Here is a 70,204-nt window from a genome sequence, read left to right as displayed (position 1 = left end):
AATGCAATATCATTTTTATAGAAGAAAACTGCTAGCTAGCTAGACATATATACCCACATTTCGTTTTTCTAATGTTTGCTAGTTATTAAAACTAAACTTAAATATAAATAAATAGATAATATCACATTAGAGCACCTCCAAAAGTGCGGTAAATATTATAGTCAAAATGTTATATATGTCACGTGGGATTTTTACTCATTCAACAGGTGCAGTAAGAATAACGTGTAATTTTAACTAAACCTTTAACATTGGTATATTTGTTATCTAGCTTCAAAGGTAAATTTTATTTGAGGCTCACTTCATTATTTAATTAGTTATGTTAATCACATAGCTCTTATTTTCTCTACATATATATGAACTTTGAAGATAAGAAAAAGTAATAAAATAATATTAGTTTTAGTCATTTGCCTCATCTATTTGGAGCAAGGAATTTTTTAAGCAAAGTCATGGCAAAATTAATGCCACATATGTTAGTAAATGCTCTTAATCTAGATGTACGGTTTACTCTAAAATTGTAAAGAATAAAGAAGATGGCGAAGACTTTATAATTAGAGGTCTCAAAATCTTTAGACAAGCTCAAGTGGCAAAACGTGGCCATTTGCACATAAAAATAACAAGGGCCGTACACAAAGTTAAGATAATCATGGATGTACATGCATATATATATCTTTAGACTTTAGGAAGCAACTTTGGAACTATATTAATCAACTTGATGAACACCCAAGAGAGATTCTCTGTCTTTCTGCGTGGGCAGGCGTGTCACTTTGTGTCTCCATATTTGCTTGCATAAGCTTAGAGACCCAAACCATATTCTTTATATCGTTTCAATCCCTTCATATCTTTTATAAAGGTTTATGTGCCATGCACAGTAATATATCCCTTTGATATATGCTTTTTTGTTATTATATAAATAGAAATTGGGTTGGAGACTGGAGAATAACCTTCCTTGCACTTTCAATCTCCTATTCAATCTACATGGTGAACTCAAGGACTAACTGTAGAGATCATACAATATATTTTCACAATTGTAAGTTATTTTTGACTAATTAAACAAGTGAACGTACATTAAGGCCGTCATGAGTTCTATAACTCAAGTGATAGTGATAAGAGTAGAGAAGTGGTAGATTTAGATTCGAGTCTGGTCTTATGTTAAAAAAAAAAAAAAAAAAAAATTGAATTGTTAAACCCCAATTCCAATATAGTTTTGGTTGATTTTTTATCCTGCCAACATATATACTACTATACATAACTAACGAAAAAAGTACTTTGATATGGAAACAAAGTAGCACTTGAATTGTTGAAAATTTTGGGCGAGTCAAACAAAATTTGTCGTAAATGAATTGCATTGTTCATATCTAGCCACGTTGATCGATGCCCAATTGCCCACCAATGGGTTGTAAATAATGGAGCATTCATGTCATATATAATCATGCATGTATGAACAGTACTTGATATTATACATATATATTTATAGATGTCCAATCATCGGCTCAGACATAGGGCATAATAGTACCATGGTACAATTGATAAGTTGAGTTCCTTTATTATTGTGGTTTCAAAATCATGGTAAACTTTGTGAAGGTTCTGAAACTGTTGTGCCAACTTTGATTTGTCACATTTTCATTTTAATTAACATTTAGATTGGCTTCATGGCCAAAAAAAAAACATTTAGATTGGCTACCTAATCGTAGACTCTCTTTAATTAATTATTGGATCAAGTAGTATACTCTGTTGAAAATTGTCTTTTTCTTGCTTTCTTATGATCCACAATTCTCGACAACTATTTGTGTGTATTTTGGTATGCAATTGCACTAAATAGAATATTCACTAGAGCATGCATAAATATTTGACTTCTTTACGTTTCTATTTTTGTCTAATGGAACATCATCTAAATTGAATTAGTTGGATCTTAACTTTTTTAAAAACAAAAATGAGTTGGATCTTAACTTGATACATATGACTTAATATTGAGAAGATACTTACTCAGATTGATTACGACAGTTAGTTTTGATGGATGTAAATCTGTAGCAAAAGTTTTAAATTGTTCTTAAAATTTATCGATTAATTTATTATTTTACCAGAATGCATATGAAATTTTCTGTATATTCATAAATTATAGCGTTGAAGTGAAGTCTATGCCATGCACAAAACCGAGGAATTTTCAATCTGAAATTTATACTGGTGAGTAGACAATATCACTTCATAGGCTAAGTTTATAAAAAAAATAAAAATTTGGCCATGAGCTAATTTCATAAATGAGTGACAAACATCTCACCTGTAACACCGAATATATGAGTGAACCTCTGTGAATGACTGTATATTCATAAATAGCCATCAAAGTTGTATTTCTTAAGAAAACGAATAAGGTGATAATTTGGGTTGCATGTGTAAATTAAATCTTAAAACTCTTGAAGTAGGCTGAAAATTTGAAAAAGTTGCACACGTATGTGATAGTGTTCGTACTATAAAGAGAAGGAATGCCAAATTCTTGACCCGAATTCTACTCTGGAAGCCACGAAGGAAAAGTTGTATGCCTTTAATCCATCTTCATGTATATACAAAATTGTCCACATCACCATAGTTAGTCCATTAATATGTTGAATGTATGTAGTGAATAGGTGCGAATTAATTAAGCTGTGGGCAAGTCAATGACCCTAAAGTAAATAATTTAGGCCTAATTAATTTTTAGTGTGGGGATCAATACAAGAATGAAGCCACCACATGTTCCTGTTGGGTAGGACATCAGGAAATAAAAGTGTACTGTGTTTGTGGCTGAGTTTACTGAAGTCGCTGTTGGTTAGGACATGAAATTAAGCCATTAATTAATTAACCTTACCCGTAAGCTCAAAAAATGAAAATGACTAATATTGTTTTGTGGAGAATGTTATCCATATTTTCAAATCAACATTTTCATTATTATTTTAATTCTGCAATGTAAATTCATGATCAGAATGTTCATTTTTTATATCTACTTATGAAGATCATCTCTACAATAAATTAATCAAATCAGAAATCGTTTGGTTGTGTAATTAGGATTAAATAAACAAACGATTTTTGTAATAATTTGATTTACCATTTGTTTATTTGATAACAGTTGTTAATTTGGCTCGCATTTGAAGATTTCCTAGTTCATGAAGGATTTCCATGGTATTCTAAGATGAAGTTAGGAGTTCAAATAGGTGTTGAAAGGTTATTGATTCTTAGTGCGTTTTGGGCAAAGTTTGAGGTTTTCTTTGTGTATAAAAGAAACTTATTTCCTACTCAAAGTTAACTTTCTTCCTACTTTATTTAGGATTGTAATATAAGGCCTATAGTTATAAATAGGACCTTAGGGGCTTAGAAAAACCGAAGAGAATCAGATTAGAGTGAGCAAATCATTGGGATTCTTGGGAGACACACAATCTAGAATAGGTGAGATCAAGATTAGGTAATTAATCTTGGGTGAGAGATCTAAGGTTCTTGGGAAACACTTTGTGAAAGGGTGTACAAGGAATTTGGGGATCGGGTTATGTGATTTAGTCCAATTGTAATCTTATACTTATTATTCTCCTAGTGAAGAACGAAGATCTCTCTCGGGGACGTAAGCATAAATTTTGCCGAACCTTGTAACAAATTTCGGTGTGATTGTGTGTGCTTATTGGTTTATTATTTTCTAATTTTTTGGCCATGTTTATTATTTATCTTTCATCGCATTATTGCTTGTACGTCGTGACAGTGAAAATTATGATTTAATTCTCAAACTACATCAACAATAACGATTAAATGACCAAATAATTTTTGATTTAGTTGATTTTGTACAAAAATAATCTTTAAATAATTATTTAAAAAATAAACGGTTACATCATGAAAATATACTGTAAAGTTATAATGATAAAGAATAAGGTATATCTTGTTTTGTTTCCTGATGTATATATCATTATATTGTGAATATTACGTTGTGTTTGTGTGGAAGAAATTAAACACCCAAAATAAGGTTTCTATCCAAGCTTTCCCATCTTACAAGCCTAGTGTCTAGTATGCCTAGATTGTATTTAATTATCGTAGGCCATAAAGGAAATTAGGCAGAAAATTAAACTCCAAATTTAGTGGTCCGTGGGTATATTTCGGCTTATATAATTGATTAATGGTGTGAAAACATTTTTAGTTAGGCAAACAAGTGAACAACATAGTCATTAGTTTATTTTTGCTGGTTTGATCGTGGGCTGATTAACATTTAATGAAAAGCTCATGGCCAAAAAAAAGCATTTAATGAAAAGCAAGTCTTCAATAAGTGTCGAATACCAACTTAATTAACATCTTAACTTCTAACCGTTAATTAGTAGATTCATTAGACAATAATGTTAGGTAGAGTTAGAAAAGCAATGGGTATGGGTGAGAAAAATTATTGAGTGTATTTGATATATCGTCATGTGGTGTAACTAATCTAACATATAAGGGTATTATTAGACAGTATATTTATATTAGTAGGGTATAATATTAATAATATCTACTAATATTTTGACACATTGATTTGTTACACCACATGGCGGTGTATCGAATATACAAAATAATTTTTGGTACGGATGGGGATGGGTATGCCACCTCCATATATTTGTTTTTGCCTCCTATATCTTACCCAAATCCCAAATTTTTCAATTTGGAGATTTCTTATATCTATATTCGCGGTGAATGAAGTACTTATATTCATATTTGATTCTTGAATTCAACCCATTAGTTAAAATTTTTTATAATTTTTAAAAAATTATTAACAAATAAATTTTACTTTAAAGCCACATAATATAGTTAAAAATAAAAAATTCATATTTGACAAAAAGAAAAGATATTCCAAAACTAGTTCAAAAAAAATCTACCAATTATTTATGGAGAGGGATTACCTATTTAGCTTGCAGATTGAATTGCACTGGGGCTGGGAATACAGAAGGACTGTGCACCGTGTGTGATTATAAAGAAGAGAAAGAGAGACCATGGATGAAGGTGGAGGCAGCGAAAGAGTAATGTCAGGTATAGTAACTCTGACAGTAATTAGCTATTAATAAAAAAACTATTATTATGATTATATTTTTTTTATTATAAAAATAAAAAATATATTTAATTCAAGAGAGGTTCGAGGATGGGGATTTCAATACCATCCCCGCTCTCCGATTTGATATTTTAAAAAAATCTCAAATCCATTTTCATATCCATCTCATTCGATTCGAGTATCGTAGTTATTCAAATCCACAATTTTTTTGCTATCCCTAGATAGAGTCACTGAATTTACTCACTAAATCTGTTCACCAACTAATATGCATATACACATGTCAATATCTTAATTATCGATAAAATGAACTTATATTAACAAAATTTGGTGAGTATTAACAATTATAATTGCACCATTATTTGATCAAACACTAATAGTACACTCGTTAGACTTTGTTCACTAACTAATGTGACAGTGTTTCATTGATTCAAATAAAAACCTATTATGAAACTCAATTATTTTTAACAACTAAGATATTAAAATGTATAATGAAACATTATTGGATAATTAATTTAGTGAGTCTAATAAAGTTGCTGATATAAATTGGTGCAATTTTTGAAGGGAAATCAGTGAACTGGATCGGCAGTCATATGCACAAATACGACCATAAGTCAAAAATATTAAAATCATTAAACTTATGTACCAATTCTTTATACTAAATGATGCCTCTTTTAGCTCATTAGAAAGATGAAATTCATAAGGGAGATACATTTTAAATAGAAGAGTACCACATCATTTACTAGTATGAAATATTTAATATATATACAGAGACAGGGTATAAGTGTGGAATGGGAACAAGTCCGCAGACAATGCAGAAAAGGAATGACTGAGAATGTCGTTATGATTTATGAAGGCCAATAGGCAAATGTAGCTCAAACCAAGGTTAAAACTAAGAGAAAAAATTTTAAACAAGACAACTATTTTGGAGTCAATTTTAGTTTAAGACATTAGTTTGAGTTTGTGTTAATTTAGGATATATATTTAGAATTTATATTAAAGTGGGACGATCAATTAATTATATTAAAATTTCAGTTAAAATGAAGGATAATTTGGTTATTTTATATTTAAAAAACAAAAAATAATAAAAAAAAACTATAAAAATTTTCAAATCTCAAACTCAATCTTCAATAACCTGCAAACAGTGTGCAATGTGGAATCCATAACTAGAGTTTGCGTAGGGTGAGGGCTAAAAGAAAGAATTGCACGAGGCTACAAGGTGATCAAATTATGCATAAACATTTTTTTCTTGTTTTGTTTATAGAAAAAGTAGTTATGTGAATTGAATTGGTCAACTTAGTAATGGGACTAAATGTCTAATCCACTAAAATCCAGTCCCACTTGAACAGTCGTTTCAACATTATGTGCAAAGAGGAGAAAGGTGGGCCCAAATTCAGTTCATGATCATGATCAATAACATCATCCACTACAGTTCAATATTGACGGAGAGGAAGGACAAACGACAAACAAATCGATCCAAGGAATGTATTTGGGTTGCTTTTACTTGCTTACTTGCTGCCTAATTTATTGCTTGGATTACGAGAGAGAGAGAGAGAGAGAGAGAGTGAGAGAGAGAGAGAGAGTCTTCACAAGACTCACAGGAGGAGTGAAGACTAGTGAGGAGGCAACCAAATCTTTTAGGCATATTTTTGACTTCCCCCCTATCACATGCCTGTTCCCATCAACCCCATATTTATTGCCTGACACGAATTTCCCCCTCGCCCCTCGGTTTGCCTTTGCTTTTTCATAAAAACAAATTAAAACAAAAATAAAATTACAATAACATGTTATATACTTATATATATATATATATAATTTCCACTACTGCCGCATACATTCTATACACACAGTCACACACACATATATATATTTATATTTATATTTATGTATTACATCTCTCTCAAATACACATACACACTCTCTCACTCTCACTCTAACTCTCACTCTCAAAGAAGTAATAAGTTACTTTATGTATTTAAGAAGCACTTGATGATGAATTATATATGTTACCTTTAAGCTTGTGTAAGGCTAAGCTAGCTAGCTTTAAGGCAGAGGTGGGTGGGGTTTACCAAAAATGGGAGTTGAAAAACAACATAATCTACTAGTGTATGCCAGGCCACCCCTTAGTTCTTGCTCGGTAATAATTATTAAGGAGATTTAGAGTTCAGTCAATTATATAGAGTCTTTCTTAAACTAATATCGATAGTAATTTAGGGTTTTTAATTAAGTCATTTTGTCCAAAATTTCAGAGTTAAATCATAACATGCAGCCTTTATAAAGCTCACTCTACACCCTAAGAGCGGAAATATTCTTCAAATAGAGGGAAATACATTTCAAATCGAGGAATGACTTTATTATGAATTAAAAGAATTTTTTTATAAATTTTAAAACACCTCTGGTCTTTATCTAAAAACTATTTTTCTAAATGACCTAAGTCTAATTATCTCTAATTATTATAGTAAATTAGTAAACTTCGGTCAAACTCATGTTTTTTTTCATTGAAAAAATTGAAATTATAGGGTGTAAGTTATGAAACACCTAAAACTTAAGGGGTGTAAATTATAATTTGCAACTTACACTCCTCCGGTTTGAAAGGTTTCATAACTTGCATCCTATGATTTCAATTTTTTTAATTTAGTACCTAACATTTTGATTTACTTACAATTCATTATTATTGTAATATGTTTGACTGTCTAATCAGACGTTAATTGATGACGTGACAGTTTCATGCCGAACGATCTCCCAAACTGCCCCATAAGAAGTGCTTCAACAGTTTGTTATGAATTTTTTATTTTTGAACGATCTCCCAAAATTCATATCAAACTTGATGTACTGAAAATGCACATGCAAATAGGTCATTTGGCCTTACAGGTTAGCAAAAATATGGATATGCGACTGTCAAGTCATCAATTAATATATAATTAGATAGTAAAAAATATAACAATAGTGAATTGTAAGTAAATCAAAACGTTAAGTACTAAATTGAAAAAATTAAAACAATAAAGTACAAGTTGTGAAACACCCCAAACTTGGGTGGTGTAAATTATTATTTGCTCTTTTATTTTTATGTGTTAACCCCTTTGACTAAGTGTCAACTCACCTACTTTCCATATATAAATTTCCTAGTCAGTATTTTTTAAAATCTAGATTTAATTTGTAAATCCTTCTTATGCCCAAGGTGTTAAATTTCGAAGTTTTCGGCGAAATTTCGCCGAAAATTTCGATTTTTGGAGGTGTCGAAATCGAAACCCATATTTGCTAAAATTTCGGGATGATTTCGTCGAAATTGTCGAAATTTCGACTGTGCCCATAACCCATTCCCATAAGTCGGTTGCCCACTTGCCCCTACACTGAATTTGAGATCTGGTTTTGGAGCTGAGTTTTTGTAGAAAAATGGAGAGGTGGCAGGGGGAGATCGAGGGAGAAAGAGGGGTGGCGGCAGGCGGCGGCAGGCGGAGATCGAGGGAGAGAGAGGCGACGGCAGAGGAAGATCGAGGGAGAGAGGCGACGGGGCAGCGGCAGGGGGCGACGGCATAGGGGTGACGGGGCGAGGGCAGGGGGCGACGGCGGGGGGAGATGCAGAGAGAGAGAGAGAGAGAGAGAGAGAGAGAGAGAGAGAGAGAGAGAGAGAGAGAGAGAGAGAGAGAAAGAAGAAATGAAGAAAACAGAGGGGGGTTGCTGGAGCAGTGGAGCCTCGGGGGAAAAGAAAGGAAAGGGAAATGAAGGAAAGAAAAAGAAAAAAAAAAAGAAAAGAAAAAAAAGAAAAAGAAGAAAAAAAAAGAAAAAAAAAAAGAAAACAAAATTAAAAGGTTTAGGGTTGTTTGGGGTGTGGGGTCTTTGGGTTAATTGTGAAGAAAAAAAATAGTTTGGAGTTTCGTTTAGTTATTTTTAAACCCTAAACTAGTAAACTATAATATATTTTTATATAAAAAATAATTTAAAGTACCCTAAAGGGCTTAAACCCTAGTATCATATACCATATCCTAAACAATATAAAATATAGATTATAAAATATATAGGGTTTAGTGTATATATTATAGAGTATAGATAATATACTAATTTCATTTTATACTAATTTTATTTAACAGTATTTGTCTCCAGCGTGCATTATATTTATCTTATATCACATGAAACCTACTATATAATTTGGTTTCTTCAATATTTTTTATCAATTTAGTAGATAATATGATAAACAAACATATGGTAAAGTTTCATTCAAAATTTCCGTATTTTGATATCAATTTCCATCATTTCCGTCAAATTTTTGTCGAAATTTAAAAATTTTCAAAATTTTCGTCGAAATTTCTATCGAACCCCGAAATTTTATTCCTTGCTTATGCCCTTGAACTCATTTCTCACGTTTTTTTCTTTGTTTTAATTAACTGTTGTTTTTCCTCCTTACATAATACTTTTAATGTTGATTTATCATTGATTGGACCTTTTCTGCATAAAAGGTCTAAGTAAATTGTTTATTTCTCGATACTTACCAAAAAGAATTGTGTATTTCTACTTAGTTATATAATCGAGAGTACTTAAGTCCTTAATAATTTTGTGTGGCCTTGTATGAGCAATGTAGTTAAATTGATACATACAAATTTAATTGCAATTCAAAATAGGTAAATTGATCATTTGGAAAAAAAAGTAGGTAAATTGATGATTCTAAAAGAAATGTAGGTGATTTGATGATTCTTTATAAAAAAAAAGTAGGTATATTGATCATCCTAAAAAAAAAAGGTAAATTGATCATTTTTAAAAAAGGTGATTTTTTTTTCATGTGAAATACCTACTTATGATTTTATTTTTTTCAGTGTTTTGTTAGTTTGTTAAATAATTTTGAAACCTTCATGTACCTACAAATTTTAGAGAAATATTTTGGATCAATTGGGATTGGACTATCTACCAGATTTAGATGTTTGTTTTTAAACAGTTAGGATTAGATTTATTGCCTAATATCATTGGAAATTTGGGATCAATCAAAATCCCTAAAATTTGAATCAGATTTATTGCCTTGTAATATTAATAAGAATGGCAGAATTTGTAACTAGTGAGGGCATTTAAAGTGTATTTTAATCTTAGGTGGCTAAAAATTTTGAATTTGGATCTCATCCATTAACTAAAAGGTGAATGGGTTACAACTTACAAGCTTTAAAAACAGAGTTGGAGGGGCTGAAAATTCTGAAATCCAATTAACCCTAATTATTATTTATTAATCAATTAAATAGTATATATAGTTTATATAGTTTGCAATCTAGCTAGCCAGCTTCCTTGTCATGACTCATGACTCATGAGTTGTGACTTGTGAGTCTTGTGACCCAAGAGCCAAGAAGGGATCGAAGGGGGCCTGGGTTAGTTAACTTTGGGATTTGTAGTATTTTTGGGGCTTGCCTTAATAGTTAATACCCTATACGGCTATACCCTCCCTTCCATTTAAAATCTACGGCTCTCAAATATTATTATATACTAATAATAATAATAATAATGAAGGCACCGGATCGATCCGTTCATTTTACGTGAACAGTTGGAATGAGAGAAGGAAAATATGTGTGGTCAGATTTTGATCTAGCAATAAACCAAAGAGAGATGGAGGCAGATGAAATAAACGCATTTTGTTGCCTGCTTGCATTGCTTGCTTCTTCTTTATGATCTTTCCCTCTCTCTCTGTCTCTCTGTGTTTCTCTGTAGATTTGTAGAAAAAGTTTCTCTCTCTCTCTCTCTTTCTCTCGCTCGTATGAAGCATAAAGTTAAGTTGGTAGATGGTAGTCAACCATGGGAACAAACACAGGGCTCGAGAATGACAGACACAGAGGTACAACAATTATTGGGACTCGCACCCATCATTCACTTCCTATCTCTTAATTCCCACCACACACACAACCTCCCCCCCCCCTAAAAAAAAAAATTACAATTTTACCAAAATAATATTAATAATTATTATTAGAACAAATAACCAAACCCTTTTGCAGTTTTGCCTATACACATCACCATCTTCTACTCTTCCATGATTCCATCAGTCAAAAATAAAAATTTATTAAAGGTCAATTTTAGTTATAGACTTATAGTAACCGAATTTTGATAGCTTGTCCAATGCTGGATATGAATTTTACCTTGCATTTTATCTTAACGTTTATTTTGTGTTAAATTGACTTTTTTTTTTTGTCTTTTTGGGTAAATATTTTATTCAAAAGTGAGCACATGTTATAATCTTAAATCGTTTAGATAAAAAACTTGACAAAACTAACGAAAAGTAAAGTTTAACAAAAAATAGAAATTAGTAGAAGAATAATATAATCTAAATTTTATAAAATGTTAAAAGAATTTTATTCTGCGGATGTTTGATTGAGTCTGAACTGTTAAACTTCAAGTATTATACCTAAAATTTTGTTCAAATCTGTGTATTCCTCTGCGTGTCCTCCGGCCTACTTACAACCTATTACAAATTAGAATATCCTACGTTATATGAAATAATGAAATTACATACTTCACTTTCATAAACTCTTTTCTTGATTGGGTTGCGGATTATATTTACTTATAAGATACTTACCCATTTTATAGAGATGAGACGCAATGTAAATTCCACTTATATGATATATATGATTGGTAAAAATATGCATTGCTATGATGCTATCAAATAGTTGTATTTTATGCAGTTGTTGGAGTAGCCCAATTGAAATGGTCATACGATTATTCCCTACGTACCAAAGTTCGATCCCTCTCCTTCATAATTAAAAAAAATAGCTTTATCGTGAAGGCAAAATATGATTGATCCTGACATTAACTTGTAGATGGCAAAACTAATATATAATAATTTTAGAGATACATCCTCTTAACATACAGGGGTTTCTTAATTATATCTGTAATCACAAAGATTTATGCCTTAGTTGATATATAAGATCGAGTTAAATATATTAAATAGTTAAATTTATGTGTATTCAATAAAGAAGCTTCTAATTTGAAATAATAAGATAGATTAGTTATGAGGAGAAAATTTATTACTTTCAACCACACAAAAATGAGGAGATTAGTAGAGATAAATTTTTCCTTATACTAATCAATCTTTATTATTTTATATTATAAGATATTCTCTATATTTTTTATAGAATACACAAAATTTGTTATATACAATTAAATTCTTATGCATCAAACGAAATATTAGTGTATATATATGTCATGAAACATAATAGAGTTGCATGCGGTAGTAGCTAGCAAGCAGCAGCAATATATATATATATATATATGAACAGTTAATTGTTTCCATCTATTGGAAAACCATGTAATCTATATGCGTGGCGTATGTATATATATATATATATATAATTATATATCCATGTAGTTTTCTTGATTAATTCGATCTCTCTCTAACAAAGGAAAAAGTTTGGCTGCAGTAGTTAGCCAGCTGTAGTTACAAAAGTTGACAACGACCCCTTATTCCCTTCACCTTGTAAATATTTCCTTCAATCTCTTTTTTTTTTTAATAAAAGATTTCCTTCAATCTTAAATACGAAAGAATTATATTGTACCATGTTTTATATGAGTGAGTGATTGCATGAAATTAATTGGTCCAGCTCCCAGAAATTTGAGTAGGAAAATACCACAACAAAAATTTAAAAAAACCTTAATTGGTTTGAAGATTCAAGTGCATGGACCTTTATTAGGTTGATGCATACTTGCACATAGAACTATAGAAATGATGGTCTCCCACATAAATGTCTGACTTTGGGTACTGAATTTTCTGATGCAGGACTCAACTGGGGGTGGTCCATATTTCTATCAGCAGCAAAAAATTGCAAGCGGCCAAGCATTCAGCTTCAACTTGTGATAGCAAAATTCTAGTTAGATGGATGGTGAGTGAGTGAGTGAGCAGTGAGTTTGTACTAAACATACTGAACAGCAGCCATGAGAGGTCTATGTCCAATTTGACACCCTAAAATCAAATGATAAATAATTAAATAAATATTCGAAATTAAACACAAACACATATTTCCTGTTTCCGCAAACTGACGAAGATGCCACTCTCGTTCATATGACGTGGCTTGATGTGACTGGGTGCAGTTGCCAACCAGACCAAATGCCATCATTTATTTACCAAAAATTATTGTTATCCATAAAATTGTAGAGAAAACTTGAAAAGAATAAAAACACTTAGTATAAAGTTTTGCTAATGTTCTCTGTCGGAAATTTGGAATACACAATTATATTAGGTGTTAATGGTAGAATTATGTATATCAGTATATGTACTTTTTTTGTTTATGTTTATTACGGAGATGGATGAATTTTTTGTACACGATTTTATTTTGTATAACAAAATGTTGTCGCATTGATGGATTACAAATTATTATATTAGAGAGAAACGCGCATGACATGCCGTTTAATGTTGAGACGATTATTTGTACACTTTAGTATATGTTGTACGTGCTTTGAAATAGCATTTCATAAGAAGATGCTTGCGTTAATATAGTATCTTATGGGTATTTTTGGGATATAGGTTGCATGAATATATAGGTATTCATTATTTATAAGCCAATTTTTTAATTTTAAATTATATTAACTAATAATTATTAGTCTAGTACCAATATAAAAAAAAAAAAAGTTAAGTTCGAATCTTTTATTTCTTGTCAAATTTTTGGTAAGTGATTATAATAGAGTAAAATTTTAATGTAATGAGTGTATATACGTACTTATTGTCTTTATACCACATGAAGCCTATAAACCCGTGGTAAGAAATTTCTTTTTAATATTCTTTTTAGGGCAAGTGTTAATAAATTGCATCTTTTTTGTTTACTACCAAGTTCAAAAGGGTTCGAATAAAAAAGTGTTTAATTATGCTTTTGCATTAGATATTTAAATGTGAGAGTAAGTGTTGTTTGTACAAAACGACTAATGAAATGTTCTATTAAAGATTGTACGGCTTTTACTCCGCTAGTAGGTCTAGCTTAGTTTGCCAAATCGCCAACGTTGTGTGATGAATAGCCCCGTATGCATATGTACCCCAATATCTGATATCAACATTTGATTATTAGAATAAAATGTAAAATTTTCATAAATAAAATTATTTCTACTACATTTTTCATATCAAATTATAGCAGTACTGGAGTAATTGAAAGCCTTACTGAAGTTGCTCCCAATTTAAATAGTCAACTGCATATAAGATGGTCCCCAATGTCACTTACTGTTCTAATTCATAAAGTTTGAAAATGCTGAAATTAATCTAATTAAATTGGAAGCAAAAACTAAGACAAAAATTTAAGAGAAACGTACGGGAGGTGGCGCTGTGTTCCCCTCTATTAACGCAACGGATGCAAACAACATGATTATTTTCTAGAAATACGACAAAATACGCCTCTTTTTCACTGCCCAAATCTCTCTACCTCAATAAACAAATACCAACAATAATATAAGGAAATAAGACATGCAAGGTACGAAATTGCCCTTGTTGCAGACACATGGCCGTAGAACAGTGGACAAGAATTTGCTTTACAGCTAAACCTTGGTATAAATTTATAATATACACCCGAATTTTCACGAAGAAAAAAGATAAACAATTTGGTCATGTGAACTGTGAAGTGAAAAGGAAAGGCGCAAAGAATAAAAGGGGATGAGGTGGATTAAAAACGTTAATTATTTACGTGCCGAATAAAATGGTGAATATAAACGAGTTTTGGAAATTAAAAAACTATATTTGAGCAGGAAAAAGGAAAATTAAAAATAAGGACATTAAAGAAAAGTGGCGGGTTTTCCGGTGCAAAGGACGAAGGGAGCAAAAAGCTGGCGCCAGGCCACGTGGCGGGGGCATTGACCGTTTGATGAGCATGCGAATTTAACAGTGATGGTGGATCATTGTTCCATTTGAGATGAGATTATGACATCCATAGCCAACGAAAAGAGAAAGCGAGTGAGAGAGAGAGAGGGGGAGGTGTTTTGTTGTTGTTTGTTGTACAGTGACAGACACAAGAGGCACTGCTCAGAGCTAAAAAGCTCATCACCTGCAAACAAATCAGAGAGGGAGAGAGATGAATAGACTTAAATTTGGGTGAGCAGCGCAGGAGCAGTATTGCAGATCAGAGAGAGAGAGAGAGAGAGAGAGAGAGAAGGCATGGCGGCGTAGCAGAGAGATGTAATTCTGCGTCTTAAATGCTTGAATTGAAACACACACACACACAAAAGCGCATAAACACAAACGCGCACAGCTAGCAGCGAAGGAGGGGAAGGGAATTAAAAGCGCGATTAACGCTGCCCCCAACAGTGTTCGACGTGTGTCCCGAACCACCCAGAAGCAAGCTAGCTGCAATTACCACTCTCTCCTCCCAACTCCCAAGACCCAAGTCCCAACCACAACACTAAGTAGACGCCCGAAGCTAATTGCTTGCTAGCTACTCGCTCTTTCCAAAGTGAGTGAGTGATTGAGAGCGAGAGACACACACTCGTACACAGTAGTCATACAGTTACACACACAAAAACGAGGCAAAGAAATAAAAATTAGGATTTTTGTTGAGAGTTTTGGGTTCTAATTGAGAGACAGAGAGACGGCGGTTCACTTCTGATATGGATTTTCGGTCACAATTGGGGTCTGGGTCAGGTAAAGAGGAGGAGCAATGGCTGGGTTTTTCTCATTAGGCGGCGGAGGAGGAGGAGGAGGAGGAGGAGGCGGCAGCTCCAACCAAGACGATCATCACAACAACAACCCAGCAACCGAAATTCCTCCTCATCATCATCCGGAGACTTTGTTTTGGTACAACAAGAATGATCAGAACGTGGCGTACAACAAGGGCTTCGAGCTATGGCAGCAGCAAGAGCAGCTCCTCCACCTCCAAACCACGCACCCGCGCCTCCATCTCCATCACCACCATCCGCAAGATCTCTACGCCTCCGCGGCGGCGTTAGGCGTGGGGCCCAGCGGCAGGAGCTCCCTGAACGTCTCGGATGAGTCCTCTTCCCGCTCGGGCTTCATGTTGAGGCCTAGCGGCGGAGGTGGAGGGCCTGGAGTCGGCAGCACTAGTTGTCAGGACTGCGGCAACCAAGCCAAGAAGGACTGCATTCACATGCGGTGTCGGACTTGTTGCAAGAGCAGAGGCTTCGACTGCTCGACCCATGTCAAAAGCACTTGGGTCCCCGCTTCCAAACGAAGAGAGAGACAACAACAGCTCGCTGCTTTGCAGCAACAGGAACACCAACAACAACTTCAAGGCCTCGGAGGAGGAGAGAATCCCAAAAGGCTCAGAGAGAATCCCTCCTCGTCCTCTCTCGCCTGCACTACTCGTATTCTCACAAACACGTCAGGTACATACATATAATACACTCGATCAGGTTGTTTTTTCATATATACTTTTTGATATATATCAGGGAAACACCCACTCACTCACAGTTTCTGAAATGATTGACTGTGCGTCTCAGAGAGAGAAGGAATATAAGATAAGAGAGTTGCATATACAGCCACAAAGGAAATTACTCTGAAAAAAAGTGAAACAAAGAAAAGGGTTTTGGAAGGTAGCGTGCAAAACCCCAACAACCTCTACTAGAGATCGAGCATAATATCAATTGCGTGTAGTAGAGAGGAAATCGACCTCCATAGTAACTTCAGCTTTTCTCTCTCTTTTCCCCTTTCCTTTTCAAAACACTGTTATTCTGTAATCCTGACGAACTAGTAAGTAGATAGGTTGACAGGGAAGCCAAGAAAAAACTATTTTTCTTTCCATCTCCTCCTCTTTCTCTGTGGGCGTTCTCTCTCTCTCTCTCTCTCTCTCTCTCTCTCTCTCTCTCTCTCTCTGTGCCTCGTTGATATCTGTGTTCATGTGTGTGCGTATGCTTGCTTTTGTGTGCCTTTTCATTTTTTTAAACAAATTAAAAATAAAGAATTTAACTCTTTGTCTCTCTCAGTCTTTCTTAATTTATATGAAGAAATTAAAAAATAATATCCTAGTTTAATTATAAATTATGATATATATATATCTAATGGCTTTTGGATTACATGTAGGGTTGGAGGTGGGGAATTTTCCGGCGGAAGTGAGCTCTCCTGCGGTATTTCGTTGCGTTAGAGTGAGCGCCATCGACGACGCGGATGACCAGTACGCATATCAGACGGCTGTGAACATCGGAGGCCACGTGTTCAAGGGAATTCTTTACGACCAAGGCCCTGAAACTACGTCGTCTAACTACAATGTGGCTGGTGAGAGCTCTTCAGGTGGTGGTGGTGGTGGTGGAGCCATCCAGCAACTCGACCTTATCACCGCTGCTGTGACCACCAACGCCACCACAGGTGGCGGCGGCGGTGCAGCGGGGGCTTCAACGACAGTGCTGGATTCTTCTCTATACCCGGCCCCACTTAACACATACATGGCTGGTACGCAATACTTCCTACCACCAAGATCTTGATGATCAAAACAAACCACATTCTTCATCGTCTTCTTCTTCTTCTTGACTAAACGACCAACTTTCGCGTAGTGCGATCTCAAATTCATATTTGATAGTCTTGTAGTAAAATTGACACCCATTTGATCAAACTAGGAGTAGAAAGAAAACGACAACTTCTCGAGAGTTAGCTACCTTGAGGAAAATGGTGCGGAACGTGTTGTTTGTTTTGTTGACAATTTCCATTGCTATTAGTTTAAACATCATCATCATTATTATTCTTCCTCTTAATTAATTTCTTGTTTAAATTCAAAGATGAGTTTTTTTATGGGTTTAGCTGGCATTGCGTGATTTTAATGCCTACTTGTTTTAATATTTATTTTTATTTAAATGATTAATAAATATGTTGAGTGTGGTGTTGTGTTTTTTCCTCTCTCCTGGGTTGAACCCCATAAGACTTTTTGGTTGGGTTTTGAACTTGGAAGCTGCTTTTTTCCTCTTTACCCGTATGCATGTTTGCCGCTTTGAAATGGAACGAAACTTGGTTTCGTCTTTTGTTAGACAAACTACAAAGACAACTTCTTTTTCATTTCGGTTTGGGAGGGCCAGCCATGCATATTTGAGCAGCATAGCATTTAAGTTCAAAAGGTCAAGCAAATTTCTCTCTCTCTAATATATATACACCAGTTTAATATTTTCGGCATTAGTTTCTAATCTTGAAAGTCATAGATGTGACATTGATGTCAAAACTGGAAACATTTCTTCTCATCTGCTGTGGTTTAATGCATCTGCAGGAAGGGGTAATTATAGAAATGCTTCATTATTTTTAGGATACTTAAACACCCTTCAGGAATATATACAAATAATATAATATTGCTACTTACTGTATGAAAATTTAGGAATTGTAAACCTTGCAGAAAATTTAAAGGCTTTCCTTAGTTTACAAACTATCTGACCCATAACATGTTCTCTCATTTTTCATACAATTAATGGTCTTTGCAATTATAGATTTCTCACTTCCCAATAGAAGTCTTGCCTTATCAAGATGGTTTCTTTATTTTTCTCTTAAACATTTTAATTTCAACCATGCTTAGATTAGATAGTATTCTCTCATTAGTTAATGAACAATGCTGGTGGTACATATGGAACTGGTTTCATATGCTCCACTCTTTAATTATTCATATAGGCAATACATATAGCTTATATAGTTATCACTAGTTTCTAAAATACAAATCATGAAGCACAAGTACTTTTAGCTCCAAATAAATAAATTTAGGATCTTGCTTATAATATATGACAGGCCTAAATTGAATAGGAGTTGGCTAAAAATGTCAATCAAATCTCCATAGTATATTAAAACTAGATGAACAGACAAACACACCCCTAAACTGTATACTATATATGTAATTGGTTTCGAAACATTGGTTTGATCCTATAGGTTACGGGTTTTATATAAAATGACGTGTTTTTTTTTTTTCCTTCTTTTGATTGTGATCTTGTATTGATTATAAATGCTTAAAAAATTCTGTTAAAATAAACATCCAGGCCTTTTATCTTAATTAACAAATTATGACCTAGCTAACACAAAAGTTGAGATGGTCTAAATAGGTCTGGTTACTGAAATGTTTCAATTTCTTCTGCAATGTTTTTTAACTCGCTAATTAAAATCATTGTATGTTACTGAAGTCATATCTGGTAAACTGAGGAAGACTTTCATCTGTGAGCATGAAGTCAATATGCGCACCAACCATAGGAATAAAAGCACTTAAAAACTTAAGTACAAGTACGAATGATACAATACTTAAAAAAAATTCTAACAAGTACAAGCTAATTCTCCCAATATAGTTGTAGTTAGAGAATTTCTATGACTTGTAATTTAATGTTGGTAGCTGGAGTATGAACATCTCTGTGGGTGTGAGTTTTGTGATTATACAGTATAGAAAACAATTGCATTTGAAATCATCGAAAAGGCCAGAGAGGGTAAATACAAAAAACATAAGAGTCTTCAAACAAGCTTTCTTTTTAGCTTTGACAGATTTTTATTGTAAGTGGTATTATCTGTATGACATGTCCTTGCCAAATAATTGAATGCATAAATTTGTCACATGAGAATCACTATACAACATGACAACAAGAAAGGAAGGATATATAGGTTATACACTTTGTATAGGTAAAATTGTGTCCATGATTATAATGGTGCCAGCTTCTCTATCTCTCATTCCCTTCAAGTCTTCCCTTGGTTATTCAATCATTTGATTTGTTTCCTTGTAAGTGTTTACTATGCTTAAAAAACTCTTGCTGTGAACCTGTGGGTGTTGATTGATATATAAGCCATGGCAAAAGGAAAGAGAATTAGTAGTTGATGATAAGTCACAAAGAAGACACAATTAGTGAGAGTAACAAATTAATAAATTAGTCGTGTGGAGGTATATGGATGAGAATATAATCATCTGATTTATACTTCAAAATGGTCATTGTAATTACTTGGATTTACGTGTTCATCCTAAATTGATAGGGTAATTCTTGTTAGAACAATCTCAAGTATGAAATTATCCATGTTAACATACTCAAATTCAGTGTCCATGTGATGAAATAAGACTTTCGATTCAGCAGAGTTGTGAAAATAGTAAATATATATCATCATATATATATCTTATCATATATATATATATATAGGATAAGATATATATATATATAGGACGGACTCAAGAGCTGGTTTGCATATGCCAAGTTTCAGTATATCTTGCTAGCAAATTTTCAGTAGCTCAAGGAATGAAGAGGAAGCAACGTTCTAGGCTTCTAGCTATTCTGGGATTTATTGTATACCATAAATTTGTTTGCATTGTCATTGACTGAGTATGCATAAAACGCTAACTCATTCATAGATTTCTGCAGTCTTGAAATGTAGAAACTTGGGCTAACATGATTTGATGCATAACTCAGCAGCGCGAGTGTAATTTTTGCATGTGATTCAACATTCCATTTTGTCTATAGAGCCTCATGAAATTATTTTCATTCTGTTTAATACGTTTAAATTCACTTCACCATGCTTTGTATCCAAGTGCAATAAGCGTTCTAGAACACTTACCAACTATTGTTCCATTTACCAAAGGCGGTGAAATTGCATTTTAGGTCTATTTGGTGCATGATATTACCGGAAATTAACTAGCAATATTACATATTTAGGTGTAATATTTGGGTTTTCTGGTAAATTTAGAGGACGGCTTTGGTCGTGAAAGCAATATTTAATTAGGTGCGTGAGGTTGTTTCCACAACATATTTACCATATATTTTACAGGTGGGATAGAAGTCAATGTGTTGCTACAGTGGTGTCATGTGATGCAGCTGTTTTATTATGGCTTCTTTCCCTTGGAAAAATAAAAAAGAACTCTTAAAATTAAACAAAAACTATCGTTGGGAAACCCCAACCATTTTTTTCTTTTGGACACACCAAATTATTTGGATGTGAGGATTTATAACAAGACTATAAGAGACAATCCTGGACCCAAAAAAAAAGAGAAAAACATCCATTTCCCAATGCGAAAATTATTGATACCTACTTTTCCAGAAATGATGATGATGATGAGGATGACCCCCATGTTTTTTGGCTAAAAAAACTTCCACTCAGAACCATGTCTCCTTGAGCAGCACAAGAGAATAATATATATTCCTTGGGCTTACACAACCACTGAGGAAGTACTATCCAGTATCCATCCATTTTCCTTTACCTTTGGGAATCATCAACTGTTGTCCATTGACATTCTGTCGGTGCTTAAATATATTGCCAAAGTGTTACGAGTTAGCATATTTGCCATGACATTAAAGCTAATTATTCAAAATATATTTTAAATTTTCTCTTATGAGCCCTAGTGCGATTCAAGCATATCTTCAAACTATCATATGGATTGTACTTTGAATTGTTAAGTTGTTCATTAGGACTATGATCAGGTAAAATTTTGTATAAATATATGTGTAATCAAGATTGAGAGTGATATTATAAGTTCAAAACATATATGTTGAGATCGAGTATTTCACATGCATTAGGGAATCTGTTGAGAATATCGATCATACGCACATTACTTTATAAGTTAATCTAATCTCAACTAATTAAGACTACGTGCTGCTTGAGTTGCAGTCTAGCTAGACTAACAGAGAAGTACAACACGTACATCGATCAAACGTTGCTCTCTCCCAATCAACCAAAAAATATATATACACACTTGGGAGCTTTCAAATTTAAAGTAACTAACAGCTCCATTACTCATCACAGTCTAGACTCTTATGCACAGTGAGAAATCCTAGCTCGATCAGAATTGTGCTTACCAGACCTCAGCTAGTTTAATAGCTATATATATATATATATGTTTGTATATATACTTGCTTTTTGTTTTGCTACGTACTTTTGTCAATAGAAAGTTTGGGCAATTAAGAATAAACTCGGCCACACCCGTATTAATTAATAACGGGGTTCAATTGTAATTAATATGGTTTTGCACTTCGCAGTGTCCACAATTTGGAAATTTTCTTCGAGTGTGAATATAATAATTAATAATAGTGACATTGAAAAGAGTACTAGAGTAGGGTTTGTTAGGGTATTAGGGCAATAGGCAGGTAAGGTTGGCATTCGCATGAGCTATAGGGAGGTAGAGTGAGCCCAACACATGCATGTAGGAGTCTCATGCACCATGATGTGGTTTTGTGTGTGTGAGTTATGGGCATTATTGTTGTGGTCCCGACCTCTGCAAAAGTTAATTTGCTTTGCTCAACTATATAACTAGCTGTTTCCAAGTCCTATATATTTATTTCTGATTAGAAAGTAGTAGCTAGACGGTCTATATATGTGAGCAAACTGTCTGCTCAAATGGTGCAACTTAAGTTTTCGCGTTCCATAACTTATTCAAAGCTTCTGTCAGCAAAACAAGCTGGCAGCTGCATGCCGGCAGCAAGTAAAAAAAGGGGTACCGTTAGAGCCCTGACTTTTGAGGCACATTTTGCAAGACCAATTAAGATATATACATATATATAGCTTGCTAATTTATACACATGTATATGTTATATTTTATACATACATAAAATATCAATCGTCCCTTACTTTACTTTTAGTCATATATAATATATATATAAATATATATAATCTTTCTCTTTGCAAGACGTATGTTCTTGAATTAAACAACAAACCATATATTTTTACGGCTCTTTTTTCACACTTTGATTTTTTTTTTTTTGACAAAGTTTAATATTTTATGGTATAACTGTCAATTGAGTTCTATTATTTGATTTTACCTTTAATGTTTTGAACCGTTGAACTCTTATTGCTCGGCTATATATATATATATCCCACCGAGGAATTTCAAATCAGGCTGACCATATATCCATTTTGCAAAACTAGGCATAGGATAAATTATGAGGCTCCTTAAATTGGAAACCAAACTAGAACCTTGACGTTCTGGCCTCTGGGTCAATTACTCCAAGAACAAGGGGATGGGATTGTTGGGGATTTGGGTTTAGGGGTGGAAGGCATGCATGCATCTTGGTTATTTCTACTGATGATTTTAGTCATAACGTGTTTGGATGAGTTAATTACACTTACACTCCTTGAGGTTTATCGTCTTTTCACATATACCCCTGAGGTTTCAAAAATTATACATACACCCCATAAGGTTTCAAAACTATTGCATATAACCCCCTACAAGAGAAAAAAAATAAACAAAAAAAAAATATTTGTATTGAGGTTTAACCTTACACCTTGAGTAATCTTATTAAACCATTTCACCCTTTAGCATGTCTTTTTACATAATTTCTCATCATTTGTCTTCTCACTATAGGGGGTTATATGCAACAGTTTTGAAACTTCATGGGGTGTATGTGTAATTATTGAAACCCCAGAGATGTATGTGGAAAAATAATAAACCTCAGGGAGCGTAAGTGTTATTAACTCGTGCTTGGATGCTAGCTATCGAGCTAGACCTCCCAATAGCTTTTAGCCACATTGGACTAATTAATATTCTTGTAGCAAATTGGAAATCTTACTTTCTCCAAGAAATCTCTTTGAAAATGAATTGATATATATATATATATATATATATATATATTTAGGAGTTTAGGACCCTTATGAAAAAGCATGAAAGTGAAAGCCATGCCATTTGAGATTTGTTAGAGAGTGTTGTGAGGCATCTCGATCTAGATATATATAACATTCCTAGTACACATACATACATGGCATGATAGATACAATATTCCTAGTACTACATGCATACATACATAAATAGTAGGGTTCGTCTGTATGCATCCATCAGGGCCAGCCATGAGTTTTTGGGGGCCCTGGGCGAATATTTAAACGAGGTCCTTGTATAAATACATATAATTTTACAAGAAAAAATGATTAAAAAATCATAATATTTTAAAAAATTAATTAAAAGGTATCCCTCAAGCTAAAAAATGTCAAATATATATATATTTTTTACTTTCAATTTATAAACAAATTCCTCATGTTATGAGAAAAATAATATATTCATATATATTAACAAAAGTTCATGTTAATTAGAATATAAAGGAAATTATAGAAGTTACAAAAAAATTAATTAATATTCATTTTTACAACTCATATTCATGTTATCAGATTATAAAAAACTGAAATATATTTATGGTTAAGTTAATCAAGATATAAAAAAAAAACAAGAACAAAAACTAATGTATAGTTGGCTGTCAAATGACTAAATTTATATCTAGTGAGGCCTAGACTTCTAATAGTGAGGCTCATACTTTTAAAGAGGCCTAAGTTTTATTTGGGCCTGACCCACCACAGATTCAAAAGTACAAAAAAATAAGTTAAAAAGTCAGAAACCTTTTGAAGATTTGAAAAGGGGCCTCCTTTATGAAAGGTTAAAGCCTAAGTGCCTAACCACACAAACTAAACTCAATTTGCTTATATATTTCTATTTCGTATTTATATGTATATAAGCTGTGGCTAAAATTGTTGTGAGCCTCTTTGAATTTGGGGCCCTGGGCATCCATGCATGGTATGAAAAACAAAAGTCTTGGCAGAAAAAAATTGCTACTGGAATAAGGTGAGGACGTTATGGTCCTTATGGATAAAGATATATATTAACTTCAGTCGTGATTCTACTTTGACATCCAAAAGCTTACAGGATTATATGAACCGCTAGAAGAAGATCGACCACATTGAACACCGAATCCTACATATCCATGAGATACAATTCCTTGATTTGATTTTGTTCCTCGACTTAAAGCATACAACCCTCCATTTCGATCGATGCGGGAGGGCCTACTAAAGTAAAGGCTATTATGGCCAATCTCAGTGGGCGAGATAGGAATATTGCTTATTTAGATACAAATTTATATTTAGTTATCATAATTAAATTAAAAAAGTATGTTTACAGTCATCTAAAGTGGGTTAAAAATTAGGCATAAATTCAATTTAGACATATAACTATATATGTTATTTCAACGGGGTCTACGAACTTTCAAATATTTCAAATATACACCTGATTTATAATGTAAATTGAAAAATGAAATTCCGTCCATTAATTTATTGAGAGATCAGTTAAATGTCAGCTTGGCTTTTGCTAACGGGGATTAATTGGCGACGTGACACTAACTCAGCATACATTTCCCGCCAAATGAGCAACACATGTCCACTTGACACGGGCCCACATACCCATCACCTAGTCTCCAAAAAATATCACGTTTCCCCCAAATTCGAATATAAATCTCTCACTTGTGTTCAACGAGCGAGAAAGAGATGATGACTTTGTGGACCCGTGTCAGGGGTTAGGTGGACCTGTGTCGCTCATTTGGCGGGAAATGAGCGACACAGGTCTACCTAACCCCTGACACGGGCCTACAAACTCTCACTCTCTCTATTATTATTAAATTGTGGGCCCGTATCGCTCATTTGGCGGGAAATGTTTGCTGAGATAGCGTCACGTCGTCAAGTAATCCAAATCAGCAAAAGCCAAGCTGTCATTTAACTAATCTTTCAACGAAATAATGGACATAAATTCATTTTTCAATTTAGATAATAGATCGGGTGTATATTTGAAATATTTTAAAGTTCATGGACCCCGTTGAAATAGCTTATATAGTTATGTGTTTAAATTGAATTTATGTATAAAAATTATTGCATAGGAGTTAAGCACATATAATTTTAAGTTTTGTTAGACTTTTATAAACTACATGTGATTTATTTTTAAATAATTTATCATTTTATTTAACTGTTAGATAATGTATTTTAAATAGTTTTATTAAACAAATGATATTTTTACTTTTTCAAAAACTTCACTAAACCTACTAACAACCTATTACTTCCTATTAAATGCCTAAAGATAAATAGAAAGGCCATCAGGGCCAATTGACTCTTTTTAACCTAACTGGTATTCAAGGAATAAAATTTCGGGTTTCGAGAAAATTTTGATAGAAATTTCGATGGAAATTTCGACGAAAATTTCGAAGATTTTTAAATTTCGACAAAAATTTGACGGAAATGATGGAAATTGATATCAAAATACGGAAATTTTGAATGAAACTTTATCATATTATCTACTAAATTGATAAAAAATATTGAAGAAATTAAATTATACAGTAGGTTTCATGTGATATAAGATAAATATAATGCACGCTGGAGACAAATACTGTTAAATAAAATTAGTATAAAATGAAATTAGTATATTATCTATACTCTATAATATATACACTAAACCATATATATTTTATAATCTATATTCTATATTGTTTAGGATATGGTATATGATACTAGGGTTTAAACCCTTTAGGGTACTTTAAATTATTTTTTATATAAAAATATATTATAGTTAACTAGTTTAGGGTTTAAAAACAACTAAACGAAACTCCAAAACGGGCAAACGAAACTCCAAACTATTTTTTTTTTTCACAATTAACCCAAAGGCCCCAAACCCCAATCAACCCTAAACCTTTTAATTTTGTTCTCTTTTTTATTTTTTTTTTCATTTTTTATTTTTTTCTCTTTTTTTTTCTTTTTTTTTCTTCTTTTTTTTCCTTCCTTTCCCTTCCCCCGAGGCTCCAGCAAGCAGCAACTCCCCCTCTGTTTTCTTCATTTCTTCTTCATCCTCTCTCTCTCTCTCTCTGCATCTCCCCCCGCCGTCTCCCCGTCGCCCCTCTGCCCTCGCCCCTGCCCTCGCCCCGTCGCCCTCTGCCCTCGCCTCTCTCCCTCGATCTCCCCCTGCCGCCGCCTTGCCGCCACCCCTCTTTCTCCCTCGATCTCCCCCTGCCACCTCTCCATTTTTCTGCAAAAACCCAGCTCCAAAACCAGATCTCAAATTCTTACTGCCAAAAATTTCGGCAAAATTTCGACGATTTCGGCGAAATTTCGACGAAATCATCCCAAAAATTTAGCAAATATAGGTTTCGATTTCGACATCCCCAAAAATCAAAATTTTTGACAAAATTTCACCGAAAACTTCAAAATTTAACACCCTGCTAGTATCAACCCAGTTGGAATTGTACATTTCATGGTAAGTATTTCAAACCGATGTGAAATATGTCACTTTTACAAATCTATATACATTTTAGAAATGGATAAAGACATCATTGCCAAGAAAATAAAGGGGTAAAGAGATGAAAACCCAAAATGATCAAAGATTAAAACAAATTTAGCCAAAATTTGTTCTATATTTATCAATTTTTTTTGGTAAGAGAGGGGGCCGAAGCCCAACAACAACAAAACTAACTACAGATTAATCTAGGCCTCAAAAGCCCGACCTATCCTCATCCAGATATCTACCAACACGTTCTTGCCCGCACCGTCTCTTCGTCACTGCCTCCATCAGCTTATGCCTATTATCTTTATCGAAAGAAGAATCAATGAACTATGCTTTCTTCATCAGGGCTGTGGCAATCTTCAGTTGAATATGATGGGATGAAAGCACTGCTGCCTTCACCGAGCAGACGAAGGACGAGGTTTGCCCTTTATGGAGTTGAGGTGTTGGGTGACAAATATGACTCCCATTACAAGTATGAGACAACCAACCAGTGTGCTGAAGAAGAGGGCACCTGGTTGCCTGGTCTGGACGAAACCATACACTCCAGTAGAGGTCACAAGAATAAGGTCAGTGAGCCCGTCGTTTGAGAAGTCCTCGGAAATCAGGGCATGTGTAGGTGGTGCCGGAAGGTCAATTGATGTTAAAATACTTCCTCCAGGAGATATCACAACAGCCTCTTGTTCTCCGGCTGCAAGGATCATTTCTTGATTATCATGGACTCGCAAAGAGAATGCCTTCAGTGTAGGGACCACCATACCAGCTTCCATCATCCCCGATGGAGATGGAAGATTTGACCATATAGCACCCGTAGACAGCTGCCACTGCCAAACAGCACCATGGCCATGCAAGCCAGGGGAGTAGGATGTTACCTGAGAGAAACAACACTCTTAAGATGCCAATTCAAAACAGTATCCTGTACCTTCCAGGCTAACAATTGAATTTTGAAAGCCATTTGAATCACTCAATACAATCATCCCAATCCATCATGCAGGGAATTTGTAATAAGCACAAATTGACAGATTGGATAATCAACAAAATTTCATTTTGAAAAAAGCCCCAATTTTGCGAACACTTTGAAAGTGCTAGCAACTTTTGGAGTATGCCAATTATAAAGGCCAAATAACTTTTTGGTACAATCTTAGATTCGTGTCTTCAAAAGAGAATCAAAATAATTTTGATTTGGTAACCCAAGCAGAGATCCAAATCTCAAGATAACCACAGGAAGCATGCATACCTCACCACGATTTGTCAAGAAGACAACATCACCATGGCTTCCCTTACGATGCCTATGGCCATCTTTTCTGGGGATGAGAATGGGTGTTGCTACCTCTAACGAAGCTAAATCATGAGTTCGACTAAAGCTTCTAGAATATTCTCCATGTGGGAATAAGTTAAACAGCGAATGATGGCATATAGAAGCATTAAATAGTTGTTCTCGTACGGGTACACCAGAGGTCGCAACAGCCCAACAGGGTCGGAGCACTTCCATGGATCCACTGACAACAGTTTGCTCAGCGCCATTTCCTCCTACAGCCTGAAGAGAAAGAACAGACTCTATCACATTTATCACCCATAATTCAGCCAAAAACAATATGTACAATTAAATAATTCATCCATCCATGTGTGTTCTGCTGCAAACCCTCTCTCTAAAAATATCAAGAGTTCACTCATGGACCATGCCTGTATAAATGCAAAGGCAATATAATATGCAAACTAGCATTTTTCATAGTTGTTGCAATCACAAATCATAAGGTGCCTATTATTGTGCTTTAGATCCAATTTTATCCATATACTTGCAGGACATGATTAACAAGATTAATGGAAGTAAAATTACTTAGCATGCTCTCTGTACAACATCACTGAACCTCTGGAGTAAGGGTCATGGAAGAGCTAATGTAATCAAAATTCAACAGACATTAATTTCCAATATCCACCGAGGAATTTTCATTCATTTATTGTGCTGTTCAAAACCAAATGGAGTTAAGATAAGAGACCAAAGGTACAAAGGAAAGAAATGTGCACCTGGACATGATCTAGGACTCCATCTCCATTTATATCAGCATGAAGGCCACCTTCTCGAAGATGAAGCTGGTGAGATCAATGAATTTTGCATTACATCTTCGACTGATTAATGTTGATTTATAACATATATTTTCCACAACCCAAAACATAGTTTAACAGAATGATATAATCAAGAGACATATAAGAAAAAGGTGTTGACCTAAAACCATTAAAGGATTTCCAATCAAACAATAAAAGAAAAGTAAGAACAAATCATTGAGGGATGAGCTGAAACAGGGTGAACTTATCTCAAAATAAAATTACAAAATTAAAGAAAGAAGGTTGGCCATTTCTTGCCCGAACGAAAGCATGTACAGCTATTATATCAAGCGTAACTTTACATTTGGTCATGGCACAACAAAGTAAATTTTTGTGAGCTTTTTGTTTACCTTACAAAAAGTGCGACCAGATGCTATGTGAACAGCTTCAATTCCTTCTTTTTGATGAGCCACAACAACATTAGGGACCCACCAAAGTTGAGTGTGATTTGTTATGGTAGGAATATATGGAAATGGCTGTATCAGCAAAGTAAACAAGTTAAAAAAGGCTTTCATATATACAATCAACAATTCCACATGGTCACAAATGATACCTGCTTATCTTATAAGAAGAAAAATTTATACCTTCCTAGATTTTGCTGAACCAGCGTACTGTGCAGCTTTTCCAATTAAGTTTGAAATTTTTTTTGTCGAGTCCTTTCCAGGAGGATGATTTTCTTCAGGCTTGTGGAACGGATAGTTAATAGTCTTTCCGGCTGTTTTCTTTAGTGTTTTCCTTTTGTGCCGCCTGAACTGTGCAAGTTCCAACAAAGTATCTTCTCTTCTATCCTGATAATGAGATGCAAATTCACAGATCACTCTTGTCATCTACAAAAATACAATGAATTGAACAAAAGAGCAATCAACAGGGTAAAAAGACTATTTTTACATACCCAATGATGTGGCATAACTCCAATGATAGATTCTCTGAATTCCTTACATTCAAACTACAATTTAAAATGTATTAGGCAGCTTATCTCGCAGAAAGATATTAGAAAATCTGGAAAAAAGTACATTTGGACCAAACAAGAAAGTATCTTAAGAAATTTAAGCACCAAGATAATAAATAATAATTCAAGGTAAACAAAATGTGTACATGTGCAGTTGTGTGTGTGTGTGTGTGTGTGTGTGGAAGAGAGAGAGAGAGAGAGAGATTTCCATAAGAGCTTATTCAGGCCTATTTTAAGTCAGAAATCAAACAAACAATGAATTTTGGCCAAAACATACTCAAAGGGAATAAAGAGTTTCACAAAATTATTGCAAAAAGCAATGACCATAGTCATTTTAACATATCAAACGTTGAGCAAAAGTAATAGATAAATCATTCAGTTTTCAAAATGGCATCATAACATACTTCTCCTGGTTGACGACTGTTCAAAGCCTGAACATCAAGCTTGTAGTTGTGCTGCGGAATCAACTGTGATGCATCTGAAGAATGTGCTTCAATATTCTACACAACCAAAAGATAGAATCAGCTATTTGAGAACAGAGATGCTTCAATATTCTAAACAAACAAAAGATGGAATCAGGCTCAATCGGCTATTTCAGAAGGGTTGAATGTTGGACACTACTACCTAGTAGTGTAGTAGCAAGAATCATCAATTAGATACTAAGATAAAAAATTCAAGCTTGGACACTATAAATTACACTAGAAAGTTAATGTCTTTTGAGTATTTCTAATATTTATGATATATACTAGACTGCGAACACAAAATTTCTAGTATGTTTCTAGACTGATATGTAATTCAAGAGAAGGTACTGAAGTCTCAGCATACTAAAGCTTAAAGAAGATCAACATTATAATGGTGATTAGTTACAAAGAAAAAAACCATATATTAAATAATTCTAATTTTGGGCCATTCAATAATTTTCCATGAACCTGTAACTTACTAGAACTAAGTTGTACAGAAGATGGAAAAAAGAAAGGGGGGGAAAATCAGTGATCCTTCAAAACAGCAATACCTCAAGAAAGAGAAATTGGGATTCTTTGCGTCATGAAAATCCTTAAAGTATATCATGAAGCTGAAAAGTGCCAGAATAGGAAGCGTATAAATAAAAAAAAATTAAAAAAAAGATAAATCACCTCATTCTTTCTGCTCCATCTAATTTTTCCTGAGCCACCAGCAAATGCATAAAATGCAAAATGGCGTAAATCCACAGTTCCCGAATTTTCAGAAGCCTACATAAGATAAAGAGAAGAAAGAAATTAACAAAATACTCTACTACTAATATCCAACTAAAAACATCCAACTGTTATTACTGGTTTTGTATAGTTGATCCATTCAGAAGCTCAAAATGGAAAGGAAACATATGCAGTAACATGCCTTACATCAAAAAATGAAAATGCTTTTGTAAATGCAAAAATGAGCATAAGCTAAAAAATTTCATAACATCAATAATTATGAAAACATATAAAAGATTTTCATGCACCAAAAAATGGTTTTACCTCCTTTTCAGTTGAATTTTTCCTATGCTGCTCAGCACTTCTCTCTGCCATCCCAATTTCTTCAAAAGGATCCATGGAAATCTAAAAATGGCCAAAGATATTATTTCTAGGAGCAAGTAACCAACTTTAACCCTTACAAATTTTAAATTCCATATTCATCTCAATGAAAGAATAGAAAAAAGAGTAAGGTCAGCAAAAAACCAGCACTCTTTTCTTTATCAACATCCTAAATTTTGTAATAGCCTCTGACTCGGTGATGTTAAAGTTACTAGATAATGCTTCTGCCATCACACACAATGAAAGGTATTAATAAAAAAAGCCTTCAAAGTTTGGAAACAACCTTGGCAGTTGGGTGTGTTTGTAATCATAAATGCTTTAACAATTGCTTCTCCATAACAGATACTGGAAAGAGAAGTTTGATTTGTGAACCCATAATAAATGAAAAAGATAACAAGAAACATACATGAGGCTGCATTTCCATCCTTCCACCAACAATCACCAATCCTGCATCCCCATGCCTCAAGGTGTAATTGTTTATTGATATGGCAATCTCCCTATGGTGAGCGTTATGTGGAAAATCCTCCTGTAAAAAGCCAATAAGGATAACAATACGCATTCAAACATATAACAAATAACGTCAAATTTCCAAGTCACCATTCTTCCAGAAAGGTGTGAACAAAAATTGCAACTTGCCACAAACCTGCAAATTGACTTCCCACAGCTTTTTGAGGTTGGAATCGAAGCACATGACAGACCAACCGGACGTAACGACAACCAAAACCTGCCTGGGTCTTTGCCCGGGTCTAGGCCGGTCAATAACCCCAGTAGCCATGGCCACTGCGCGTCTGCCGGAAGAGATGCGGATTTTGTCAGGCAAAAGGCTCACCTCCACAAGCACACGAGCATTACTGAACCCTTCATCCACACTCCTACTATGAGGCTCCAAAACCTAATTATTTATAATAATAATAATAATAATGATTACCCCCAAACCATGGCTAACAAGTAAGAAACAATACAGTGCTTGTTATTCTAGAAAAGCTAATATGAAAATGAAGTGAAAGAGGGAGAGTGACCTGGATTTTAGCATCGTGGGTGGCGACGAGGACTTCTTTCTTACCGTCGCCGTTGAGATCGGCGACGATCGGCGGTGGGAGACGCTCCGCTTCGTACTTGATGGGGTAGTCATCGGACAGGTGCATCCATGCCTCTCTGAAGGAGAAATCACCCTCGTGCTGAAATTTCAAAGAGCAAACCAATCAGAACGAATTCAATTTAATACAAATGAAAATGAAAATTCGATCGTCGTTAGGGTTTTGGGTACCTGAAGGGAGAAGAAGACAGCGAAAGCACAGAGCATAAGAATGGCCAAATCTCGCTTCCTCATATTGAAGGCTCCAGTGAGAACCCAACTTTGCAGAGCTTACAGTCTTCAGCTGCTGTGTTCAACCTGTGACTGTGAGAGAGTGTGGGGGTTGCTCGGCGTTTCCTTCGCCAAGAATTTACTTCCAGTCTCCGCACGACGGCGTTTCTGACTTCGAAACCACTTTGCCACGTTCGTCATACAATATTGCAATTGTGGAACACGTCATTATTTCTTTCTTTTTTTCCATTTTTTATTACAGTTTGGAAAACAATTTTACTCGTCATATTTTTTTATTTCATTATTCTATTTTTGTTTTCATTATCCTATAGAGTCTACAGTTTGATTAAAATCTTTACTTCATGATTTCATCCACTATACTATACACTTATACAGTCTATACGGTTCATATAAGTATATAACACGATAGAGAAAGGCTCCTCTGAATGACTATTTTATAATAATTATTTATTTAATTCAATGACACATATTTTAATTAACTTAAAACCTTACACACATACCTATTTTATTACACAATAACTTATTTTCAAATACTAACCCTTAACAACAACAAAATTTTACTCAAATTCATTTTATTTCTTGTTCCCTTTTTTACTCTATATGTTAATGAGTTTGTCTCATGTCCTCTAATAAGAGTGTATAATGAGATTTGTAGATCTCAGAAATAAAAATCTAACATTAAATAGACAAACCATGAGTTATTTTTAGGACTCTTATAAAGAGTCTCCTAGTCTCACAATCCCTCATAATTAGTTGCTTATATGGGCTTGGACTCTTATAATTACCCTTATTAACCCAAAAGTGAGTAAATATCACTTATACTAACAGGTATATACAATCTTCCTCTCACAGTTGCACCGTAAAAAAAATCACTAGATACATGTAAAGAAGTGTTACGAGAAGAAAGTTATATACACCCGCTACATCCACTCGCTAATCTCAACTTGATTTTTGCTTTTTAAGTTTCTTTTCATTATTAAGCATTTTAAGCGTTTGGCCAAAAAAAAAAAAAAAAGCATTTTAAGCATGTATCTACCCTATCAAGTACAGCAACTTTCAGACAAGCCAAGCGCAAGAAAACTGTAAAATATCCCAGCCAAATTAAAGAAAGCAGTTGCAGAGTGCAGCAAATGCCGCATCAAAACTCAAAAGTATTGACAGTCAGTAGTTGGTGATTCTATTATACTCTTGTGAGGGAGAAAACCGAGGCATCAAAAGGCAACTCCTCTTAGAAAATAAGAAAGAGTTACATTCGTCCTTTACATTTTCAGTACATTCTTCTTCTTTTTTTTTGGGTCAGATATGTATGTACATTCATTAAATATACTAGTGTAAATATGCGTCAAAATTCCACTACAAAAGAGTTTGCTTCACACCCAGTTAACAAATTTCAGAAGAAGATCGGTTAGACATTGGTCTGGTCCCACTGGCCGCTTCAGAATGTGGTTCGTTTATCAAACCTTTTCAGTACTTTCTCGCATTATCTTTTGCTTCCTCTTTGTCTCCAGATATAAAGCAAGTTGTTCGTTCCTCCTTTTGGCAAACTCTATCTCCTTCTCCAGGGTTTCAATCTATTTCATTCCAGAAACAAAAACAAACCTCAGTAAGCCATTAATCAATTAACTCAAACAATAAGCTCTTCAGCCTGCAAGTTATACATACCGTCTGCTTCAACTCAGTCTCCTTCTGCATATGTGTCTCACACCTGTAGCAAAAGGGTTTTTCTGGGTTCAATAACGAAAGCATAGATTATATAGCACCTAACTACATCCTACACCGCTAACTAATTACGCATGGTTCTTGAACCTAGATGTTCATAATAAGAATCTGCAACTGAATTCCAGACGGCTAGATTGAATATAAAATTAAAATGCATACCTCATGAAAAGTTGTATATTCTCATCACATATCTGATCTACTGACAAGGGTTCTGTATTGTCAACAGAGATTACATCATATGACCCCTGCAATGGCATTCAACTAACGTTAAGAAATAATTTATTCTATTCTTATCAACAGTAAAAACAAGAACAATGATACAGAGAAATAGAGAACCTAGAGGGGTTCATCGGGGCCTGTTGTGGTCCATTGTCCTATAAACCATCGTACAGAACATCATTTTTTTATTTAAATGTTTATGAGCATGGATGTGGTCGAACCTGCTGAGACCATGCTGCCCTAAACCTTCAAGTGGCTGTGTGAATATATTTGTTTTTAAGCATTTCAAGTGATAACTGGTTGAACTTTAATGATTTAATTATACTCAAAAGTAATATTGTTTCAATTCATAACAATGTATGATATTCTTACACAAAACGTACACTGCAAACATCTGACACACCAAAGCTAGAGCCCGGGCTACCAGAAAACTCATCAACAATACTCTCAGCCATTTGGACATCCACGGTAAGGTGTTTAACCAAGAATGTTTCTAACCTGTGTGTGCTAGCTGTCAATTGTATTAAATAGACTGAGGAGCGACCAGAATCAATGCGTAGTATCACTTACAGCAGGCAAATCATTTTGAGAACCCGTTCTGTGGTCACTTCCATGCTGCCCATTACGCATATCTTGTATGACATTAGACGGAAGACCAACAATAGTCTGATCAAGAAGCATGTCTTTTGGTGTTAGTCCAACAGAAGGCTTTACAGTACGATCCTTACGTGCACCGGAATCAATAGGCTGATATCCCACAAAGTGACAATTGCCTTTCCTGTCTTGTCCACAATTTCCACCAATCAGAACAGTATAAAAATACATCATTCTGTGTCAGGCAAACAAAGAGAGAGTGAGAGAGAGAGAGAGAGAGAGAGAGAGAGAGAGAGAGAGAGAGAGAGAGAGAGAGAGAGAGAGAGAGAGAGATCAAAAGATGTATGGCATGCATATAATAAAAATAGTAGAGAGATCAACCATACATTGTCATGTATCATGTGAGGAACACTTCATATACACTTCCGATGCATAAATGTATGACAGGGACTATGAAGTAGGTCACTACTGGATATCATACCTATACTCCACCCACTCTCTAAATGCTAAGGGCAAACTTCCTGGAATCTAAAATGGAGACCACATTTTGCTTCAACAGTCCACTCATTTTATGAATGTCTGGACCTTCATTGGCATCGAGCTCCAACTCATGGAGTGGAAGTTTTTCTTTCCTGAGATCTCTTTATAATGGATAAAGGCCTCTGTACTTGTTTTTTAATTTTTCTGGATTTAGGCTGTTTACCTTTTCTTTTATGCCTGGCATTTCTTTCTACACCCCCAAGTGCACTAGGGTCTTATCATCCCCGCTTTGCACCTTTTTAATGAAAATATAATTTACTCACCAGCTTCTTCTTTTTTTTTTTTTTTTTTTTTTTGGCAAGGCCCAAACTCCCTCAACAATGAGAAGACAAGAGAATGTATGATGCAGTCAAAATGTTATCCAAATGCCTGTTGGAAAAAAGTTGTGCGAAAGTTGGAAGTTATAGGAACTCACCAATACTCATTTACCATTTGTTTCAGCCTAGTTTCAAGCCGGATATACAATGCTGATCTCTCAAAATCCTGCTTATCATGTGCTGGCTCTATAAAATTTGCTTCAAGAATTCCTGTGATTTGTACAATAATGCAATATGTAACTAAATACTTCAAGAACATCTACAGTGAGAAATCCAGAGTAAAAGAATGATACCAACAACACCGTTGCCTTTTGAGGAACCATCAGCATTGACTTTCCAGAAGGGCTGCAACAACAAGAACAAAATCACTGCATTAATAAACTAATTGGAATGTCACTGGTCATGATTACAAAATGCTAAGCATCCTTATCATGTAACCAACTTTCCACAAACATTCATGAATAGATTCAACCTTTACAGTGAGCAAAGTAATTAACCATAGTTCACAATCCTGTGTGACTGAAAATTAAATTTTGATCTTCAACTTCCATGAATCACATCCACTTTATTAATCCCCTAACACAAACTTAAAACTTTAAAACCTCACAAACACCAACTGTTCAAGAGTATCAATGTGCAGGTGAAAGGAACATAAATATCAAATAGGTAAGAACTTCAGCATTACCAAAACATACCCTGATGAGGCGATTTTTATGGTACACGTTGAATCCACTAACTGAAAGAGCAGGTGCCTCTTTTATGAATCCAATGGTTGTTTCCACTGTAACCTAAAACCAGGAAATCATGTCTTTAAAGTCTAAACTTTTTTCCAAGATTATACAACTTCCACATGACTTTTATTCCAACACTTGAGATTACTGGCTCCAAAACCTCGAGAGAACTTCAGAGATAAGAAAATAAAAGTAAAAACTACTGCAGGGAGGATAAATAATTAGATAAGGATTGATGCTTTTCTCTGTACCATTAACCCTACCTCTTTTAGTGTACTTAGCTGAGGCTTATATGTTTTAACTTCTAAATGTATCATGTCATCTGTAATATCATATTTCTGAACAGGTTTCCCCCTTAATATAATTTGGAAGTTTTGGAATCTTCTGAGGTACAGAATGGAAGCATATGCCTGAGGAAAAGAATATGACTGAATTAGAATGGTCTTAGTCAAACAAATGATGCTGAACAAAGAAAGAAAAAGAAAAAGAAACATATATTTTGATAAGTTACCCTCAATGAATAGCGGATACGGTAAGATATATGGGATTGTAGTTCGGCTACTTTTCTGCTTAATTTAGTCGAACTTTCGCGGTTAGCTTCATCTCTCAACCGTATATCCTATATCAAAGATAAAAGGGAACCACAAACACTAAAAAAATCAGGATCCCTAATCTATGCATTGGTGAACATGCAAAATCATTAAGTCAATGAAAAAGATAAAATGCTTTCAATCTACGTCATAGACTAAATGGATATGTTTACTCCCCCAACCTTCGAAATTAAAAGTACATGGAGTAATATTGTTAACACTAATCTACTATAATTGTAAACCAAGATAGCCTTTTATCAAAATCATATGATATACCAATATACTCAGTTTGCAAGTTTTGCATACTTGACATTACAAAATTCACTAAATAAGAAGGGAAAGTGGGTAAACTGAGAAACATACTGGAAATTAACAACATATGTTATTACAATATCATACCAACACACTTTCTTTTATCATGATGTAAAAGAAGTTATAAGATAACAAGATCCATGTTCATAAATGATGAAAAAGGAGCCTTGTAGCCAATTATTGGTTATTAGGCCACAGTTCACCTGAGTTTACATAAGCAGCTAATGTGGAACATTGAAGGCATTCAATTATTGTGTTAACATGTAAATGAAAATTTTGATTAAATTATTGATTCCTCTTAAAGACAACTCAAAATATATAGCTAGGAACATGTCCTTACGAAAATTTCACAATTTACATACTGCTGAATAAGGGTTGACATACCTCATCATCATCATCAAAATTCAGTTCATATATGCCTTCATCATTTAGCCACAAATTGTATATAATGATTTTTGTTCCATGGGCTCCAATATCCTCAAACTGGCACATACAATTATTCATTAAAAAAAAAAAAACCTAGTCAGGGGACAGATTATATTGACAGTGACTTGCAAAGTAGAAAGTAGTGCTATCTCATGGCTCTTGGATTATTCAGTTAAAAAAGCAGCAGCCTGGGAGTGTATCCATACTGTTGTGGTCGTCGAAATCCAGGAGCTGATGGGCATGTTGGAAAAGATAGTGCAGGCACTAATTGGGTGACCTTAGTAATTTCAGATATTAACACCTAATTGTCCAAATCTATGTACCAATTTAAACTCTTTGTTCATATATATATAAGAAAATTTTCAAGTAATGACGTTCGCATGGCGACACTGGACATGTGCTGCAGCAAGTTTTGGAATCTCATGTTGGCACTGTGTCGGCGGTCGCACCATGCGAACGTCTTTACCTGAGAAGGACTGTGTATATATATATATTCTTTTATGAGGCTTTGTTCTAATATCATAAGGAAACATGAAGATTGAAGGGTATTGGTGAAAACCAATTATGCATGAAAGGGCACCTCCTACATAATAAATCTACAACATATGCAAACTACACATTCCAACTACTACCGAAAAGTATATGCTACCCAATTTACAACAGAAGTTGTAAAGTGGAATTGCTTTAAATTTTTTGGGTACGGCAATTGCTTCAAGTTATTAAACTCATGTTGGTGATGATACAAAAGATTAGCAGGATTTTGGAGAAAACTTCTGTGGCAGTAGTTCCAAAGAAATCTACTGCATAATATTTCTGTAAAAGAGTCTAATCAAATGAACCTGTAACATGAGCTCCTCCTTTGATGCAAAGGGAGACCATTCAAGAATTGTGTTCAAATTTGAAGACCAATCCTCCTGTGAGGTATAAATTATTGGTTCTACCCAATTGCCAGAGATGTCAAAATCAATCTGCAATGGAAATCAAACTAAAGTGTGAATTGTGATACATATTTAATTGCAAAGTCTCAAGGAGGAAAAATAAGTTTAATGTTAAAGAGGCAACAAATACCATTGGAACAATAACATCATCCTGCCCAGTTCTCCGTAGGAACGTATAAGATAATAGACCAATACTCTGGGTAGCTTTACTAAAAGACAGGTGTAAGGGCAAAGTAAGTCAGAAAACATTGAAAATTTGAACTCGATTCCGCAAGCAGGAGATTTTATTTATACCATGGATAAAATAATTAAGAAAAAGGAAGAAACAAGCATAGAAGATAGCTAGTCCAAGTGAGTGCATATACATATATATATATATATTTCCAATCAATGATCATTTCAGAAACCTTCAGTTTTAGGACGTTGGATGTGTTAATCAAATAAAAATATGTACAAGAGATCTATTTCCAGTGTTCCCTAAACTCAACCCAACCTTCAGTTTTAGGAGGTTGGATGTGTTGATCAACCAAAGTTTGGTATATGGTTATGGATGTGTGATGTAGTCGAAAATATATATGGTAAAGGCTTGGGAGTTGATTGCCTCAGCTAGATTGAAGAGGAAAGTAAATTAAAAGAAAAAGAAAGTAAAAATACCCTGAACGAGTTGCACGACTAAAAACAATAACATCAGCACCCAGTCGCATGGTACTTGTCTTGAATCCATTACCATCTGAAAAATGCACATACTTGTCAGATGTCAAGATGAACAAAAACATGCAAAGATCTAAAACTTGAATGATAGTTAAGCAAAAAACTACAAATTTAATATATACATATATATATAAATAATATAACCTAGAATGCACTAGGCATGTTTTACCAAGAAGATAACATGTCACCACAGCCATTAACTCCTTTTTCTAGCAAAAATAAATTGTAGGTTACAAAATGGGGGGTTAACTCTCATGTGCCTCCAATGTATTTGCATGAAATGCTCAGTCTCTTGCCATGTTTCATAGACAAATTTTTCCTCTAGAAAAAACAAAGCAAATGCGAAAACCTAGCTATATATGCAACTCTTTGAACAAAAATCCAACAACAAGAATGACATGTTGAAAATAAACATCCACAATCACATAATTATGCAAATGATACACAATCAAATGAAGCCAACAGCTAGTGAAAAAAGAAGTTCATTATACTTACATTGCCCAATAGTTGTGTTTGACTTCTTTGAAGAATAACCCAAGCTCATGCATTTGCGAATACCTTGAGGATCCATTCCACCACCATCATCTTCACAGAGAGCATCACCATTTCAAATTTCTTTTACTGTTTATAAAAACCACATATCATCCATAAAATATCGAGCATTTAACACATTGATACCATACCTTGGAAAAGTAAGGCTGGAGAGTTATCTTTCATGACATCAACTTTATCAACTTTCACACAAGTTGCACCATTGTGTATCTGAATTAAGGTAGGAAATAAAGTTACAAGATTATTCGTCTACACAGTGAAGCATATATAAGGCATAACCCCATGAGCTCAAACATACCTCATCAACACCATTATCCAAGAGCTCAGCAATGGCTGCAAATAATAAATAAACAATATGAGTGTAAATTTGTTGAAATTACGCAACAACAAAAAAAACCATTTCCTAAAACATGCAAAAGCTTACCGCCAAAAGCCCATTTATGCGAAGTAGCATTCGAATGAAGAAACTTGGGATGGACTCGGGCATGCTCCAACTGCCCTTGGTCGAGAGAGGGTCTGGTGGTGGGACCCACAGCATAGTCGCCGGCTCTCCAGAAACTGCGAGAGTCTAGGGTTTGAGGGTCGGAGGAGGCCGAGACCGGAGGCTGCTGCTTCTGGAGCTGTGGTAGAGGAGGCGTGGTTGGAGGCGGTGCTTTGTTTGCCGAGGCATTGTTCCGGTTCGGAGCCCCGAGTCCAGCACCATTCTCGTCGTCGCTGTTGTCGAGCTCCACCAGAGGGATGGTGATGGCTTCCTTCTCTTTCTTTGGCTCCATTTCAAAGACACTCACACTGTCACACATGTGAGCGCCAGCGATCAGGTCTACTAAATTTATATTCCGGCAGTTTCAGGGGATAAACGCGCCGTTTTGAGACGGCAGAATGCAGCTTGGGCTTGGGCCGCTAGAAGGGTGCGCTTATCATTACATAGCAGATATTTCATGGCGATTATTCGCCAGGCCCACCTAGCGGCTCAGCGGGCCTGAATAATTTCTTTTCTTTTATCTTTACAATTCTTTTGACACATCCCGAAATGCATATTGCATAGTTTACGTCTTATTATATAAGAGTAATGTTCACCCGCTCACTATAGAACTTCATTCAAAAATGATCAACCAAAAAATCAGTTAAATTGAAAATCATTTAATCAGTGTATTACTGTCAATATCATTTTAATTTTATCTGAAAAATTGTATTTATCGACATAATTTATATGGCCAAATAATTATCGATTTGACTGTTTTTTTTACAAAAAACAACCCTTAAAATAAATAAATAAAATAAACCATGTGTTCCCTCTTCAAATCACCATAACCACCATCCACCATAGCCACCCTCTACCATTCTTCCCCTTCCTCCTCACTTCCTCCCTCATTTCTCTTCTTTATGTTCTATATATCTCTCTCTATCTCTTGAATTTATTGTAGTTTGATCAAAATTATCATGTAGGCTCTCTAAGAATTTATTGTAATTTCTTCTAATGAACGAAGTCATTGTACGTAATAATTGAGCAAATGAATAGAGTAATGGGTTTCTTGTATTTGGAGGGTATAGAAATTCATTCACTAGTCTCTCTATCCGCCCCTACCCAACACCCCACTTCTACCCCAACCTTTTTGTCCCGTCCCTTGCAATTACATTCAAGATATGCAATTGCAATTAACATGGAAAAATCAATTAAACTAAGTAAATAAGACATGATATAAAAAGATGAAATAAGCAAAATAAAAAGTTAAAATCTAAAGAATTAAAAGAGAAGATGAAAAATGAATTAGGAATATGGGATTGGAAGGGTTAGGGAGAGGAAATAGAAAGAGAAAATTGGGTAAGATAAATTAGGGTAACTGGAGTCTAAATGAAAAGTAGTCTTTCAATAAAAATGATTTTAATGTGATAATATAAATAAAATAATGATGTGTATAATGATTAGAAGAAAAAAAAAAGTGATGTGTGCCATTTAATTATGCCATATCAGATTGAGGCACAAAAGTTAGAAAAATTATTTTGTGTAACCGATACACTATCACTTAGTGTAATTAATTTAACGTGTCATAATATGCATGAATGTTATTAATACTATAACCTATTAATATAAATATATCATTCAATAATGTCCTTACACATTAAATTAGTTACACTATGTGATCGGATACACTAAATAATTTTTCTAAAAATTGAGATCCTAAATCTTTTCCCAAAAAATAAATTAGAATATATGGATTCAATACAATTTTTGCGCAAGAGACGTCCAGTACTCGGTTATACTAACCCGCTAACCAAACATACCAAATATATCAGAAACACAAAAACTCGTATCCCAACTCCTTTTGACCGAAGCTATCTCCCGTTAGGCTTGAACTTTGAACAATCGCTCGCTCGGTGCTAGGCTCATTTTCCCTTCCATATTTCCATTGCCCATTCTCAAAAGGTACTCTATTTCTCTTCCTCTGTCTTTATGGTTTGTATTGCAATGCTCTCTTACATTTAGCTACGGCCCTTCGACCGCTGAAGTTTTCCTGACAGTTTCTCGTATTGGGTATCTAATTTATGGTAAAAGCAAAACATGAAGGCAATAGGGTGAAGCTTCAAAGATGTTTAATTAGACTTCACAATTGCTATGGAAATTGGTCATCTTTAATAGAGTAAAGATGAACCCATTAGCGTATTTAACCATTCCTTGGTCGAATTAGGTTACTAAATGAATAGGGTATTCAAATCTGTGTATTGGTGATCCACTTAACGTGGATGCTCATCTGTCTATGCGTATGGCTCATTTTGTATATTGATTATCTGCTGAAATATGCTGCTTGTTACAAAATATTCATTTTGGAAGCGGGTGGAGTAAGCACCAGGATAGGTCTGTTTTCATGAAAAATGTTTCCATAAAATGTTATAGACTCGTATCTGATTGAGAGATTTTATTTGGTTTTCTTGCAATGGTATTGGTTGAGGAATGCTTGATCATAAGAGCCTCATAAATTTTTCTTTATATCTTTAGGAGAATGCAGTTTGTAAATTCTCTTTGTAATAGAACTTGATTCCTTTTATTTTGGCAGCACCTTTTCATTCTGAGCAAGATTTATGATAATAAACTAATTTGTCTCATATCTAATGTTTTTGAGGCAATTCAGCAGTTTCCAACTTTGGAAATGGAAGCAAATGCTGGCCCTGAGCACCACTTGATGATTGATGGAAGTGCTTCACCGAATTTTCAAATTGATCCTAGAAGAGCCCGGTTTCCATGCTGCATTGTGTGGACACCCCTTCCTGTTATCTCTTGGTTGATTCCGTTCGTCGGCCACATTGGCATATGCAGAGAAGATGGTGTGATTTTGGACTTTGCAGGGCCCAATTTTGTGTGTGTGGATGACTTTGCTTTTGGAGCAGCAACTCGCTACATCCAAATAAGCAAAGAAAAGGTATTGCTGGTCTTCATATCTGAACCATTGTTTCAGCTCCTATGTAATTACTTTTTATAAAATTGTTGCCATCGCTGGTGTTCCACCAGCTGGCAACATGGCATATATTGGAGTCGGCTGAGCAGTGGCACTGTTATCAGTGCACCAAACAGGAGAAGCATGGAATTACTAAACCCCTGCTTCGCGAGCAGGGAGATCCCTTTTATACTACCTTGATTTGGTGCAATGAGTGTGATTCATACAAGCTGGGATACTTTGAAAATGGTGGCAACATTGAGTGTATAGGAGCTGATCTTTTAGTCCAACATTTTTTTTCTCACCTGCTTAGAGTCTTAATTTATGCTCATCATAATTTTTGACAGCAGTGTTACGCTATTTCCCATCCATCTGCGCACCAAAGTGAGGATCAATATGGGCAGGATGAACCTGGAGTGTTGACATGGGATGATGCACTTCGGAAGGGCACTCAGGAATTCCAACACCGATCTTATAACCTTTTTACTTGCAATTGCCACTCCTTTGTAGCCAACAACGTAAACAGGTTAGGCTTTCATTCTGGTGGGTGGAATGTTGTGAACCTTGCAGCTCTGATCTTCCTTAAGGGTGAATGGGTGAGCATAACGTCCGTGGTGCGCTCTTTTTTACCATTTCTAATAACATTCAGTGTTGGAGTTGCAATTGGAGGTTCAACCTTCCTAACTTACTTAGGATTCTTCACTGCCTTTCTTGTTGGTTGGTTTCTTCTTGGTACTTACTGTTTCAAGAATTTGATCCAATTGTAGATTCTGCTATTTGATGTCATCATATAAAAACTTTGGTTTTAGAGACCATGTGATTCAGATTGTATAGAACATTGGCAGTTGCCAGCTACTTTGGACATGTTAATTACTAGGTATCCGTTTCCTCCCAAAAAGTATTTGATCTTAAGAATTGAAGGTTATTCCATTTTGTAGTTTATACTGGGGTAACTGGGCTGTGGTCTCTGTGCAGAGTAGAGTTTACTATAAAACTATCTGTATTTAATTGTTAAATGGATTATTTGTTAATTCTAATTAACAAGTAGGAGAATAAAGGGTCTAACGGATTCTACTAAGTCTTGGTACGTTATACCCGAGCTCCCAAAGAATCAAACCTGGACCTGTTAGTTAGCACCTTCCAAGGCTTCCATTGGATCCAAATAAAGCTTGAATCATGGAAAACATGTTCTTTCTCTTTCACCAAACATGTGGCCCATGGCGCGGATGAAAAATAACATTTTTTTTGTTTATTTGGAAAGGGAAGATTCGAGCATGGGGTCTTTTCAAAATAGTGTAGAGAAATGCCACTAGTTCAATAGATAGTTGGTGGATGATAATTAACATTGACACTTTATGGTGTATCAAGTCAATATCAAGGAGTAAATTTTAGATTTTGCATAAATTTTGATAAATTTTAAATTTTGATAAAAATTAGACAGAAACGATAAAAATTGTTATTAAAATAAGAAAATTTTGAATGAAACTTTACCATATGTTTACTTAACATAATAAAAAACATTGAAGAAACTAAATTATATAGTAGGTTTCATGTGATATAAGATGAAACCTAATGCGCGCTGGACGTACATACTATTAAATAAAATTAATATATTCTTTATACTCTATAATTTATACACTAAATCTTATATACTATATATTCTAATACTTTTTATACTTTATAATCTATACACTAAACTTTCTATATTCTATATTCTTTAGAATATAGTATAAGATATTATGATTTAGGCCATTTTTAATTTTTTTTTATACAGAAATGTTTAGAGTTTAGGGTTTAAAAACAACTAGACGAAACTCAAATTTTTTTTTTTTCTTTCCAATTACCCAAAAGTCTCAAACCTCAATCAACCCTAAGCCCCTTTATTTTGTTCTCTTTTATCTTTCCTTTTTTTTTTTTCCCTCCCATGACTCTCTCTTCCAATATTCCCTTTGCTTTTTATGATGGGCCCCTACAATCTTATCTTTGTTTTTTATAATGGGCCCACGTATTAAGAATTTTTATATTTAGCAATTAAGCCTCCATCTATTTGACTGAATGACAGCAATTAAGCCTCCATCTATTTTTGGCAGCAAACCAAACTCATCAACAACCCGCCATCAAACTCATCAGCAAAACCAACATATCCTTCCTGAAACTTCCACTTTCGACCAGAACCACTGTTGCATCTCCTCTCTCCTTCCTCTTCCTCCCCTATCTCTCCTTCCTTCCCCGATCTTCCTCTCTTCCTCCTCTCCCCTCCCTCCCCCATCCTTTCTCTCTCCTCCCCCCTCAATCACCCTCTGAATCTCTCTTTGATCTGCCACTGGTGCGCCCTCCGGCGACTAGGCAGTCTCGCCTATTCCTCCCCTCTCTCCTACTGATCTCTGCCTCTAAGCTGAAACTTTCGCTAAAATTTTGAGAATTTTAGGAAATTTGGAAAAATTTTCACCAAAATCTGAGCGAAAATTATTTGATTTGTTGTTAAAATTTTCATACCTTAAAAAAATGAAATTTTATACCTTGGTCAATATCATTCGAAAGGTTGAAAAATTTGACAGAACATGATAACACGACTCGAACGTGACACGAAGTTAACAAATTTAGGTTGGTCATTTCTTGACACGAACACAAATACGACAATACTCACTAAACAAGAATAATAAACGGATTGAATTAGTGTCAAACTGTAATATGATTGTGACACACTAAATACGTTTAACTAGTATTATATGAAGAGAATAAATAATTTTTCTTATTTTTTAATATGTATTATATGACTTATTTGTACATGGTATTAAATATTTTTTTTAAAAGGTAATACATACGTAACTACTTTGGTTTAAATTTTAATTCACGAGATAAATGGGTCAATCCAAATATGGTACGATTATAATAGGTCGAGTTAGGGTTAAGTCAATCGACCAAATTAATTAAACAAGCTGAGTTATAATTGAGTTATAATTGACTAATATTTAACACGAATACAAAATGACACGACAGACACACGACCCATTGCCTGCCCATTTCAAACATAATAATATGAATTCTACAATAAATGATATGAATCCTTACCCAACCAAAAAAAAGATATCAATCCTTAATAATAATGAGGTGCTACAAATTAGGATCCGAATATAGAAATAAAAGAGTTAACCACTTAGTTTTTTCCTATCTGAATAAAAAAATATAAAAAAAAGTCTTTTCCTATCAAATTTAGAAAAAAAAAAAAGTTAGAGCTTTTGACTTAAGATAATAACAACTATCCATATTATAATATCTAAATTAGATAACATCACATGGTTCAATGGTTGTATTGTATTACACTAAAATAATATTTTTTCTTTACGTAGAGATTATTGAACTTTTTTATTTTGGTAGAGCGTTAATTATGTGACAGAATCTGATTTGATTGAACTGAAGTAGACTACTTTGTCCTTTTGTGCCAAATTTTAAATATTTTTTTCAATTTTGAGTGTGAATGTAAATACATGAGAATGTCCCTTTTTCTTTTTTAGGGCCATGAGAATGTCCCGTTTTTTTTTTCTTGGGCAATGAGAATGCCTCTTAAATGTGCCCACAAAAACAAAAAAGAAAACAGATTTCTTTCCCACAATTTTTTAGAATTCTTTATTTATAATATATAACATTTTTTAGTTATAAACCTAAACTTCTAATTTATTTATTTTTAAGCCATAATTCAAGAAAAATCAAATATAGAGCATTCAATACTATTTAAATTAACTAAAGCATACACTTTAAGGTATTCAATCATACCCAAATTTTAGTTTAATTTTTGAATTCTTTTGAGAGCTTAGGGTGTATGGTATAGACTTTAGAATTTAATGCTAATGCCTCAAAATCTTAAATATAAGTCATAAAACTTAAACTCTAAATACTTAAACCTTAAAACAATAGTACATTATTTAACAAAGTATAATTTTACAAAATTATAAACTGTAACTTTACTTCTAAAAAAAAAAATTGTAGAGTTATATACTGCATCATAACAAAATAAAGTATAACTCTTTATATATTGCATTATAACAAGATAACGTGTAGCTTGTAAGTTTTACGTATGGTGTCAAGAAAAAGTTTAATTTCAAGTCACATGCTTAAAAATAAATAAAACATGTATATGGGTTTTTAAGTAAAACTTACAATTTTTTGTGATTTTTTGTTAATTTACTTTTTTTTTTTCTCGCATTGATTAATTAAAGATAGAAATTACATGAAAAATGGAATGGAAATCCCTGCAATAATATCTACAGATGTTAAAACATTCTAGGCACAATCAAATCACATGATAATACTTTCTTCAAAAAAAACAAAGAAAAAAAATCACATAAGAATACGTGACAACCATACCATGATGCCTTGATTCTTGAACGTTAATTTTCGCAGCTCGAAAAGCATGATCGTAAAAAGTCAATTTCCACCGATCTACGGTTACGATTTAAGGTCCATATTTCATAATGTGGGCTCGCCTGCACCGCGTCCACAATAAATCCCCACCTAACCTTCATTACGCGGCATACAGGTCAATAGGTCATAGTCCTTTTACGTTGCATGGGAATCTCCTTTGTCGTACATAGTTCTTATCGATGATGGCAGACTCGTAATTAATGGGAATTCCGAGGTCCATTTTGTAGTGATAAACAGCTGCGGTTTGCTTATTAAAGGAGTGAGAGAGTCCGAAACCGATACAAAAAAGCACAGGCGTTTATTTTGTGTGGTATTTTCTGTTTGTTTCAGGAGAAAATTTCAAGAGCGAGAAATGGCAGCAGAGGAGGGACAAGTTTTCAGTTGCCACACTGTGGATGCATGGAACGAGCAGCTCCAGAAGGGCAACGACTCCAACAAACTGGTATTTTGTTTTATTAATCACTCTAAATTAAAATTCTTGTTTGGTTTTGGTTGTGGATTTGATTTGCTATTTGTGGTTTTGGGCTGTTGTTTTTAATGAATCTAAATAGTGGGTTCGTTTGGTTTGTGCTTATCGGATTTGATTTCCTTCTAGATTCATGTTCAAAGCGTTATATGGGTTTTGTAAAAAGATTTGGTATGCTTTATAATCCATATATGATTTAGCATGATCATGATGCACTATGTGTTTACACTGATTAGTAATTATTAGTATTGTCTGCAATTATTGGTTTCAGAGCCTACGTTAGGCAAAGAGGCTCTCTTTGTTTGAATTTTTGGAATTTTCTTATGAATTTTGTGATTCCTCAATGGAAATTATAAAGGCTTTGGCTGCCTTCGTTTTTGGAAAGCATGTTGGAGTAAGCAGGTTAAAAAATTGGCTTCTTTTCCTCAGCATTTTTTTTTTTTAATTTAAGGGTCTGTTTCTTTCCTCTGTATTTAGTTTTGGGAACATGTACCTGTTAGCCAGAGATCAATTAGAAGTTATCCACAGGTACAATATAACTAAAAGAACTAAATATTATGAGTATGGATCTTCTCTACATGTCTTTAGCTGTCCTCTTATGGCCAAAAGGCAAAAGTAATTAGTTAATTATACATGATCCCTCTAGTTAATTTTTGTTTGACCCACCAATTAGTGCTTTTCATAATTTTATAAGTTCATAGAGGTAGAACCTTTTCCATAATTTTTTTTTTTTTTTTAATATTTGGAACACACAAACGCCAAAGGACACACAAAGAGCCATATGACATGTTTCTCATTCTTTCTTGTTAAAAGAATATCCCGACTCAAAAATTATAGTTTCCTATGACGTTTATTTCAGAAGCTATGTTGCCCATCTATGAATCCTAGTATAAGAAGGACCTCTTTATGCCCAATAAAAAGATACCAGAACTACATCATGTTTGCCTCTGGCTTGTTGTCGTTCTCTGTTTTATTTTTTGATCTGTAGTCTTACAAACGGCATGGAGATGCTTAGGGCTGTTTACTCTTTGTTAGTATTGTACAAACCCTCTTGTTAGTTTTGTTTTGACCCTACCATCAACTGTCCCTTCCATTAAAAAAAAAAAATAACTAATAATGATGGTGCATCAAAGATTATACATTTCAAATTGTTTTCTATTTTTCCTTTGTTTGTTGAATGTGGAGTTTTAGAGAATTAGTGCTAGCAAGACTGCAGAACAGGGAGAAAAATTGTTAGTTGTCATATGCAAGTCATTGAATGGGTGGCTCAAAAAGACTATGATTTTAAGATAACGGTTATATTGTAATGTTAAGCATTTGAGAATAATACACTATTGATATCGTGTTACTCCTTATGTACTTACATATGTATGTTTTACTTGTTATACATGCATATATGTGTTGTTTTGTGGTCAACTAGTTATATTGTTTTCTTTCACTTCTTTCTCATCTGCTTAGCACTTTGATCGGTGCAGATCGTTGTTGATTTCACTGCTTCATGGTGTGGACCATGCCGCTTCATTGCCCCATTCTTGGCAGAGCTGGCTAAGAAACTGCCAAATGTCATATTCCTAAAGGTTGATGTGGATGAGTTGAAGGTAATATAAAAAATTAAATCAAACTAAAATCTCTCTACAAAATCAAATTTATTTAGAACCACACTGTAAAAGTTCACTTACAATTGATTTTTATTGTAGACTATTGCCCAAGATTGGGCTGTAGAGGCAATGCCAACCTTCATATTTGTGAAAGAAAGGAAGATTGTGGACAAGGTGGTGGGAGCAAAGAAAGAAGAACTGCAGCAGACTATAGCAAAGCACATAGCCACTGCTTCTGCCTGATTATGATAGTATTTGCATTATGCCTAAAAAAAAGCTGCTTCTTAGTGGCCTCTTATGACTGTCTTTTCTTTGATGTATGATTGAAATAAACAAAGATGTTCTTGGTATGTTCACCATCAAAGGGAGATAGCAATACAATTAAAAATGAAAGCCAGTTTCACTTCTTTGGGGGTTGTGAGAGGGAATTTAATTATAATCACCAATATTAATTCTTTTTTTGGCAAATAATCACCAATATTATATCCCTCATCTTGTTTGCAATAAAATGAAGTTTATAGTGGACTAAAGAGGAAGAATCAAGAAACATTGTAAAATGGACAACACGGGGCTTTCAATTTTTTTTTCTGGAACTGCACTGTAAACAACTGGTCATACTAGGATCCTCTCCCAACATGAACCTAAACACCTAATTGGGGCATGCTTGTTCCCCAACAATACATGAACAGTAAATCATTCAACAAGAAAAAAAGAACAAAGAAAAAAAACAAACATCATTTCCCAGTGCCCATATCCCGTAAAAAGGCCGGGGACCGGGGCCTAAACCCTAGGGCCCAAATTGTAGGACCCCAGGAATCTACCAACTCACCTAAGTAGCAATCACTATATTACACAAGTCCATTATCCTCACTTAAATTAACGACTACTTGCCTTTGGCTACAAATATGAAATACCCTTCTCCAGGGCTACTCTTCATCAGAAAAAAAAAAAAAAAAAAAACTATGGCACTCCACCTAACTAGACTTCTATCTCCCTGTACTTTACCTCTTATTCTTCTTCCCTTGCTTCTCTTGCTGTGGTATATAATTTAGTGATTAGGTGCAACAATTATGATATGTTATTTCACTCTTTCACTAACCCCTCCAATTGGGTTGCGCAGTTGTTGAAGTCGTGGGAGCACAAACAGCTTCAACTGTCAGGCGCTTCAACACTTTTGGGCATGGATCTCCAAAGTTACTGTTGGATATGGTGACTACACATCTCTGCTGCCCAATGCACTTCTGTTGTAATCAAAGACAGAACACAGTTCAGAAAGAGGGTAAGAATACTAGTAGATTGTGAAAACCAGATAGCATTATTGAGTACCTTCTCTAAGACAGAATATGAGGTAGGGGCATGGCAAGTTCCTTGTTGGTAACTCCCACAGGTTCCCAAAGGCGTACCAAAGCTTGCGAATTTAATGGAAGAGATAGATTGGCCTGGGTTACACCGCAAGTGAACCTTGGGGTTGTGGAAGTCTTGTACTTTTCCATAGCTTTCGATGTGCCAATTCTTTATTGTTGGGTGGTATTCAGAGACCTCTGCACAAACACTGCTCACAGATCTCTTTACAAGAGAAATTCTTGAGGGATCCCCTCCAAGTTCCTCAAATATTACCAACAGATTTTGTGTTGGCTTTAACCAAGACCGAGGCACATGGTACCTGAAAATGAAATTTACAAGGAACTTAAGGGAAGAATTTGTTTGCTGAGTAAGCCACTAAATGTTTATACCACACATTCATACTATGATACTTGTTATAAATTTTGAAAAACGGGTACTTACAATCGTTGAGTGGGTTGGCCACAACCCGATTGACACTTTGTAGGTCTAAACCCTCCAGCATAACTGCACCCATTGCAATTACCATTAGCATATGCAGTCCAGTATCTCCCAATACTCTGCCCATTAATCCATATTTGGCCTTTTCCCATTCCCTCCATGTCCAAAGCCAACGGCTCGTCTCCTTCAGGTGCAGTGAAAAAAGTCTGGAAAATTGAGTGAGAGCGTTTAATAATTCATTTCCATTTTTACCACAAACACCGTGAGTTCCATTTTCCTTTGTTGCTTACCTTATGCCAAGTCAATGGCTGCTGTCTTTGTGCAGCTAATGATCCACGCATCCATTCAACAGAGGAAATACCATTTGGAGATACAAGATTCATGGCTTCTCCTTTCAGTCCAACCTGTTAAAGTAGCAGCGATAAGTGAAAATGTTTCTTTGAATCAGCAATAAGTAAATTTGATTTCCAAATTAATATCACCTACCTGGTAGGTCCATTTTTGCCAAGACAAGTCCAATTTTCCCTGGTCAAGTCCATGAAGTGCAACTGGGCCAAGGATTCCTGTATTCCATGCCTCATAATGTCCCCCAACATTCTTCAACAAGCAACAACAATTGTAGGTCAGACATTAAAAAAGAAGAAGAAATCTTGCAATAAAAGTCAGGTTTGTTTAGCAGTCACGAGGTTTTAACATTTCACAATTTAGGATTGGCAGATTACTTAAATAGAATGTGAAATTTAAATAATGGTGGGAAACGGAACTAACTGGCAATCCGACGGCAACACTCAGCAGTGCAATTCTGTTTGTTCCTGGATGTAGATTGACCTTGCCAGTATATGTGAATCTCCTACTCTCCCTTGTCCCAAAGGCAGAACCTGTGATAATATATGTTAAATTTTTTACTACTAGCCAGATAGATGATATGCATGCAAGAAGCAAATCAAAATAGTACCTGAAAGCTGTCCATTAATGAATATGTGCACAGCATGGCCTGTTGATTGAACAATAAGAGTGGGGAGTTCTCCTCCACGCAGGAAAGATTCAGATGAACCAATATCAATGCTGTAGGCACAATGAAAAAAGGATGATGTTATAATTTCTATCTTTAAGGCCTTTCTGAGGCTCTCACAGTCTCACTTGAAATGTTTCTCTCTGGTCCCATGGTCAGGATGTCACTGAAGGCATATGTAACACCATCCTGAGCCATATTTCAGTGTTCTTACATCTTCTTTCAAACTGCAAATTAGGTACTTGCCATAGACGACCAAGCTAGGTCAAATTAGAACCTTTTTTTGAAAGGCTTTTAAGAAGTCATTGCTAAATCTTTCATCGGTGAACTAGAAAAACTTCCAAGAAAATGGAAAGCCAGACAGACTGGAGAAATATGAGATGGTGATAAATAAAAGAGAGCCTCAGGAAATTCTCACCTAGTTATGTACCACAGGTAATCAGTACTATCCCTCGTGACATTTATCTGTTCCAAGAGACCAGGAGCAGTGATTGTTGAACTGTCATCGAGAGAAGTAATCTCTTCATCATAACTCTCCCATGATACCATCTCAACATTTGTCGGCAACATTTCCATTTGTGATGTTTGAACTCCAATCTAAGGAGGAACGACAAATAATTTCATCTCAGAAACTTTTAAACCTTTCAATGCTAAAAGAAAATGAAACTAAGGGAATTAAGACTTGTGTTCCTGAAAGTGTGGTCTCGGATTATGTTTAAAGTCAATACCTTTGCAGTGTTAAAGACTACATTTCTGCAATCAGGAAGGATACTGATGGACCAAGGAGGCAGGTTATAGTGCATGTTATTAAACATCACTCTTGCAGCTGACTTGGAATCGTGGTTTGAAATAAATGCTGCACAATCTCCTGATTCTGAAGTGTACACATGAGCCTAGAAATGCCAACAATACCTAGAGTTGGTAAAACAGAATAACTTATGCAATTACCAAAAGCTAGTTTGAGAACGGAAGTGAAAACCTGTTGAAAATTTCCCAGTGAAGTGATGATAGGATCAGCTGAAACTAAAGCCCGTTCACACATCTTGATAGCCCTATGAAGCTCCTTTAGATGACCATACTTTGGTTGCCTGATTAAACCTATCAAGTTTTACAGTGGAGCAGTTAGCTATATTCTCAAAACTTATATGCAGTGTACTGGTATATGATTACACACAGACACAGACATAAGTTTGCATAAGCAATTACTAGAAAACTCATAATCTTTTCAATTTAAGTCATTGTAATATTGAGATAGACTGATGGGTGCTGAGCATCTGTAGATGATCAGATTATCAGATGCACCTAAAAGAAAGCAACCCAGTCACCATGTAACAAGGACAACACTGTCCCAGGGGTTAGTGTTTGGCACCCATTGGTCTCATCTCTCTCTACACTGCACCTAAAAGAAAGCAACCCAGTCACCATTTAATAAGGACAACACCGTCCCAGGGGTTAGTGTTTGGCACCCATAGGTCTCATCAAGTTGAACTTCTGATGAAGTCCTTGGACAGAAGCATGTAATATTTTATTCTCACCATATTCATCTAATGGAGCATCATAGTCGTAGCTGGTAGTGATGAAAGGGCCCCCAGCTGTGCGTCCAAAATTGGTACCTCCATGGTACTGTTATACAGGAAACACAAGAATTCAGTTTTCGATGAGAGGTTTTATTTTAACATTGCAGATTTTCTGTAGCCTCAAAATAGGAATTAAAGAAAACCAACCATGTAATAATTAACAAAGGATCCTCCTTTCTGTATGAATCTAGCAACTGCATATGCTAAATCTTGAACTGGTCGTTGGTGAATTGGACCGCCAAACTCCGTAAACCTAAAGAGTGAAATGAATGTATTTTCATTTGTAGTAAATCAACGTACTTGATGTTCCCAAGCAAACAAGCATACTAAACATACCAGCCACTCCATGCCTCTGTCCAAATCGTAGGCTTGTAGGGTTTGTTGGGAGTAAAAGAATCGCAATAGAAGCCATTACATGTGTTTATCTGTCACCATCATCAACAAAACATTTCAGCCAACTCTTCGCAAAAGATAGAATGAAACTTACAAGAGACCTCTTTAATAAAGAACAAGTCACGCAACTCCTTAAAAGGAAAATGTAGAATGAGTCAAGCTAAGATCTGCAGCATAAAGAGTGTTAAATGCTCACCACTGGATCTGGAGCATCTTCTTCCTTGCACATCACCCACGGGACCCCGGTTCCCAACCCAATAGCCATATTTGCAGCCCAAGTCATATAATTATGGCCAGCAGCTCCGTATAACTTACTCTGTGCTCCGTACTCATTCTCAATCTGAGCCAGAAGCAAAAATGAACATATTATCATTATAACTTGACTCAAAATAGTTTAATTATCTGCCAGTAGAGCTCATCTAATTACAAATTAACATTCAAGTATAAATTATTTACATTTCCCAATAATATAGTGTTCCACATATTGGCAGGGAAAAATACCAAAAATATCATAGAGCAAAATTGAAAAACCAAAAGGCTCATATACCTGAGAGAGAATGATGGGGCCACCCTGGGACTCAAACAAATTTTCACTCTTCATCAGTCCTACAATCTTTTCCGTGAACCCTTGCATTGCCCTCTGCAACACCAGAAGTTGTACATTATAAAATTATACTGAATATCACCCACACCCCCCAAAATTAAAGAAGAATAAGAAGAAAAGAAGAAGAAGCTCCATAAATTCTCTTTAGACAGGTCATGCAACATAATCAGGAAAAGGATAAAGTATAGAAAATTAACCTTGAAAGGCTCATTGTCCGTTCTGAAGCTGATTCCCGGAACATACTTCAACCAAACAGGAAACCCCCTAAAAATCACAGAATCAGAAAACTTTGTTAATTTTTTTAAGAAATAAAAAAGAACAAGAAAAACTGGTAGTGGAAAATCCTCAAATGCAAAACAAGAAGCTAAGATACAGAGATCTGGAGAAAAAGAAAAACAGGGAGGGAGTTACCCAAAGTTCCACTCAGCACAAACATAAGGCCCAATGCGAAGGTGAGCATAGAGCCCTGCCTTCTGTATGGTCTTTAGGAATCTCACCAGATCATACCTCCCTTCAAAATTGTACTGAACCCCAACACAAACAAAGCAAGCATGCATGATTAGAAGGGAAATAAATGGCAAACAGAGCAAAACAAAGTAGCAAACGTTGAAAATAAAAATGGAGAGAAAGTGAAGAGTACATTGCCAGGAGTAGGCTCATGCACATTCCAGAATACATAGGTTTCGATGACATCAAGACCTCCATCTTTTGCCTTCTGTATCAGATCTTCCCACATCTAAACCAAAGCCCATTTCTCAAGTAAATCAGAATAACCCACAAAAAGGAACAATTTTGGAAATAATTATTGAAAAGAAAGACAAGAGAAATGGCAAAATGGGAAAGATTGGGTACCTCAGGAGTGCTTCTGGGGTAATGTATTGAACCAGAAATGAGGATTCTTCTTTGCCCATTAATCACAATGGCCTTCCTATCATAGGTGACAGTACACTGGACCAGCTGAAACCCCAAGAAGCAAACCATGCCCATAAACAAGCACAACTTGGAAACTGAGTTGGTTTCCATTTTAGGCCTTTTCTCTCACCCTCTCTATCAACTAAGGTGGTAAATAGAACTCAGAGAAGACCCAGCAGGGAATGAATTCAGAAATGTACAAAGAGAGAAAGAGCGGAAGCTAGTTTAAGAGTGTGGTGAATCAGCAAAGAGCAACAGCTACAGGGTCCATTGCCTCTTTGCACTTCACACTCACAAGGTCTGAGGTTCTGAGGTTCTGAGGCTCCGAGCAGAGCTATAATGTATACATATATATATATAAATATTTTGGTAAAAGAATAAAATAGGAAAATACAGAACTGTATTATTTCAGCTTGCGTTAAGCTTTTGGTTTGTAGTGAACGTTATTAATTACTTGTGTAGCGCATACAGAGACAGCTTACACTTGATGACTTGATCACAGTTCACAAGTGTCGAGGGTCATCCCTACGTGGTAAATGTAGAACCTGTCAAACTAACGAGAAATGGAAAAGAGTCCAAGACAACAGTAAATGGAACAAGCTTTATACACTCCCTAAGTAAGATCAATTGGTGAGTGTTTAACTCTTTATCGCACGCCTTACAGGATCTTGTAAAGACTAACGTGCACTTTTAAGCTTATTTTATCTTGTAACATTTTCTAGTGAAACAAAGAAAATACCATTACCCTAATATACAACTAGTTAGTTATAGTTGGACCTAACAAAATTACCTTATTTGGTGATGGGTAAGTTGTATTATCATTGCGTAAGGAGTTACCACTTTCATATATGGTGATACTTAGCAAGACATGTTCGTAAAGATTAAACCAACAAATCATCAATATTCTTTTTCTTCTTAAAGCAGCTCAGAAATAGGCCATCCCTACTTGTCTAGCAGTAAAATGGAGGCAGGGCTTTGACTTGCCAATGTAACTATGACCAAAGGGCATTATTGTCTCTCAGGGCTCTGAACAAGGCATGGCCCACCTAGCCACTTCCATGTGAACCCAAAACTCTTTTGGTTCTTTGGGTCATGTGAACCCGAAACTCCCTCCCACCTATGGATTATGGGCCATTATATCTCCATCCGTCACTTTTCTTCCTTCATATTGACACCAACCCCCACCACCTTTTTTGTCACATTAACTGAGCCATCTCTCTCTCTCTCTCTCTCTCTCTCTCTCTCTCAGCACAGCACAGCACAGCACAGCACAGCACCCAGTAGATCTGTTATCTCTGTCGAAGATCACAAAGACTAGCTGTCATTCAAGTTACAAGCAATATATATATATTATTATTATATTCATATTAATAATATGCTGGTAATGCTTCCAATTTATTCTAGTATATATGATAATTCTGACCCAGGCTTCTATGTACTTATCATGTGAAAATTTGCCAATTCTTTCGAGGAATGTGCCCTTATTCTGACCTTGTATTATTCTACGGCGTCTAGGAATATTATACTGCTATATATGTTGTTACGGAACACGGGTCTTCTCGTCAAATAATTCTTATCATTTTCAATTTTTCAGTTCCTCCTGCACTGCTTGTAGAAATGCAAAAAACATTACCTGCATCACTGCATGTAGTCGATCTTATATGTATTTCTGCAGAGAACTGCGACAATGTAAAAGAGAAAGGCTAATTAGCAGTTTAGCACTATGATTAAGTTATAGAAAAAAAGAAGGCATAATTATCCTCTGTGTAATCCTCAATAAAAATTTAATATTAAAAATTTAATGAAAATATTCTCTTATAATAGTTTAACAACACAACACATTTGTGTGTCGGACCCTAAATTTAAATCATTGATTAATTTGATTATTAACTAATTGTGTGACCCAAATTTACAATTTAACACAACATTGTTATATTGTTGTCAAACTATTTAACAAAATCATATTACGTACGCATGAATTTAATACTTCAAAAAAATTTGGATTAACGTATTTGTGACCGGCCATTAATATTTTGAAGTTTTTAATTAGCTGCAGAAATAGTTGAGCAACATGAGTCACATAGATACATATATGGAAAATTTGGAGAATCTTTATCTTAAGATAAAAAAGATATAAAAGGTTAATCCATCTGAATCCAATATATGGTTAATTACTATAGTGTTTTGTTCACATTGTAGAATTTTCCTTGATTTTGACTCTAATCCTTGGAGCGAAGCACCATTTTTGACTACTAGAGTTTGGCTTATACTAAATGTCCAATCAATCAATACAGCACTCTACTCCAATTTTATCTTGATTGGGAAAAAGACCGTTACCTGATTACTCGACTAAGAAAAAAAGAAGAAAATTATTATATCCTTACTCGACCAAGAAAAAAAGAAGAAGATTATTATATCCTTACTCGACCAAAAAAAAAAAAAGAAGATTATTATATCCTTAATTATATATCAAGTGTAGTTGTTGTAGCTTCTCCTTCGTTAATAGAACAATATCATAATATTGCACTATATATGAAGATGGAGGTCCCTTTAATACCCACATGAAATATACCCCAAATCATCAAATGGGCCTGCTTTGGTTTTTGATTATTAAAATGGATTATGATTTTAATAATCACATCATCATGTGCTCTTTAATTAAATAATATTGGTTATAGTGAGTGAGTCTAAAGTCAACAGGATTATATGTCCCCATGTGGCATGTTTAGTAGGCTAATCAACCAGTTAACAAGAAGCTTCCCTAATACAGTAATACCTTTGTTCCTTCCTTCTTTAATTGGCTTTTAATTTGTTTTCTCTTAGAATGTAAATTGCATGATAGCATTCAGAGCCGTGAACCACGGAGCCCTAACACTGTGGGGCCTTCTTCGCACTCCGCTTAGTCCCATCTCATTGCAATTCGCTCATCAACCGTCATCAATTCACCGCGCGAAATAAAAAATTATGTAAGATTGTTTCTTTTCTTTTTTTAGCCAGGATATGTAAGATTGTTTCTATTAAAGGTCTTGAATGACATAATTTTTCAATTAAAAGATAGTATGTATCCAACTGTTCACAAATTTTTTTAAATTAAACTTTTTTATCGATCACGTGGTAAACACAATGCTACACAGTTTTTTTTAATTCCATGCACATTTCATATTTTAAATTCTAGTTGAGTCACACCATGCCCACTGTTTTTCATACAAATACATTAATTACCACTTCATTAAGAAAATAAGAAGTAATGCATCTGGGTTATTTTATATTTTCGGGGTTCGATTAAATCACTTGAAGCCTTCAACTAAAAACTTGTATCCCCACCCAAGGGTGGAACCAAGCCTAGAATTGGCCTTGGGGTCAGTCCATGGCCATGTGTGTGGACGTACTAGAAGAAGTCTAGAACCCTGTCGAAGCTGGTGCAAGATCCTAAGTTAGGAGCTAATTAATTATCTATCCAATCGAGCACAAATCAACTATATTGTACTTTAATTATTATCGTTACCGTTAGTAGGAATAAATTAAAACTGCCAATCACTAATTGCTGCGTGGATATATTGGAGTTTCAACCTACCAAATTTAACGGTGGTTAGGCTACGCCCAAGTTGCATGTTGCACGCTTAATTGGCTTGTGCCCGGCGTGCAACGCTGCTTGCAGATCTAGATATTTACCCTAAGTACGTGTTATTTAGAGAAAGATGATTGACCAATCGTATTCAAACATGTCGAATTCAAGCTTGTAATACCAATGCACGATTGAGGGTCTAGATGAAGGATATAATGGTTATGGTTAAAACTTAAATGATAGTGAAGGGAATTGAATAGAAGGACATGCCATGTAAGGATATTGAAGGTCAAATGATAAATACCTCGCCGTTTAATTAGAAGGCCAAATTGCATACATTGGTTCTTTATTCTTTCAACTAACTTGTTTTTCCATTATTTGATTAAAGTAAGAAGTTAGTGAATTAAGCAGCTTTTGTGATAGCACTTTTTATGTCAAACAGTCAAAGTATACACCAAGTGATGAACAGAAATACAGGAAGAGAAGTACAGGGTTAGTGCACTGCCAAGGAGTACCCATCAGCATCCACCAAACCCACCCAAAAGAATAAATTAAAGAGAAAGTGCATCCATTAAAGACGTAAATTTGGGCTCCTTTTCATATTATATTTAACAAAAATATATACAATCTTAAATCTCTGGGTGTTAATATATATTGGCATGATTAAGTATTTAATTCTCATAACCCAATACTACTGTACTAGTAGTACTAGTAGTTCGAGGTTAGAAAGCAGTCCAAATATTCCCCTTATCACACTATCTTCATTATTGTAGCATACTTTAATTTGCAGAGAAGACTGATGGAAGTGGTAGCTTTTAACGTACGTTTTAGGTATACACTACTTTGGCTTTTGTTTTTCGTTATTTAATCTTCCACCGTCCGCATTATACTCTCTGTACTGTCTCACTCGCTTTTTTTTCCTTACTGTGCATTACTCACCGCATAACACCATCGATCACCCCTTCTCTCTCTATCATATATCCTTTTCAACATTAATTTGGATCATAATATGTCTCATTCTTTTACTTGTTTCTATTTCGTCTTCTTTCTTTTGAATAATTGAATCTACTTCCTTTTTTACTTATACACCCTTAAATCTATAATATATGGTTAAAATTAGAAGATAGAAAAAAAAAAAAAAAACAAGAAGGCCATTTGAATGCATTCTTTTGTGTCATTAATGGTACGTCAATAGCAATGGGTGAAGTACGTTACAAGTGTGCTAACGTGAAACATAACGCAGATGTATAAAACCCAAAACAACACTCTTTTGGTGTTTTTGTTTCAGGACTTGTAGGGTTGAGCATGAGTTTGCAGCTTGCTGCCCAGTTGGGTTTCGTCTTCTTTGTTGAGATGGATGTGAATGTGGCTATTTCTACTCTTGATAATCGGTGTTTCGAATTGCTGGCTTGCTGAGGGCACCTTGGTAGAGGAAGCCAATTGTTACATATTCGTCGTTTTTCTTTGTTTGTACTTTGTACGTACCCAAAAAAAATAATAATAGAACACAAGTTACACAACACATACATGTGCAATGTTCTGAAATATTAAGGAGGTGTCAAGTGTTAGAGATGAATGATAGATAGCTTGTGTCTCAAAGGAAAGGACCAAGATCGATCATGACAAAGTGCACCCTGAGCGCGTGCTTACGTGGCAGGGTGGGGGTCCACATGAGAGAGAAGGTGGGCACCAAGTGAAAGTCTGGTAGTTGGTGTGGGTCCCATACCGAAAAATGCGTCGGTGCACGTGCTCTCCGTGATTGCCTGAAGTTCTTAGATTTACCACCAACTGCGCGCCGTTTGGAACCTTTTCCCGCCATCAGTACGTGGCGTAGTTCGATTGGCTAGGGACTCTCGTGATCCTTCTTCCGTTAACGTCGGTGCAGACGACGCCGTTACGGTTCATTCTCGGGATGGAATCTTCTCGATCACTATGCTTCTTTTCTCACGCGCCATCAGTTGCATTCGGTGTGTTGTGTGATTGTTTGATTGGTTGAATAGCTGATAACATGAATTTTACTGGTTATTCAAGCGAGCTTCATGTCACGCGACTAAGGTCGCGTTTTGTGTGGATTATCCAAAAGTAACGGGGTAAGATAATGCAGCAAAGCAGAGAGAGGATCTCTGTTGGATGCTGTGCTTATATTGCTGCCACGTTATTGCATGGAGCTTCTAATTTTCTTCCAACAATTGAACTTCTCAGTTTCTCCATCCCATATGTGATATGTCTAGGTTTAGACAAAAACAAAATATGGGATTAACTGATTAAGGTTAAAATGAGCGTTTAAATCCTATGTTGCTAGAACTTGTTTTGAAACTTATCAAGAGATTAGTGAATTTATGAAGGAACTTTAAATCATGACTTTAGAGTTTGAAATGTCATATCAAAATTAAATCTCAAGATCGAGAACAAACATACCTTATAAATTCATTTAAATTCATCATGCTTAATAGGTTAGCATATAAAATGAGTCTTAGCAATATTTATCAACCTAAAACACAATGAAAAAGCAGGGATGAGAAGTCTACAAACTCATGAGGTATGTATAGCTAGCGATGAAATCCTTGTTGATGAGGAGTCTGTCTGAACAAGTTTACTTTCATTGTTTTTCTATTACGACATTGCTCTTGTAACCTTATTAATTATTATTTAGATAGTTTTTTTTTTTTTTTTTTTCATATGTTAATCTTTGGATGAGAGAAGCTCCACAAGCTTTCCGATACTTAAAGGTTGATGTATCCGGTTCTCATTGAGTAATACAATCGGTTATTATTAAAAAAAAAAAAAAAAATTATAAAGATTGGGACTTTAATTCTCATCTTTATTTGAGACAAAACAAATTTCACTAATTCCATTTGAAATTTATTTATGTTTCTAAATAGCTCATCCAAACTAACGCATCAGAAAGTTTGCCAATTAAATAAAATTATGCAAAAAAAAAGAAGAAGGTTAGAGCCAGAAGTGATTAGCTTATGCTATATTGACTTTCATAGTATATTCATGCTTAATCCCCTTCTTTTCCCACTCGTTAAGGCAAAAAGAAAAAGGCAACTAAAAGGTGTAACTAGGTAAATCATACAAAACATCCAATCAAACAGAAAAAAGAAAAGGGTAATTAAGTCGTTGAAACAATGATTAATAAGCACATGAACTCCAATCACCATTAGCTAGAAGTAAATTAAGAGCTTGGTACTAAACCCATTTGCACAAAAAGAGGGAATTTGATTCATTAGGATTTGGCACGCGCTGTGCAAAACCATTCCTTCATCTACAAGACTTGCATGCATAGTTTACTTTTTGAGCCCATCATTATCTTCGTGACGATCTTCTTCCTACTATGGGTCCTAGATGTTGGCCTTCATTATTCTTAAGGTACTATGGCATATATATATTGGAATTATGACCTTACCCGAAACTAACTAATCACTTTTCTTCATAAACAACACCACACTTGTAAAGTAGATTGGATACCTCACTTTTCTTCTTTTCTTGATTGGAGGGCCATCATCAAAGGACTAATAAAAAGTTGAAAAACCGTTGGTTTAGCACTTAATTGGCGCCATTAAAAGTAAAGCTTTGGAGTTTCTTGCCTCATATTTACATTTAATTATTTTTTAGTATAAACAATAAATCCTAAATCCTTAATCTTAACTCATAAAATGATAGAATGATGTCATTTTTATCAAATGTATAATATCAACGTAAAAAGCATAAGTATAAGATCATATTTCATGAGTTTATTGTAAGTTTTTAACTTGATGCAAAATGTCGATGACCATTTATTCTAGTGAATGATACTTAATTTCTCTTTGTCGAAGAATGTCCCGAGTTTAAATCTCACGAAGGACAACTATTTCATAAAAAAAAAAAACTTGATGCAAATTAATTCAACCAATAAGCATGCATTTCCAATCATATTTCTTAGCAATTATTTATTTAATTTATAGCCTTCTTGCTTTATTTTGGTCGGAAGCAAGCAACATTAGTTGATCATATCCTCTCAAACGGTATGTATCGAAGGTTCCACCTCTCTAGGAATACAAAATTACTCCCAGCCATGATATGGTCTTTAGTTTGTCATTTAAAAGTTTAACATGGAACAACAAGCTAAGAAGATCGACTAAGCCTTGTAGTGATACCTCCCACACATATAATTAAGTCCCTGCAAAACAAAGCAAGCTTATGTAATCATTTTATGTTTTCCATGTTTTGAAAAATATAGAATGAAACTTATTGAGGATCACCCAAAACAAAGAAAACCCAAACCTAAGCTTGAAACAATTATTGTGAGTACTGCTCCATGCTCTAATTATGATCATCTTTATATATGAGACTTTGGGTTGGGCACGTAGCAACATATATACCGTTAAAACGTAACTATCAAGGATGGTGCATGTCTCTTTGAGTCTTTGTACAATTGCACGTATAAAATGACAGCATTGAGCATGGCAATAATGCTTCGCTACTTTATGTCGGTGCTTGCAGCTTAAGATTGCATATTATTATTAATTAAGGGAGTCTAATGACATATATGTTTAGTTAGCTGGCATGATATATATATTATATATATATGGAGGGAATATGAACTAGTCTCATTTCAAGTAAATTCTGATTTTATGTACGTAAACATGCTATGAATCATCATGTCCCTTGAGAATTCTGCCCAATGTAACATAATTATGTGTAGACAATTATCTTGACTCGTATAAAAAGCATCCAATAACTCATTGTATAAGGTATACAATAACTTTATATGCTCGTACAGCCACTAACTTGAGTAACTTAGACTATTCTGTTTCATTTTTAAGACTACATATTATTGGTTTAGTGATATCTATCTCTACTTTGTTGGAAGATATTTCAAGTTCAAATTACTCTCTCAGATTAAAAAGAGGGCACTAATTAAGGTCATCATATGTGGAATGAAGTAAAACTCCCAAGTATCCAGGTGTATACATCTACTGTCTTTATATTTCTTATCACGCGGCCTAACATGTGATGAAACTATTACGGGCCTTCTCAGGCCCAAACATTCTGAACCAGAAACCCAAAAAGAACGTATCCCATTTTGGTGCGTGTTTGGGTCAGTAAAGGGTAATTGGCCCATGACCCAAGGTTGCGCGCGCATTTGTCTTGCTCACCCGGCCGAGTAGCCTTTCAGTATCAAACTTGAGAACACAAACTCCCGGCAACTAAAATTTAAATGTCAACGGTCACTTCCCTGAGAAACCAAATTAGCGACTCACTCAAAATCTCCATATGCTTCGACTCCCGAAGTCTGTTTCCGGATTCATCCCCAGGCAGCGTTCACTTCGGCAGCTGCACGCAAAGCCCAGACATCGCTGTTATCCCCAAAACGACGGCGTATATAGGGATCGGAAAAGGGAGGAGGATGAAGATGGTTATTTGCACTTGTACAAGAGCAAAGGCCAACACCTCTTAACCAACCCACGCATTCTCGACAACATTGTTCGAAAATCCGCGATTCAACCCACCGACACAGTCCTCGAGATCGGACCCGGTACTGGAAATCTTACCCTTAAGCTTCTAGAAGCTGCGAAGAGCGTCATCGCCATTGAAATTGATGATCGGATGGTGGAAATTCTCCAGAAACGTGTTGCGGAGCGCGGGCTTCAAGATCGCTTAACTGTAAGTTACTTATGTGTTCGATGAAACGCCTCAATGAAATGTTTGAGCTTTTGCAATTTGTGGGTTTTACAGGTTATACGTAAAGACGCACTGAAGACGGAGTTTCCTGAGTTTGATCTTGTTGTGGCGAACATTCCGTATGGGATATCTTCGCCTCTGGTGGTGAAATTGGTGTATGGGGCAAAGCCATTTCGGAGCGCCACGCTGCTACTGCAAAAAGAGTTTGCGAGGAGGTTGTTGGCTGAGCCCGGTGACTCGGAGTTCAACCGCTTGGCAGTGAATGTGAAGCTGGTGGCGGATGTGGAGTTTGTCATGGATGTGAGCAAGAGGGACTTTGTTCCTTGTCCAAAAGTTGACTCGTCGGTGGTTATAATCCGTCCGAAACCTGAAGTTCCGAATGTGAATATGGACGAATGGCGGGCTTTTACAAAAGCTTGTTTTGGGAACAAGAATAAGACGCTTGGGGCAACGTTCAAGCAAAAGAAGAAGGTGATGGAGCTCTTGGGGTTGTCCAAATTGACCGGCGCAAATAGTGAAAGCAAAAATTACATTTGCAGCAACCACGATGATGGAGAAAGTGATCATGAAGAGGAGTGTTGTCCATCTTCTTGCTCGGAAATGGGAGCGAGTTCTTTCAAGGAGAAGTTAATAGGGGTTCTAAAATCAGCTGATTTTGAAGACAAGAGGCCTTCGAAGCTGTCGAATGGTGAGTTACTGCATCTACTTGCATTATTTAATGAAGCAGGAATATATTTTCATGATCAATCCAAGAGTAGGAATGTAGAGAATGAATCATTTAGTGACAGCTAACAGTTCATTGCTATTAACTACATTGTCTTCTCACAATCTCACTCACAGTAAAGGAAAATTTTTCTTCTACTTTGCAGTTTCCAAGTGGTTATGGTATCAAATTGAGGCTCTAACTCTGAATAAAAGGGTAATCTTACTATACTATTATAACATTATTACTATAAGGCCATCAAGCATAAAAGTCTCTGGAGAGACATACTACTTTCGAACTATGACAATAAGATTGTCCATGGTTTAACACAGGGTAGGCTACACACCATTTAGGCTTTTCTGGGCTGTTGCAATCCATCCTAGTCCATAGGTTGGTTGCGCTGGGTTATAACCCACTTTCCTACTCCCTACCGACACCCTTACATGAATGTCCAAAAATTAATAAATTTAGCCCATCCTAAAAGCTGTTCTAGCTCCACCATTGGTATCAACCTCGGGTTTTTTTTTTTTTTTTGTGTGTGTAGTTAGGCTTGTTCGAATATTTGGTTTTAGGTTTTAGTGTGTGAAGGCTTTAGAAAATGCCTGTAGAGACTAGAGAAAGCTTGTGAGGATGAGTGTATTTGGAATCCTATATTGAAAATAAATGAAGAGGAGAAATTATTTTTGTTGTGAGAGAAAACACTTGCAAATCTTCTGCTTCTTCATTTAGTGATTCAGATCATCATCGCCGTAGATAACACTTTTTGAGATGGACAAGGTAAAATTATTGGGTTTTTCTGGGTTTGTGATTGATCTTCATTTATTCTGTTTAGCTTATTTGTCCAGCAATTTTATTTGATGCTAGGAATTGGAGACTAAGGTCTTGAAATCCCCAACAAACTTGTCACTGTCTTAGACACTACAAAGGCATTGTGATTTAAGTTAGGGGTAGGCTTGGACATGTCACCTTTGCTACCAATTATGGTACTGTATATGGCTCCACCAGCTTAATAATATTGAGGGGTGGTACTGGAACCTGTATTCAGAATAGGGCCAAAGCATCGTAGCCTTTCTTGTAGTACATAACCGCCAAAGTTATTATCAGATCAAACAGAAAAAATTAATAGATGGGGACTTAGATATGGAGTTAAGATTCATTCATCCCCCACTGGCATTCAATTTTTTAAGGACCTAAGGGCCCAAAAGCACCTGCTATTACAAAGATGGTGACACCAGAACTAACTCCTACAAAATTAAATAGACCCCATCCTCTCCTAGCTGTCAGTACAAGGCTACAGTGCAACTCCGGATATATATCAGGATTGTTCTCCTTTTTATATATAAAATTTATTTTTTATTTTTAGCTTAAGATATACTGTACAGAATTTGAATTTCCTTGATGGGCTAATTCAAACGGTGGTTGTGGATGTGACTGTAATAGGCAGCTTCCTCTTCATCTTGACTGTTGGGAAGTGAACAATGTCATCCTTCTCTGCTACCCATCTGAAAGGAGGTATAAGTTAGGCAATTGATTAGCTCTTAATTATACTTTGCAATTGGACAAACAATTAATGGACTTAATGCAGCAATTAGGTTTGGACCATCTGGTCAAATTACATTGTGTTTTTAGGAACAATGTTAATTTGCTATATACTTGCATTGGGGAAGAATATAATACCTATAACTGGTGACAAGATGATGAATGAAGATTGATAATTCGAGTCTGGATAGCTCCCAACCAGGGCACAGCCTCTGCCCTCCACCAAATGGTGTAAAACTAGTACTGTAGCTTAAGGTAGAAGTTTCTACCTTCTGCTGTCAAAGAAAACATGTATAATACATATTATATATGCATAAATACACATGCACACTCACAAACATAGAGTACTGTGTAGCCACTCCTCTCCAAAAAGTTAAATTAAATAAATAGAAAAAAATAGAACAATATGTTTACCTCCCATCTCCATGGATCAAACTGATATGGGTGTTCATAGTTCTCTTCATCCATATGAACAGAACTTATGGATGCCATGACACACCATCCTTGTGGTATCAAATACCCTGAAAACCATTTAAAAAAAAAAAAAAAAATTAAGCAAAATGACAATACTTCAACTGTACACGTATATATCAATTATTTTCTGTTTTTTTCTTTTTAAAGGAAAAAAAGACTAAAGAACTGACCTTGGATTTCAACATCTTTCTGAGCTTTTCTCCAAATAGCATTGATAATATTTGCCATTCTGAGAGTCTCACTTATCACCTTGAGGAAAATATACAATAATTAACATCTTGGGCATCATAACTTTTTCCCCCCTCTTCATATATGAATGCATTATGCATATTGTCATCATGATGAGGCTGTAAATAGTAAGACATTGTATATTGGCTTTCTACCATTGGGGACTCACATTTTGAGTAAAAGGCAGGGACATGTAATCAGTCCATGCATAATTTTCTGAGGATTCAATCTTCTGTCTCTTCAATTCCATGTTCTCCTCCTGCATTGCAGTACACAGATATGATAGCATAACGCATTAACCAGATGACAGGGTCTTTCACTTTAATATCGAAGCCAAAATTTTAAGGGCAGCTTATCATCAGTTTCCTTTCACTAAAATGACCATCATCAATTCTTCTTAGGTGTATATGGAAAGCTACTTTTGCAGATATACAGCAATGCGCCAATGCTACTCAAAATAAAAAACCAGCTTGATTTTCATTCTATACATACAAGACTGTACCACACCAAACAGCTATTAGATTCATCTTCCACTATATGATGATCCTGTAACAATTGCATTTAGGGACACATGGGGTTTTGACCAAAAAAAAAAAAAAAAACCCCTTTGAATTCAACTTTTTTGTTTTCAACTCTCCTGTATAAGATTAACCTATCACGCCCCGGGTCCAAGGCGTGACATGACCTATTCAAGAGAAATCAAAAAGATAGTTGAGCTTTTTTGGCATGCGTATTAATAAATAATAATGTCATTAATTAATTATATATACTGGTATATTTGGACCACCCATACATACCTTGTCTTCAATATGTTTAAAAATCTGACATTGTACTTTTATTATTATAGCCATTAGCCCCCATACTTATATGTAAATATACAATACCCACATGGGCCACATACATATAAATTATAATTTCTTATTTTTTTAACATGTAAATTATAATTTATAATACTGACAATATGACATGGCAGCTGAGTGAAGCTGCTGAGGCTAAAGTGTGCCTGTGATAATTAGTAGTCCTAGTGGTCGCAAACTCGCAAGTCGCAAGTCGCACAGCAACGTAGTTAATAATAGTGGTCCTAATCTGGCAGCCGTCCAAATCGTACGGCTGAAAAGCGTCCACTCTACAAAGTGGGCCCTCACACTCGCTCTCCGTGTCAAACTCGTACGTGCATTCGAGTGGTATAAATTATAATGAAATGCAGTGAAAGGGACCTCTTTTAAAAAACAAAGTCAAACACTTCGGAGGTAAAGCCATTGGGCCCATCGGCCCAGCATCGAAACAAGATCAAATCCTAACCGTTGGATTAACAAGCAATATGGTGTACGTACCCTTAGCTTGTCTAATGCGAC

The 70,204-nt window shown here is 35.2% G+C and overlaps 8 protein-coding genes across 15 annotated transcripts in view; 4 read left to right on the top strand and 4 right to left on the bottom strand.

Annotated features, from left to right (window-relative positions):
• Positions 1-14,969: 14,969 nt before the first annotated feature.
• On the top strand, positions 14,970-17,631 carry LOC147284745 (protein EXPRESSION OF TERPENOIDS 1-like). The gene is made up of 2 exons (XM_086244236.1): positions 14,970-16,291; positions 16,986-17,631. The coding sequence occupies exons 1-2, from the start codon at positions 15,607-15,609 to the stop codon at positions 17,381-17,383; spliced, it is 1,083 nt and encodes a 360-aa protein (XP_086100362.1). The 5' UTR covers positions 14,970-15,606; the 3' UTR covers positions 17,384-17,631.
• A 9,180-nt stretch (positions 17,632-26,811) lies between these two features.
• On the bottom strand, positions 26,812-32,999 carry LOC147284744 (FG-GAP repeat-containing protein). The gene is made up of 13 exons (XM_086245332.1): positions 32,768-32,999; positions 32,520-32,678; positions 32,144-32,392; positions 31,907-32,026; positions 31,444-31,524; positions 31,081-31,176; positions 30,352-30,447; positions 29,891-29,944; positions 29,583-29,786; positions 29,349-29,474; positions 28,921-28,986; positions 28,133-28,432; positions 26,812-27,767 (listed from the first exon to the last, which is right to left on the bottom strand). Exons 1-13 carry the CDS (start codon positions 32,828-32,830, stop codon positions 27,294-27,296), a joined length of 2,088 nt encoding a protein of 695 aa, XP_086101458.1. The 5' UTR covers positions 32,831-32,999; the 3' UTR covers positions 26,812-27,293.
• A 996-nt stretch (positions 33,000-33,995) lies between these two features.
• Positions 33,996-41,275, bottom strand: LOC147284743 (protein MICRORCHIDIA 2-like). 4 transcript variants are annotated; one of them, XM_086243392.1, is made up of 17 exons: positions 40,901-41,275; positions 40,775-40,809; positions 40,608-40,686; positions 40,420-40,509; positions 39,868-39,943; positions 39,344-39,422; positions 39,115-39,243; positions 38,234-38,332; positions 37,459-37,566; positions 37,211-37,357; positions 36,912-37,004; positions 36,510-36,561; positions 36,315-36,426; positions 35,336-35,543; positions 34,706-34,791; positions 34,490-34,532; positions 33,996-34,398 (listed from the first exon to the last, which is right to left on the bottom strand). In XM_086243392.1, exons 1-17 carry the CDS (start codon positions 41,247-41,249, stop codon positions 34,282-34,284), a joined length of 1,902 nt encoding a protein of 633 aa, XP_086099518.1. In that variant the 5' UTR covers positions 41,250-41,275; the 3' UTR covers positions 33,996-34,281. The 4 variants fall into 4 exon arrangements, 1 of the variants encoding a protein (XP_086099518.1); XR_015122285.1 differs by lacking the exon at positions 33,996-34,398 and adding an exon at positions 34,883-35,021 and having other exon boundaries at positions 35,138-35,543; XR_015122286.1 differs by lacking the exon at positions 33,996-34,398 and adding an exon at positions 34,883-35,021 and having other exon boundaries at positions 35,149-35,543.
• Positions 41,276-42,782: 1,507 nt separating this feature from the next.
• Positions 42,783-44,849, top strand: RTH (RTE1-homolog). 4 transcript variants are annotated; one of them, XM_086244686.1, is made up of 3 exons: positions 42,783-42,901; positions 43,608-43,892; positions 44,255-44,849. In XM_086244686.1, exons 2-3 carry the CDS (start codon positions 43,623-43,625, stop codon positions 44,672-44,674), a joined length of 690 nt encoding a protein of 229 aa, XP_086100812.1. In that variant the 5' UTR covers positions 42,783-42,901; positions 43,608-43,622; the 3' UTR covers positions 44,675-44,849. The 4 variants fall into 4 exon arrangements, with proteins under 4 accessions (XP_086100812.1, XP_086100814.1, XP_086100810.1 ...); XM_086244688.1 differs by having other exon boundaries at positions 43,605-43,892; positions 44,258-44,849; XM_086244684.1 differs by having other exon boundaries at positions 43,605-43,892.
• A 3,759-nt stretch (positions 44,850-48,608) lies between these two features.
• On the top strand, positions 48,609-50,743 carry TRX1 (thioredoxin H-type 1). The gene is made up of 3 exons (XM_086243257.1): positions 48,609-48,771; positions 50,271-50,393; positions 50,493-50,743. Exons 1-3 carry the CDS (start codon positions 48,682-48,684, stop codon positions 50,634-50,636), a joined length of 357 nt encoding a protein of 118 aa, XP_086099383.1. The 5' UTR covers positions 48,609-48,681; the 3' UTR covers positions 50,637-50,743.
• Positions 50,744-50,942: 199 nt separating this feature from the next.
• BGAL3 (beta-galactosidase 3) lies at positions 50,943-57,006 on the bottom strand. Its single transcript, XM_086243256.1, has 19 exons — positions 56,614-57,006; positions 56,402-56,497; positions 56,173-56,285; positions 55,959-56,025; positions 55,705-55,797; positions 55,354-55,497; positions 55,101-55,189; positions 54,912-55,017; positions 54,723-54,810; positions 54,167-54,285; positions 53,916-54,080; positions 53,606-53,784; positions 53,131-53,240; positions 52,944-53,053; positions 52,662-52,772; positions 52,466-52,579; positions 52,179-52,381; positions 51,720-52,056; positions 50,943-51,634 (listed from the first exon to the last, which is right to left on the bottom strand). The coding sequence occupies exons 1-19, from the start codon at positions 56,782-56,784 to the stop codon at positions 51,488-51,490; spliced, it is 2,562 nt and encodes an 853-aa protein (XP_086099382.1). The 5' UTR covers positions 56,785-57,006; the 3' UTR covers positions 50,943-51,487.
• Positions 57,007-65,422: 8,416 nt separating this feature from the next.
• Positions 65,423-66,935, top strand: DIM1B (Ribosomal RNA adenine dimethylase family protein). Its single transcript, XM_086245724.1, has 3 exons — positions 65,423-65,887; positions 65,960-66,593; positions 66,775-66,935. Exons 1-3 carry the CDS (start codon positions 65,498-65,500, stop codon positions 66,933-66,935), a joined length of 1,185 nt encoding a protein of 394 aa, XP_086101850.1. The 5' UTR covers positions 65,423-65,497.
• An 812-nt stretch (positions 66,936-67,747) lies between these two features.
• The window catches only part of ROT3 (Cytochrome P450 superfamily protein), a 5,282-nt gene continuing 2,825 nt past the window's right edge, over positions 67,748-70,204 (bottom strand). The window contains exons 4-9 of one of the 2 annotated variants that reach the window (XM_086244464.1): positions 70,184-70,204; positions 69,019-69,108; positions 68,792-68,870; positions 68,562-68,668; positions 68,286-68,422; positions 67,748-68,110 (exon numbers count right to left, since the gene is read on the bottom strand). The exon at positions 70,184-70,204 is cut by the window's right edge and continues 258 nt beyond it. In XM_086244464.1, coding sequence (XP_086100590.1) covers positions 68,017-68,110; positions 68,286-68,422; positions 68,562-68,668; positions 68,792-68,870; positions 69,019-69,108; positions 70,184-70,204 — 528 coding nt within the window. In that variant the 3' untranslated portion in view covers positions 67,748-68,016. The remainder of the gene's footprint in view (positions 68,111-68,285; positions 68,423-68,561; positions 68,669-68,791; positions 68,871-69,018; positions 69,109-70,183) is intronic. The other variant, XM_086244465.1, reaches the window with a different exon arrangement.

This window comes from Dryas octopetala, chromosome 5, assembly GCF_963921425.1.
Source record: "Dryas octopetala chromosome 5, drDryOcto1.1, whole genome shotgun sequence".
Classification (NCBI taxonomy): Eukaryota; Viridiplantae; Streptophyta; class Magnoliopsida; order Rosales; family Rosaceae; genus Dryas; species Dryas octopetala.
The sequence above is the reverse complement of the archived record's forward strand: the minus strand, read 5'-3'. Positions and strand labels throughout refer to the sequence as shown.

Excerpts from the sequence above, each read along its gene's own strand:
- LOC147284745 (XM_086244236.1), top strand. The coding sequence starts at position 15,607 with ATGGCTGGGTTTTTCTCATTAGGCGGCGGAGGAGGAGGAGGAGGAGGA. Across the intron at positions 16,292-16,985 it reads TATTCTCACAAACACGTCAG|GGTTGGAGGTGGGGAATTTT; the intron begins GTACATACATAT and ends GATTACATGTAG.
- LOC147284744 (XM_086245332.1), bottom strand. The coding sequence starts at position 32,830 with ATGAGGAAGCGAGATTTGGCCATTCTTATGCTCTGTGCTTTCGCTGTC. Across the intron at positions 28,987-29,348 it reads CTGGTCGCACTTTTTGTAAG|CTTCATCTTCGAGAAGGTGG; the intron begins GTAAACAAAAAG and ends TGATCTCACCAG. Across the intron at positions 27,768-28,132 it reads TCTTGACAAATCGTGGTGAG|GTAACATCCTACTCCCCTGG; the intron begins GTATGCATGCTT and ends TGTTTCTCTCAG.
- LOC147284743 (XM_086243392.1), bottom strand. The coding sequence starts at position 41,249 with ATGGAGCCAAAGAAAGAGAAGGAAGCCATCACCATCCCTCTGGTGGAG. Across the intron at positions 40,810-40,900 it reads GCATAAATGGGCTTTTGGCG|CCATTGCTGAGCTCTTGGAT; the intron begins GTAAGCTTTTGC and ends TATTATTTGCAG. Across the intron at positions 36,427-36,509 it reads AAAAGGCAACGGTGTTGTTG|GAATTCTTGAAGCAAATTTT; the intron begins GTATCATTCTTT and ends TACAAATCACAG.
- RTH (XM_086244686.1), top strand. The coding sequence starts at position 43,623 with ATGGAAGCAAATGCTGGCCCTGAGCACCACTTGATGATTGATGGAAGT. Across the intron at positions 43,893-44,254 it reads TCCAAATAAGCAAAGAAAAG|CAGTGTTACGCTATTTCCCA; the intron begins GTATTGCTGGTC and ends AATTTTTGACAG.
- TRX1 (XM_086243257.1), top strand. The coding sequence starts at position 48,682 with ATGGCAGCAGAGGAGGGACAAGTTTTCAGTTGCCACACTGTGGATGCA. Across the intron at positions 48,772-50,270 it reads GCAACGACTCCAACAAACTG|ATCGTTGTTGATTTCACTGC; the intron begins GTATTTTGTTTT and ends TGATCGGTGCAG. Across the intron at positions 50,394-50,492 it reads TTGATGTGGATGAGTTGAAG|ACTATTGCCCAAGATTGGGC; the intron begins GTAATATAAAAA and ends TTTTTATTGTAG.
- BGAL3 (XM_086243256.1), bottom strand. The coding sequence starts at position 56,784 with ATGGAAACCAACTCAGTTTCCAAGTTGTGCTTGTTTATGGGCATGGTT. Across the intron at positions 55,018-55,100 it reads ACAGAGGCATGGAGTGGCTG|GTTTACGGAGTTTGGCGGTC; the intron begins GTATGTTTAGTA and ends TTCACTCTTTAG. Across the intron at positions 54,811-54,911 it reads CCTTTGTTAATTATTACATG|TACCATGGAGGTACCAATTT; the intron begins GTTGGTTTTCTT and ends CCTGTATAACAG.
- DIM1B (XM_086245724.1), top strand. The coding sequence starts at position 65,498 with ATGCTTCGACTCCCGAAGTCTGTTTCCGGATTCATCCCCAGGCAGCGT. Across the intron at positions 65,888-65,959 it reads GGCTTCAAGATCGCTTAACT|GTTATACGTAAAGACGCACT; the intron begins GTAAGTTACTTA and ends TGGGTTTTACAG. Across the intron at positions 66,594-66,774 it reads GCCTTCGAAGCTGTCGAATG|TTTCCAAGTGGTTATGGTAT; the intron begins GTGAGTTACTGC and ends TCTACTTTGCAG.